The following is a 60,948-nucleotide window of genomic DNA, read 5'->3' on the forward strand; positions in this document are numbered from 1 at the left end:
GAGAGATGCCCTAGTGGTTAAGGTGCTTGCTTGCAAAGCCTAAGGACCCAGGTTTGATTCTCCAGGTTCCATGTTAGCCAGATGCACAAGGTGGCGCATGCATCTGGAGTTGGTTTCCAGGTTCAATTCCCCAGGACCCACATGAAGCCAGATGCACAAGGCGGCGCATGCATCTGGAGTTTGTTTGTAGTGGCTAGAGGCCCTGGTGTGCCCATTCTCTCTGTGTCTCTCTCCCTCTCAAATAAATAAATAAAGATAAAATATTAAAAAATAAAAGAAAATCAGGGACGGGGGAGTGCAGAGAGCAATGGAGCTGGACACTCAGTGTTTGGCTCCAACCACACACCACAAGGGAACATAGAGCGCACACAGCACACACACCACACCACATATACACCAGAAACATTCACGCGCCACATTACACATGCACACAAGCAAGGGAAAAAAAAAAACAACCTAATAAGTTATCAATGTCAACTTGCTCAGATGTTGAACCAGAAAAAGGTAAGAAGAAAATAATTCTTTGAAAGGTTAGTAAGCATTGGCCTGCTTTTCTAGCCATTCGGGGACAGTAGGTGGCTGGAGTTTTGCATGGCAATAGAAATGAAAGGAGCTGGGCTCTAGATGTGGCTCAGTGGTTAAGGCAGTTGCCTGCAAAGCCTGACAACCCGAGTTCAATTTCCCAGTAAACTCACGTAAAGCTAGATGCACAAAAGTGCTGCATGTGACTGGAGTTCAGTTGCAGTGACTAGAGGCCCTGGTGCCCATTCTGTCTGTCTCTGTCTCTGCTTGCAAATAAATGAATAAAAATACTTTTTAAAAAGAAGAAAAAAATGAAAGGAACTACCTGAATTCCTCAAGTACACTCCTAAGGCATGAAATTCGGACACATGTCATAAAAACTGGGGTGATAAATGTTTTATAATCTTGAATTAGAGTCCAAGTCATGCCACCACCCACATTTAAGGGACACAGACCTGTGGGCATGCCAGCCCAGGCCAGCAGTCACCAGCTTTTTGATTATGCCCCTCTTGCAGCCAAAAGTTCAGCCCATCCTTCCAACATGTGCCTACCAATGTGTGCTTATACCATGTGTAAAACACAGGGCCGGAGAGATGGCTTAGTGGTTAAGCACTTGCCTGTGAAGCCTAAGGACCTCGGTTCGAGGCTGTACTCCCCAGGACCCACGTTAGCCAGATGCACAAGGGGGTACATGCGTCTGGAGTTTGTTTGCAGTGGCTGGAAGCCCTGGCGCACCCATTCTCTCTCTCTCTCTCTCTTTCTCCCTCCACCTCTTTCTCTCTGTCTCTGTCTGTCACTCTCAAATAAATAAATAAATAAGTAATTTTAGAAAAAATGATACCACAAAGACATAAAGATGACATTGATAATATGTTATATGTGTATTGACTTCTAATAATAATTATAGCTATCTGAAGGTATGGTGTGATAATTCAACGTCTGTACAGCATATATTGTTCAAATCAGGAATGTCAGCATTTCTAATTCCTTAAACATCTGTCAAACTCTCAAGCTCCTCTCTTTGGTTATTTGCAAAATAAATAATAAATAAATGTGATACTACTATAGCTACGAGCTATGGGTGAGGGTGTAGCTCGGCGTAGGGTGGTCTCCTACTGTCCATGAGTCCCTGGCTCCCAAGTATCCCTAGCACTGCACCAAAAGAAGGGAAAAACAGAGCTTGGTGTGGTGGCGCACACCCTTAATCCTAGCCCTTGGGAGTCAGAGGTAGGAGGATCACCAAGAGTTCGAGGCCACCCTGAGACTACATAGTGTATTTCAGGTCAGCCTGGGCCAGAGTGAGACCCTTCCTCGAAAAAAAAGGAAAGAAAGAAACAAACAAACAAGCAAACAATGGGCTGGAGAAATGGCTTAGCAGTTAAGGCGCTTACCTGTGAAGCCTAAGGACTCATGTTCGACTCTCCAGGTCCAGCATAAGCCAGATGCACAATGTGATGAAAGTGCACAAGGTTGTACATGTGCACAAAATGGCACAGGCGGGCTGGAGAGATGGCTTAGCGGTTAAGCGCTTGCCTGTGAAGCCTAAGGACCCCGGTTCGAGGCTCGGTTCCCCAGGTCCCACGTTAGCCAGATGCACAAGGGGGCGCACGCGTCTGGAGTTCGTTTGCAGAGGCTGGAAGCCCTGGCGCGCCCATTCTCTCTCTCTCCCTCTATCTGTCTTTCTCTCTGTGTCTGTCACTCTCAAATAAATAAATAAAAAATTTAAAAAAAAAAAAAAACAAGCAAAATGGCACAGGCCACTAGAGTTCAATTACAGTGGCTAGAGGCTCTAGCATGCCAATTCTCTCTCTCTCTCTCTCTTCTCTCTCTCTCTCTCTTGCTCACTCACTGTCTCTTTCTAATTAAAAAACATTCTTCCTGTCTAACTATATCTTGGCACCCACTATCCACCCCTCTCTCCCCCATGCCCGTTCCCCTTCCTGACAGAAACAGATCTTACACTTGATACTCCGCTCTGAATTTATGAAATTCAGCCCGTGCTTCCAACATGTACCTACATGAACATTTTTTTAAGTTTTCTAAAACCATCTTTCTTATTTATTTTTTTATTTGAGAGAATAAGAGAAAGGCAGAGACAGAGAATGGCCATACCAGAGCCTACGGCCGCTGCAAACAGACTCCCGATGCATGTGCCACTTTGTGCATCTGGCTGACGTGGCCACTGGGGAAGTGAGCCTGCGTCCTTAGGCTTTACAGGAAATGTCTTAACTACTAAGCCATCCCTCCAGCCCTACCTACCTGAATATAAGATAATTTTTTTTTTATTTTGGTTTTTTTTTTATTTGAGAGCCACAGACAGAGAGAGAAAGAGGCAGAGAAAGAGAGAATGGGTGTGCCAGGGCCTCCAGTCACTGCAAACAAACTCCAGACGCGTGCGCCCCCTTGTGCATCTGGCTTACGTGGGTCCTGGGGAATCGAGCTTAGAACCAGAGTCCTTAGGCCTCACAGGCAAGCACTGAACCGCTAAGCCATCTACCTCTCCAGCCCATAAGATAAATTTTTGGCATATGTATGTATTTAGTGCACGGGTATGGTGTGGTGTGGTATGGCATGGCATGGTGTGGTGTGGTGTGGTGTGGTGTGGTGTGGTATGCTGTGGTGTGGTGTGGTGTGGTGTGGTATGGTCTGGTGTGGTGTGGTATGGTGTGGTATGGTGTGGTATGGTGTGGTGTGGTGTGGTATGGTATGGTATGGTGTGGTGTGGTGTGGTATGGTATGGTGTGGCGTGGTGTAGAGTGGCGTGGCATGGCATGGCGTGGCGTGGTGTTGTGTGGTATGGCGTGGTTTGGTGTGGTGTGGTGTGGTGTGGTATGGTATGGTGTGGTGTGGTGTGGTATGCTGTGGTGTGGTGTGGTGTGGTGTGGTGTGGTGTGGTGTGGTGTGGTATGGTGTGGTATGGTGTGCTGTGGTGTGGTGTGGTGTGGTATGGTGTGGTGTGGTGTGGTGTGCTGTGGTGTGCTGTGGTGTGCTGTGGTGTGGTATGCTGTGGTGTGGTGTGGTATGCTGTGGTGTGGTGTGCTGTGGTGTGGTGTGCTGTGGTGTGGTATGTGTAGTGTGGTGTGGTGTGGTGTGGTGTGGTGTGGTATGCTGTGGTGTGGTGTGGTATGTTGTGGTATGGTGTGCTGTGCTGTGCTGTGGTGTGGTATGGTATGCTGTGGTGTGGTGTAGTGTGGTGTGTGTGTGTGTGGTAGATGCACATGTATGTACTCAGCCTCTGCAAGCATGTGGAGGCCAGGGGCAGATGAGGAGTGTCCTCCTCCATTGATCTTCCATGTTGTACCCTTGAGACAAAAGTCTCACTGAACCTGATGCTGCCATTTTTTTTAAGTCAAACTAGTTTACTGACAAGCCCAACAGTTCTGTGTCTACCTCCCCCACCCCAACACACACACACACACACACACACACACACACACAATTGTGTGGCTAGTCCCAGGTTTTTATGTGGGGGCTAAAGATGGAACTCGGACTCTTATGCCTGTGTGATAAGCAGCTTTACCCACTGAGCCATTTCCCCGGCCCCTGCATACTATAGTTAATACCTTGCCAATCATGATGGCATTAATACTTCGTTGATATTTCAACTCAGAATCTGCCCTGAAGGTGACATTTTCCATTAATGACAGTAGGTGTAAATGTCATTGCAAGGCATCGTCCAGATAATTTTGAATGTCTTGCCAGACTTCTCATCCAATCTGCTTTGACTTATTATTTTTTACCTCCTGATGGGCAGCAGAGAGCTGCTCTGCTCTGCTTTATTTTTGTCATTTGCTTGCACCATGTGTTATTGTTTTGGCTTCATGGTTTCTTTGCAGAAAATAAAAGGTCATTTGTTTTATGGGAATTAATTTAATTAAAACCAGACACTATTGTGGAAGGGAAGTTATGGTCATATCTCTACGTACATGCAAACAGTCCTTCACCACCCAGGGCTGAAAGCACGTCAAGGAGACTCTGATCCTGGCACACGGCCCCACGCACTCTTCCTGTCCTCAGCTTCTGATCTTTCCCAATGATGACATGGAATACGTCTACAAGTCCCTGGGAAGAAGTGACATCGTCGTCTGCTCTCTTCCTGTAGCGACACCCTGGTGTCCTCTCTGACCCCCCCCCCCCCAGAGTAGCATGCCAGCTCCAGCTGCTGCCAGGGACTCACAGCTGTCCCGTCCCTTGGGAACTGCCTTGACCAGTGGGGTGCCACGTCCCCTGGCAACTTGCTGCCAACGCCCTGCTGAGACAAGGAGGCGAAAGTGCAACTCTCCTATCTTGGGGTGGGGACCCAGTTTGAGGTGCAATTCTTTCTCCCAAGCTCCAGACTGGGGCTCAGTGCACTCCCTTGCTTAGCTCCTCCCCTTCCCTTCTGTTATTTCACACCATCTTGGCTGGGTGCCTGTCACATGAACTTGAACTCTGCTTCCCAGGAGGCCCAAGGGAGGCAAGCCCTCTCCACCAGCTCCGCAGATAAAGGCCTTGCTGCACAAGCGTGAGGGTCAGGGCTCAGTCGTGGCTCAGCGTGGTGGCTGCCTGTCAACCCAGCACGAGGGAAGAGGTGACAGGGAGCTCTGGGTGCCATTTGCCATGCTATGACTTAGCTAAAGGGGCCTTTCTAGAGGCCAAACAGATAGGGCTTACCTAACCATGGACTTTATTTTTATTTTTATTTTTTGTTGTTTATTTTTTATTTATTTGAGAACAACAGACAGAGAGAAAGAGACAGATATATATAGAGAGAGAATGGGCGTGCCAGGGCCTCCAGCCACTGCAAACGAACTCCAGACGCGTGCGCCCCCTTGTGCATCTGGCTAACGTGGGACCTGGGGAACCAAGCCTCGAACCGGGGTCCTTAGGCTTCACAGGCAAGCGCTTAACCGCTAAGCCATCTCTCCAGCCCTAACCTTGGACTTTAAGCCTTCAAAAGTGACTAGGACCTCCCCGTTTCCCCCCGCCCAATGATAACTGACTGCTGCTCCCATAATGCATAAACTACACCCCCATGGGGAATACCTGCAACCCCACTGAGGAGCGTCCCCAACAGAATGGAGGGCAGGGATGAGGGCAAAGAGGGTGCCAACACATGATGTATCCATTCAAAACATCTTGTTCATAATAATAATAATTAATAATAATAATAGCCAGGTATGGTGGCACACGCCTTTAATCCCAATGCTCGGGAGGCAGAGGTAGGAGGATCGCTATGAGTTCAAGGCCACCCTGAGACTGCATAGTTAATTACAGGTCAGCCTGGACCAGAGTGAGACCCTACCTTGAAAAACCAAATAATAATAATAATAATAAACATTTAAAAAAAGGAAAAAAATGACTAGGAGCTGAGGATGAGCCTCAGTTGGTAGAGTGCTTGCATAACCCGCCCAAGACCTGGGTTCCAGTCCGCAGCACAACGTCAAACCTGGTATGGTGGCGCACGCCTGGAACCCTAGCACTCGGAGGAGGAGACGTGTGGATCAGAAATTCAAGTTCATTCTTAGCTGCATAGCGAGTTTGAGGCCAGCCTGGGGCCCATGAGACCCTATCTCAAAAATAAGTAAATAAATAAAGATACTGAGTTAGATAAAGCTTCTTAAACTGGGGGCTGGGCTGGGGGCCTGGCACTCTCCTTTTTTCCGGAGGCTGAGGCAGGGGACCGAGCACAGAAGTGTGAGACCAGCCTGACAACGTAGAACTCACCTGGAAATAGTCATAGTTCTAAAAATAAAGTTTAGGAGCTGGAGGGATGGCTTAGTGGCTAAGGCCACTACAAAGCCGAAGGACCCCAGTTCGATTCCCCAGGACCCACGTTAGCCAGATGCACAAGGGGGCGCACACATCTGGAGTTCATTTGCAGTAGCTAGAGGCCCTGACGCACCCATTCTCTCTCTCTCTGCCTCTTTCTCTCTGTCTGTCACTCTCAAACAAATAAATAAAAATAAAACAAAAAAAGTTTTAAAAATAAAGTTTAGGACTAGAAGATGTCTCAGTGATTAAAGACACTTGCTCTGCAAGCCTAGCTACCCAGATTCGATCCCCACCTCCTCAGCCAGACTCAAAGCGGCACCCACAATCCTGACGCACTACAGTCATGGGAGGGTCTAAAGTTTGTGGAGCAGCTAGACTGATCTTCCGGGTAGAGAAAGAGACAGAGAGCGAGAGAGAGAAAGAGTGTGTGAGTCTCAAATAAGGTGTAAGGAGAAAAGCAGTACATCAAGGTTCTAACCCTGCCCTCCATACACACACACACACACACACTCACACAAACACACACACACACACTTAAAAACTAAAGCTCTTGGGCTGGAGAGATGGCTTAGCGGTTAAGCGCTTGCCTGTGAAGCCGAAGGACCCCGGTTCGAGGCTCGCTTCCCCAGGACCCACGTTAGCCAGATGCACAAGGGGGCGCACGCGTCTGGAGTTCGTTTGCAGAGGCTGGAAGCCCTGGCGCGCCCATTCTCTCTCTCTCTCCCTCTATCTGTCTTTCTCGCTCTGTCTGTCACTCTCAAATAAATAAATAAATAAATACAAAAACTAAAGCTCTTTAATTCACAAAGCATTTGGCCTCAGTTATTTCATTATAGTATTATCTTAAGTATTTTCAAACTATATGCTTTCTATGGCTCCAAAGTCTTCTTTCAAGATTCAAGGGGGAGGGGCTGGAGAGATGGCTTAGTGGTTAAGGGCTTGCCAGGGAAGCCTAAGGACCCCGGTTAGAGGTTCAATTCCCCAGTACTCACATAAGCAAGATACACAAGGGGGTGCGTGCATATGGAGTTCGTTTGCAGTGGCTGGAGGCCCTGGCGCACCCATTCTCTCTCTACCTATCTGCCTCTTTCTCTCTCTGTCCTGTCACTCTCAAATAAATAAAAACAAGCAAAAAAATAAAATAAAATAGCCGGGCATGGTGGCGCATGCCTTTAATCCCAGCACTAGGGAGGCAGAGATAGGAGGATCGCCGTGAGTTCAAGGCCACCCTGAGACTCCAGAGTGAATTCCAGGTCAGCCTCAGCTAGAGTGAGACCCTACCTCGAAAAACCACACACACAAAAAAAATAAATTAATTAATTTAAAAAATATAAAATAAAAAGATTCAAGGGGAAAAGCAGATTACAATGGGGTGAACTGCTTATTCTAATTTCATCCGCATCTTGATTGCTGGAGTAAGAACCTTTTCCTTCCCTGTCTTGGTTCAGCTCTGTCATAAACTGGATGCAATACTAGGCGCAGTGATTGTTAAATGCGTGGGTCACATTTTGTGACCATGAGTGCCAGGCAGCTGTGTAATCATTGACTGAGATACAGATCTGGCGTTCTCAGAGCTGGAAGTGCATGGATTAAATGTGTGCACTGTATTCTTTTATTATCAGTAATAATATTAATTTATTTATTGTTGAAGCAGATTCAACTGCATTTCCAAGGGAGAATGACCCCCCCCAAAAAAAAAACAACTACAGCAGTGAGCAGCAGAGCTCTACCCCCCAAGGTGCCGTGGCTTGGGCATGCTCTGAGGGCATCTCTAAGGCTCCTTGGACTGAAATTTAATGCCCTGGTGTTGTCAAGGCCTTATCAGAGACTGCAGAGATGGGCCCAAGAGCCGTGGTGGAAAGTTCTTCATGGTCAAAGTCATTCATTAATCCAACCTAGCACTTCTTGAACCTTCTACAAATCCCCATAAAAGACACCTCATCCAGGTTCTGTGCCACATGAGAAACAGACCAAAAATAGGTCAGAATATCATGTTTACTATTGAGGAAGTGAACATTGCCAAAAGTGGCTTAGATGCAAGAGCCAGCTGGATTTCCTAATTAATGCTAAAACTAAGAACTAAGCAAAGTTAGTTTCCCTGGAGGAGCGCAGAATTCCTTAGCTGGGCCCCTGACCTTGTAAGCTACAATGCACTAGAGTCACGGAGGATCTGACAGGGGGAGGAACCGCCACGCTCCCTGGTTTCTCCTAAACTCACCAATTAGACAAGTCACTGCACATGCCCAAGGAAGGAACAGGTGGAGTGAGAAAAAACTCAGATGCCAGGAGTATTGGAGCCATGGGTGCTAGTTCAAATGAAAGCAATCACCAAGAGTGAGGACAGGGGTAGAGAGATGACTCAGCAGTTAAGGAACTTGCCTGCAAAGCCTAACGACCTGGGTTCAATTCCCCAGTACCCACATAATGCCAGATGCATAAGGTGGTTCATGTGTCTAGAGTTCATTCGCAGTAGCTGGAGGCCTTGGTGTGCCCATTATCTCTCTCTATTTCTCTTTTCTCTATCCCTCTTTGCTTACAAATAAATAAATAAATATATTTGCAGTCTGGAGAGATGGCTTAGAGGTTAAGGTACATGTCTACAAAGCCTAAGGACCCAGGTTTGATTCTCCATGTCCCACTTAAGCCAGATGCACATGGTGGCACATGCATCTGGAATTCATTTGCAGTGTCTGGAGGCCTTGGCACAACCACTCTCTCTCTCTCTCTCTCTCTCTCTCATTATCTCTCAAATGAATGAATAAGTATAATTTTTAAAATATCGGGGGCTGGAGGGATGGCTTAGCAGTTAAGGCATTTACCTGCAAAGCCAAAGGTTTGATTCCCCAGGACCCACATTAGCCAGATGCACAAGGGGGCACACACGACTGGAGTTCATATGCAATGTCTGGAAGCCCTGGCGTGCCTATCCTCTCTCTCCTTTCTCTGTAAAATAGATAAATAAATAAAAATAAAATATTTTTTAAAAATATTTTTGTTGGGCGTGGTGGCGCACACCTTAAATCTCAGCACTCGGGAGGCAGAGGTAGGAAGATCTCTGTAAGTTCAAGGCCACCTACCTCCAGGTCAGCCTGGGCTAAAGCAAGACCCTACCTTGAAAACTCCCAAAATAAAAAAAAAATTCTAGGAATCAAATGGCAGCCTTCTTCAATTAATGAGTGTTGTCCAGAACCTCAGAGGAGAGGGAAATGTCATTTCAAGGTTCTTTCACTTCCCGTGAGAACTACTTGCCTGTGTAACTAGTGGCTTCCCCAAACCACGAACTATAGGAGGTTGCTATGCATCTGGCTGCCATCTGTGAGCTTAATCCTCCCTCCTCCTCTCCCTTGTTCTTCCTCTCTCCCTGCCCGTCTGTTTTGTTGAGACAAGGTATTCCAGACTAATCCAGGGCAGCCCAGGCTGTGCCCGATCAGCCACCTGAGTCTGGGACTACAGGGATATGCCCTCAAGGCTGGTCTGTAGTTCCCTGTGTAGGCACAAGCTGCAGTATCCTGATGGCACCTGTGCCACTTACACAGGGCTCCAACCTCCTGGGCACCGTATGTTGACCCTGTCTTACTCCCTTGAAGTGTTTCTGTGTGTTCCTGTGGGCAAGCCAAGTAGGTCAGGCCGGCTGTGGTTTTTTTTTTTTTTTTAATTTTTATTTATTTATTTGAGAGCGACAGACACAGAGAGAAAGACAGATAGAGGGAGAGAGAGAGAATGGGCCCGCCAGGGCTTCCAGTCTCTGCAAACGAACTCCAGATGCTTGCGCCCCCTTGTGCATCTGGCTAACGTGGGACCTGGGGAACCGAGCCTCGAACCGGGGTCCTTAGGCTTCACAGGCAAGCGCTTAACCGCTAAGCCATCTCTCCAGCCCCCGGCTGTGTTTGATGGAAGAGGGAAGGCGGTTGCTTAGGGTCTGAAAACCCTGCCTCATGAACTCCAGACACCGCTGGCAAATTCAAGTGACTTATGAAAATTTTCTGGCTGTCTTTTTTTAGTGTGATGCATGGAAATTGTTGCAGATACCTTTAGCAAGAGAAGGAATTGTAATCCAGCTGGCTGGGCAGTGCAGAATTGTGCAAGGTATGGCCTCCTGTTTAGGAAGCTTCGCTAGAGTGAATGTTGTTTTGAAAAGATATGGAGAAACTCTGTGCGTGTGTGCGTACATACACATGCATGTGTGTCTATATGTTTTGTTTATTCATTTTAATAGCTGCTTTGAAGAGAGTGCTTTTTTTTTCTGGAAAAGTTCAGGTTTCTTCAGTGACGTATGGTCCATTTGGTGACCTTTTTCTTTCTAGAAAAACGAACCTGTCAGGGCTAACTGTCTAAGCGGGCAAGCTAGAACATGCCTAATCTTGGAAAAAGTTCTATTGAGTTCTAACGGTTGACCTCACCACTGTGTATATTTCATACTAATCACAGAAGGGTTTAATGTTTTCTTCCCATCAGTAACCCCATGCTCGAGCGGTCCAACAGCTAGGATCACTCAATGAATACTGGCTGGCCAAAGAACAGGTCACTGATCCAAATTTCCACCCTACCTGCATCACATTTGGCAGTGGGATCTTGGGCCAGTCCTGTGAGCAGCCCATAGTTCATTTTCCCCAAGGGCAATACAGGGACAGGTAGCCCCTGCAGGGTTGTGAGAAGTGAAGGAGATACTTCATGTAAATTACTTCCACATGTACTTGGCAGTCAATGCCAAGTTTTCAGAAAGCTATTCGATTGTTTATGCATAATTTAAATAATGTTTTCCTTCATGAAATGATGATATTATAACATCATAACAAATAATTTTCTCATTCCCAAACTATTCCTTTGGTTATGCAGACCTTACAAGATGCATGATTTTCATAATTTTTTTCATGACTGGAAACTTTAACTAAGCTACATAGCTTTTATTTCGGTACACATATGCACTTAATCTTGAAGCTTTCTATTTATTCTAGAATTAGCCATTGGTCAGAAAGTCCTCATAATTTCTAAGGCTCCAATGTTTTAGTTTTGGTTTTTGTTGTTTTGTTTTGTTTTGTTTGAGGTAGGGCCTCCTTCTAGCCCAGACTGACCTGGAATTCACTCTGTAGTCTCAGGGTGGCCTTGAACTCATAGTGATCCTCCTACTTCTGCCTCCCAAGTGCTGGGATTAAAGGCGTGTGCCACCACACCCAGCTCTCGTGTTTTTATTAGGGAAAGAAATACATGCTTAATCTACACTAAAAATCCAAAATTGAACATTTTCATGGAGCTTGAAACTTAAGCTATTTTAGCTGACTCCTTAGCTTGGGCTTGACCTCATAATCCTCCTGCCTCAGTCTTCTGAGTTTTGTGATTCCAGACATTCACCACCATGTCTGGCTTTCCAGAACTTATTCCTTTACATTCCCATGTGCGCTTGCACACACATGTGCGTGGAGGTCCTTACCTTCCACCTAGTGTGAGGCCGACCCTCTCATTATTCACCCCTGCATTCACCAGGCTACCTGACCCATAAACGTCTTTATTTTTATTTATTTATTAGAGACAGAGAGAGAGAAAAAGAGAGAGTGAAAACAAGAGTGAGAGAATGGACACACCAGGGCCTCTTGCCACTGCAAACAAACTCCAGACCAAACAAACTCCAGACACCTGTGTCACCTTGTGCATCTGGCTTCCGTGAGACCTGGAGAATCAAACCTGCGTCCTTAGGCTTCATGGGCAGATGACTTAACCACTAAGCCATCTCGCCAGCCCTGACCTGCAAACCTCTGAACATTCTTATATCTCTGTCTTCCCATCTCACACAGATGGCTGGGATTGCAGATGTTCTCCCTACCATACCTGGCTTTATATAGGTTCTGGGGATCCAAACTCTGGCTGTCACACTTTCACAGCAAGTGCATTACCCTTGAGCCACTTCAGTTCAGCCACTCTATGGTTTTTATACTGAAGCATTTAGAAGACAATTACAGACATCATGACATTCTGCCCCTAAACATTTTAGTGTACAATTAAAACAAAAAGACAAGAACAACAGCTTATATAATTAAAATAAATACAACTCCAAAGGACCCAGGTTCAATTCCCTAGGGCCTCCATAAAATCAGAGACACAAGATGGAGCATGCATCTAGAGTTTGCTTGCAGTGGCTAGAGGCCCTGGCATGCCCATTCTCTCTCTCTATGTGCCTCTCTCTTTCTCTCTTTCTTTCTCTCCCTCTCTCAAGTAAATAAATTAATTAATAAAATATTTTTTAAAATAAAAAGTAGATAAATACTACTATGCCCAAGGAGCCATAATAATCTCTTAATGAGTTTTATGAACTTGACCCAAGCCATATTCCAATTGCATCACTTTCCCAAAGATAGTTTTTATAAATATTTAAACCACAAACGAGTTATCAAACCATTAGAAAGCATCAAGAAATGCATGTTACTAAGTGAAAGCAGGTAATCTGAGAGACTACATACTATAGAGTTGTAATTATGTGACTGACTCTCTGGAAAGGCAACCCTCATAGGATACAAGATAGGACGAAGAACAGGAAGACTGTGGAAGATCGCTGGGGCAGTAAAAATACTTTCCCTCCCTCCCCCATATAGGGTCTCACTCTAGCCCAGACTGACCTGGAACTCACTCTGAAGTCCCAGGCTGCCCTCAAACTCATAGCAATCCTTCTATCTCTGTCTCCTGAGTGCTAGGATTAAAGGACTGTCTGTACCTTTAACTCAAACTTTTGTGTACTTAAAACTGCTATAAAGGACTGAAGAGATGTCTCAACGGTTAAAGGTGATTGCTTGCAAAGAAGTCTGATGGCCCAGATTTGATTCTCTAGGACCCAAGTGAAGCCAGATGTACAAAGTGGTTCATGTGTCTGGAGTTTGTTTGCAGCAGTAAGAGGACTTGGTGTACCCATTCCTGCTCCCTTCTCTCTCTTCTCACAAATAAATGATTTTTTTAAAACTACTGTGAAAAATATGAAGAAGAAGGAGGAAGAGAAGAAAGGAAGGAAGGAAGCTGGGTGTGATGGCACACACATTTAATCCCGGCACTCGGGAGGCTGAGGTAGGAGGATTGCTATGAGTTTGAGGTCAGCCTGTAGCTACAGAGTGAGTTTCAAGTAAACCTGGCTAAAATAAGGCTCTACTTTGAAAATAAAACAATTAAAAAAAAAAAAAAGGAGCCAGGCGTGGTGGCGCACGCCTTTAACCCCAGCACTCAGGAGGCAGAGGTAGGAGGATCACTGTGAGTGTGAGGCCAGCCTGAGACTACAGAGTGAATTCCAGGTCAGCCTGGGCCTCAAAAAACCAAAGGAACAAAAAAGCAGGAAAGAAAGAAAGAATGCTGAACATGGTGGCTCATGCCTATAATCTCCACACCATAATCCCAGGCTGAGGCAGGAGAAAAAAAAAAAAGATTATGGAAAGTTCAAGGCCATCCTGGGCTAGGTGGTGAATTTCAGATCTTCCTGAACTACAAAGTGAGACTGTATCAAGAAGGAAAAGAAGGGCAGGAGAGATTGCTCAATGGTTAAGGTGCTTGCCTGCAAAGCCAAAGGACCTCAGTTTGATTTCCCAGGACTCATGTAAGCCAGATGCACAAGGGGTGCATACGTATGGAGTTTGTTTATAGCAGCTAAAGGCCTTGGCATGCCCATTATCTATCTGCCCCTCCACCCCCCCTCATAAATAGATATATAAAAAAATTTAGGGGGTGGTTGGAAAGATGGTTCAGTGGTTAAGGCACTTGCCTACAAAGCCAAACAACCTGGGTTCAACTCCACAGTACCCATGTAAAGCTAGATGCACAAAGTGGTACACGCATCTGGAGTTCATTTGCAGTGGCTGGAAGCCCTGGTGTGCCCAACATTCTGTCTCTCTCCTCTCTATCTCTCTTTCTGCTTGTAAATAGATTATGATCATTAAGGGGGGCAGAGATAGGAAGGGAGGGAAAGGAAAAAATACACCTTATTTATTTATTTATTTTTAGGTTTTCAAGGTAGGGTCTCACTCTAGTCCAGGCTGACCTGGAATTCACTCTGTAGTCTCAGGGTGGCCTCGAACTCATGGTGATCCTCCTACCTCTATCTCCTGAGTGCTGGGATAAAAGGTCTGCGCCACCACAGCCAGCTCAAGAAATCCATCTATCAGGAGCAAATGACTCATTTAGGTAAGGGAGCACAGACAGAAGTGAAGAACAAATTCTTAGGGCATTTGAGAAAAATCAATCAATCAATCAAACCTGCAGGCTGAGAGAGCGATCTAGAAAAAAAAAAAAATAGGGCTGGAGAGATGGCTTAGCAGTTAAGCGCTAGCCTGTGAAGCCTAAGGACCCCGGTTCGAGGCTCGGTTCCCCAGGTCCCACGTTAGCCAGATGCACAAGGGGGCGCACGCGTCTGGAGTTCGTTTGCAGAGGCTGGAAGCCCTGGCGCGCCCATTCTCTCTCTCTCCCTCTATCTGTCTTTCTCTCTGTGTCTGTCGCTCTCAAATAAATTAAAAAAAAAAAAAAAAGTCCCTGAGACTAGTAAGGAAAATGAGCCAAACCCGTACTTAAAGGAACCTCCTCAGTGATCTCTAGATCTAATTCATTTGTGCAATCCCTGTGTGAATAACCACAAAAACACCACCTCGTTCTAAAGCAAGAACTAGGAGCGGTGGGGACTATGTGGTGAATGCACAACATGCAAAGTTAGGGTTCGGGTTTGGTCTGCCCAGTCCTGTCCTATTGAGCGGGGCTTTGTGTGGCATATTCTCATGGAGACTGACCCCACCTAGTCACAGTGAAAGCTGAAGGTAGGGGCTTAGCTGTTCCAGCAACCAACGGCACAGGACTGGTGCGTCATAGATTCGGTTTGTTGCTGAGTGACTTGAGGTCAGGAAGGCTTGGGAGTCTTCCAAGACAAAGCATCTGGATAATGTTCAGAATTTGGCCCTGTGGAGCCTTTATTCAAGATAGACAAATGGCTAAATGTATATACTACACTCATCAAACTGCCCAGTAAGCACTTCTCTTAATGTCCATGCCTATATATTAATGCTGCTCTCACTTTTGGTAGAGAACCTTCTCTTTTCAGATGGCAGTGACCTTGGGACCTTGGGACTCAGAAGGCACCATGGTGCTGGGAAGAAGTGACAGGAGTGCTCAGCACTGCAATATCTCTATTACACCTTCCAAGGCTCAGGGTCCATTGCAGAAGAAGGGGTGGAAAGAATGTAAGAGCCGAAGGAAGGGTAGGGCTCCTTACAGCGTGCTCCTCCAGACACAAAATGGCCTGGATATCCATGACCTCACAGTGCCTGACACTACCTACACAAGACCATCAGAACAGAAGGAAAAGATGATGACATCAAAAAAGAAGAGACTGACTGAGAGGAGGAGGAGATATGAAGAGTGGAGTTTCAAAGGGGAAAGTGGGGGGAAGGAGGACATTACCATGGGATATTGTTTACAATCATGGAAGTTGTTAATAAAAAAATTAAAAATAAATAAATAAAAGATAGGCAAATGAAGGCTGGAGAGATGGCTTAGCGGTTAAGGCACATGCCTGCGAAGCCTAAGGATCCAGGTTCTATTCTCCAGGTCCCACATAAGCCAGATGCATATGGTGATAAATGTGTCTGGAGTTCATTTGCAATGGCTGGAGACCCTGGCGCACCCATTTTCCCTCTCTCTCCCTCTCTCTCTCTCTCTCTCTCTTTCTCACTGTCTAAAAAAATACATAAGTCTTTTTTTTTTTAAGTGATAGGCAAATGAGAATTGTTTCCCTGGCATTATTGAAGCAGACTGAATGAACCAAAAGGCCCCTCCAGCATTCTTCAACTCATCACATACCCATCTTTGCCAGGATCATGGGCATGGTGCAGATGGGGAGGTTTTGTTCACGACGGTCCTGAGTAAGATGCTGTTCTCATATGTCTCTAAGTCAAGTTCTATTTGTTCAGAAACACCCCCTCCCCACACCCCTACCTGCTCGGGAAATTCAACCTCAAGAAGTGGGCGGGGACAGTGGGGAGGTGGTCACTCTTCTCCTTAGGATCAGATGAAGAGCTCGGGGCTGGTACACTAGAACACTCTAGAAGGCTTTCTGCTATCTTCTGATCACCACCCCTTAAAAGCCATGGTGGCAATCGCTGATCTTTCAGGCTGGAAGGTTAAAGAGTACTAAACCTGCTCCTTCAGGGCCTCATGTAGGGTTGCTTTTTTTTTGGGGGGGGGGACTTGTCTCTTTTTTTTTTTTTTGCATGAGGTTATTCACCTGTGGGACAGAGGGGAAAGGCCCTGTGAGTGGTGCTATTTCATAAGCTAGGGGTCCTAGACTGTGTAAAAGGTGGAAGCCCGCTGAACGTGGCCATTCCGCACTTTACTTCCTCCCTGCCGATGGGAGGTTGTGATACCAGCTTCCTGCTCTTCAGTCCCTGCAGAATGGCCACTTCCTCTCTCAGCTGGGGCTTCCCCCCCACCCCAACAATAAGTGATGCCGGGCCATTTTGTGTTTTGTTTCTGAACCCTGTTTGTCCCCAGAGTAGCCAAGTCATTAGCCGTCCTGGAGCTAAGGACAGCTGGGGAACAGGGAAGGGAGACGGTGCCCCAGTCATTCAGCTGGTGGAAAGCGTTCAAAGTTATGAACACATCAATGTGATTTTCCAGGCACAAATGTAATGGTTGGGGAGACAGTTCCCGTGTTCTGGGAGCGTTCCTTACCCTGGAATAGAGACAACTAAGGAGGTCATTAAAATACAGACACACACATGTACAAGGTGGCACATGCGTCCAGAGTTCGTTTGCAATGGCTGGAGGCCCTGGCGTGCCCATTTTCTCTCTAACTCTCTAATAAATAAATCATTTTAAAAATAAATAAAATAAAATGCAGGCACAGAGGGACTCCTCAGCCCAGAGGCTGGCCTTCCTGAAGCATGTGGTATCAACGTTTTAAGAGTACTCACTACCCAGGGTCCACTCTGCCCCACTCAGCCATGCATCTATAGGCAAAGCGGGACATTGATTGCGGCCCAACAAATGTAGTGTGTGCCTTCTCTCCCTCTCTCTCTCTCTCTCTCTTTTTTTTTTTTTTTTTTTTGGTTTTTCGAGGTAGGGTCTCACTCTGGTCTAGGCTGACCTGGAATTAACTCTGTCATCTCAGGGTGGCCTTGAACTCATGGCAATCCTCCTACCTCTGCCTCCCGAGTGCTGGGATGAAAGGCGTGTGCCACCACACTCAGCTCTATTCTCTCTTTCTCTCTCTCTCATCTCTCTGCTTGTAAATAAATGAATAACTTTTTTTTTTAAGAGATTCTAGCCAAGCATGGTGGTGCATGTCTTTCATTCCAGCACTTGGGAGGCAGAGGTAGGCAGATTGTTGTGAGTTCAAGGCCACCCTCGACATAATGAATTCCAGGTCAGCTTGGGCTAGAGAGAGACCATACCACAAGGAAAAAACAAAAAAAGGACCCCAGTTCAGGGATCAATTCCCCAGTACCCATGTAAACCAGATGCACAAGGTAGCGCATCCATCTGGAGTTCGTTTGCGGTGGCTGGAGGTCCTGGCGTGCCCATTCTCTCTATATATCTGCCTCTTTCTCTCTCTGTCACTTTCAAATAAATATTGTTTTTAAAAAATGTTTAAACAAAAAAAGTCTAGAAAATTCCTCTCTTGTGCCAGTCGTCCCACAAGAATAAAATCACTGCTAACATAGAATTCTGCCCTGCCAGGATCTTCTGTGAGCATTCATTCTTTCACTGGAAAATCAAACAGCCTTTTTCCTACCTGCCCACAGCCGGGTGGGAAGCAGGCTGGGAGGGGTTTGGGACAGGTGATGGACAGCGAGGTGACAGCTCACACAGACTGAAGGCAAAACTGCCATGAGACATCACTGGCCTCCTCTAGACCCCACTCCCTCTGCCACGCCAAAGAGCATCTTGGGTTTTGCATGTCACTGGCTATGGAAAGCAGTTCTGGAATATTGAAGGAATAAATTTGCTTTCGGGGTGTCTGTTTTCAGCATGTGTGAGGGAAATGAAGGAAAGGCCTATCTTTGGGGGTGACTGGACCCACAGGCAAAACATTTTCTAAGAAAAACAGAGAGAAAAAAGAACAAAACAGCACTCAGGAGGCAGAGGTAGGAGGATTACCGTGAGTTCGAGGCCACTCTGATGCTACATAGTTCATTCCAAGTCAGCCTGGACCAGACTGAGACCCTAACTTGAAAAACCAATTAAAAAAAAAAAAAAATCTTCCAGTTTCGGCTGTTTTCCATTTGGGCAAGAATTACAGTCCCTGGGGTCTGCTTTGTCGCTCATGGAGTGTGGCAGATTGCATAACAAATCCAGACGAAACTCAAGCAGCCAGCACTCTGGGCTGATGGTTCATACACCCAGCTCGGTGCTGACGAGGTGTCTAGGCAGACATCCTCGCCCTCCACCTGGGAAAGCAGACCCCTCTGCCCCGTCTCTGGGTGACGCTTCAATGAAAACCTGGCTGCTCTGGGTTTTTTTGTTTGTCTGTTTGTTTTTGGTTTTTCGATGTAGGGTCTTACTCTAGCCCAGGCTGACCTGGAAGTCACTGTGGAGTCTCAGGGTGGCCTCGAACTCATGGCGATCCTCCTACCTCTGCCTCCCAAGTGCTGGGATTAAAGGCGTGCATCATCACACCCAGCCAGCTGCTCTGTTTCTGTGAACCATGATGTTGTTTGTTTTTCAGAGATGGGGAGAGAGTGGCTCTCAAGACCCTACGATGCTCAGGGCTTCGTGCAGAGCAAGGCAGCTGGCAAGTGGAGCTGGGGCAGGAGAAACGGTGGCAGAATGAGGCGATCCTGCTCTTGCCACTCTGTGGATATCTAAGATATCCAACAGTCTCCCCACCACCACCACCACCACCACTCGTGAGGAACCAGCCAGAACCCCTTCTGCAGAGCAAGGAAGAGGTGACTTTAAGTGAGCCCTGGAAAGTTCCCGGCTGCATTTTGTTTAAATCCATCTCCACTGTTGGTTCGGTTTCATCAAGACCACATCACAGAGGTTCAGAGCTTGAGTGCCAAGGCCAAGCCACTGGGGTCCAGGTCTTGACACTGGCACACTCCAGGCACCTTGGTCGTGTTTCTTGTCTTTTCTTTTAGCTTTTTATTTGGGAGAGAGAGAGAGAGAGAATGGGCGCACCAGGGCCTCCAGCCACTGCAAACAAACTCCAGACGCATGTGCCACCTTGTGCATCTGGCTTACGTGGGTCCTAGGGAATCGAACCAAGGTCCTTTGGCTTTGCAGGCAAGCACCTTAACCATTAAGCCATCTCTCCAGCCCTTACTTGTCTTTTCTGTGCCCTATTGACTCACCTGTAAAGTTGAGATACCAGTGTATATGTCTAGGGGATTTATTATTATTATTATTATTATTATTATTATTATTATTATTACAGAGAGAGACAGGGAGAAGGAGAGGTAGATTGAGAGAGAGAGAGAATGGGTGTGCCAGGGCCTCTAGCCACTGCAAACAAACTCCAGACATAAGCGCCTAGCTTATATGCTTCCTAGTGAATCAAACCTGGGTCCTTAGGTTTTGCAGGCAAGCACCTTAACTGCTTAGCCATCTCTCCAACCCCTAGGGGAATGTTTTAAAGCTCTGTAGCTCTATTGTTAATGAAGGAGATAAGTAGGGAAGTTGTTCACTGAGTAGAGTAATTACCTAGTCTGCACATAGCCCTGGGTTTAATCCTAAACATTGCATGATAAGTAGACACCGTGGCACATTACCTATATTCCCAGCTGGAGGCAGGAGGATCAGACGTTCAAGGCCTGGACTGGAGGGCTGGCTTAGCAGTTAAGGTGTTTGCCTGCAAAGCCAAAGGACCTCGGTTCAATTCCCCAGGACTCACATAAACCAGATGCACAAGGTGGCGCATGCATCTGGAGTTCGTTTGTAGTAGCTGGAGGCCCTGACACGCCCATTCTCTCTCTCTCTCTCTCTCCGTCTGTCTGTCTGTCTGTCTCTCTCTCTCTCTCAAATAAATAAATATTAAATAAAGAAGAAGCTCAAGGCCATCCTCAGCTATATAATGAGTTTAAGGCCATCCTAGGATACATGAGACTTTGTCTCAAGAAAGAAAAAATATAAGGCGGGCGTGGTGGCGCACGCCTTTAATCCCAGCACTCAGGAGGCAGAGGTAGGAGGATCGCCGTGAGTTCTAGGCCACCCTGAGACTACATAGTGAATTCCAGGTCAGCCTGAGCCAGAGTGAGACCCTGCCTCGAAAAACAAAAAAAAAAAAACAAAAAAAAAAAAAAAAGAAAGAAAAAATAGCCAGGCATGGTGGTACACACCTTTAATTCCATCACCCAGGAGACTGAGGTAGGAGGATTACTGTGAGTTTGAGGCCAGCCTGGGACTGCAGAGTGAGTTCCAGATCAACCTGGGCTAGAGTGAGACCCTACCATAAAGAAACAAATAGAAAATAAAAGAAAGAAAGAAGAGAGGGATTAAAGAATGGAGAGAAGAAGAAAGAAGCTTATAAGCTTCATGAATAAAAAGAACATATAATGTTCCTTTTTTTTTTTTTTTTTTTTTTTGGTTTTTCAAGGTAGGGTCTCGCTGTAGCCCAGGCTGACCTGGAATTCACTATGTAGTCTCAGGCTGGCCTTGAACTCACAGTGATCCTCCTACCTCTGCCTCCCTCCCAAGTGCTGGGATTAAAGGCATGCACCACTGAGCCCAGTTTAATGTTCATTCTTATCTTGTACCTCATCATTGTTCATGAGCTCCTTATAATACACAAGTTCCTGAAATAAAAGAATACATATTGTTCATTCTTATCATGTACCTCATTAAATTGATTCAGTATCATTCATGAGCTCCTGCAATATACCAGTTCTGGAAAAAGATCACCAGTCCCTGTTCTCATAATGAATGAATGACATCAGTGAGCCGAACAGTGGAATGACAACCCGGTAGCATTGCTCAGAGCACGTGGCTCTGGAGTTGGGTTAAATCCTCGTTCTGCCACTCAGCTACTGTCACCTCTCATGGGGGCTGGAGAGGTGGCTTTGTGGTTAAGATGCTTGCCTGTGAAGCCTAAAGACTCAAGTTCAATTCTCCAGGTCCCATGTAAGCCAAATGCACATGGTGGGACATGTATCTGGAGTTTGTTTGCAGCAGCTAAAGGCCCACCCTGGTGTGCCCATTCCAACCCCATGCCTGTTTCCCTCCTTCTCTCTCTTAAATAAATTGATTAAAAATATTTTTTTTAAAGATGACAAAAGCCGGCTGTGGTGGCACACGCCTTTAATCCCAGCACTCGGGAGGCAGAGGTAGGAGGATTGCCGTGAGTTCAAGGCCACCCTGAGACTCCATAGTGAATTCCAGATCAGCCTGGGCTAGAGTGACACTCTACCTCGAAAAACAAAAACAAACAAACAAATGAAAAAAGTTGACAAAAAGGGCTGCAGAGATTGCTCAGTGGTTAAGGCACTTGCCTGCAAAGCCAAAGAACCCACATTTGATTCCCTAGGACCCACATAAGCCAAATGCACAAGGTGGTACATATGTCTGGAGTTCGTTTGTAGTGGCTGAAAGCCTTCACGTAACCATTGTGTGTGTATGTGTGTGTCTCCCTCCCTCTCTACCTTGTTCTCTCTCTCTCAAGTGAATAAATAAAAATAAAATATTTGTTTAAAGATGACAAAAGCAGCCGGGCATGGTGGCGCACACCTTTAATCCCAGCGCTCGGGAGGCAGAGGTGGGAGGATTGCCATGAGTTCAAGAACGCCCTGAGACGCAGTGAATTCCTGGTCAGCCTGGGCTAGAGTAAGACCCCACCTTGAAAAACAAAAAATAATAAAAGACCATGAAAGGGGCTGGAGAGATGGCTCAGTGGTTAAGTTGCTTGCCTGCAAAATCTGACGACCTGGTTTTCATTCCCCAGTACCCACATAAAGTTGGACACAGTGGCACGTGCGTCTGGAGTTCCTTTGCAGTGGCTGGAGGCACTGGCATGCCCTCTCTCTCTCTTTCTCTCTCTCTCCTCTCTCTCTCTCCTTTCTCTCCTTGCAAATAAGTAAATAAAATATTTTGTAAAAAGCAGGCTGGAGTGCTGGCACACCATCTAGAGAAGCTCTGGCATACCCATCTCTGTCTGTCTCTTTTCTACCTCTCTGTGCTTGCAAATAAAATACTTTTTTTAAAGATGACAAGAGACCAGAAGACAGCTACCAAGATTTGAATATGGTTTGAATGACCTCCAAGGCCGCGTGTGTGTGTGTGTGTGTGTGTGTGTGTGTGTGTGTGTGTGTGTTTTAGAAGCTTGGTCAATGGTGGGAGGTGGCATTGCTCTCAGAAGGGTTTAAGGTAGTTCAAACGGACCACAGTGAGCTCTCATAAGAGTGAGTTGTAAAATATGGAGCCTGACTCCCAAATTCCTCTCTGGCTTTCTGTCTCATTACCATGATGCCACCTACCACTAAGTGGCCCTGACTTGAGTTTTCAGCCTCCAAAATTGTGAGGTAGTTGAACTTCTTTTCTTTATAAAGTATTTATCCTCGGGTGTTTTGTTATAATAAGAGAAAATAGAATTATGCAAGTACCTGGCACATAGGGTTTAATAAGTGAAATGACATGTAATAGAATTATATATAAACACACATCCAGGGGGCTGGAGAAATGGCTTAGTGGTTAAGGTGCTTGCCTGCAAGGCCTAGCGGCCCAGGTTTGATTCCCTATTACCCCCGTAAAGCCAGACACAGTGGTGCATGCGTCTAGAGTTCCTTTGCAGCGGCTAGACACAGTGGTGAGCCCCTTCTCTCTGTCTCTCTCTCTTCTCTCTCTCCTTGCAAATAAATAACTAAAATATTTTGTAAAAAAAAATATATATATACAGGCCAGGAATGGCGCCACCATGCCCAGCTCCTTTTGTCAATGGTGATACATGCCTTTAATCCCAGTACTTGGGAAGCAGAGGTAGGAGGATTTCTGTGAGTTCGAGGGCACCCTGAGACTCCATAGTGAATTCCAGGTCAGCCTGGGCTAGAGTGAGACCCTACGTGGGGTGAGGGGGGGAGAGGAGGAGGAAGAAGAGGAAGAGAAAAATCGAGAAGCAGAGCAAGGTTGGTTCAGACTGAGCCATAGTTCCTGCAAAATCATGAGAAGAGGGAGCATCAGTCATCCCATGAGAGCCTAGGGGAGAAGTGTGGGAAAGGCAGGTGCCAGGTGAATCATTGCCCTGTTAAGAAATTCAAATGCTGCCCGAGGGAAATGTAGGGCCTTCTATGAACAGATTGGCATGGTCTAAACTAGCCACGCTTTCATAGCATCAGCCAGCTTGGTAATCACGATCCTGAGGCCCCACAGGGTGTGAAGCTCAGCCCAACATAGACTCCATTCAGTGTTGCAGACTCCCAGGGGCCAAGTTGGGAAGGGATAAATCCTTTGTGGTAAAGGCCCATGTCTGCCTGCCTGTCTTCTTTCCTCTCCTTTCTTTTCCTCCTCTTCCTCCTCATCTTATTTTTCTTCTTTCTCTCTCTTCTTCTCTTTATCTCTATCTCTCTCTCTCCTTCTCTGCTTACAACAATGCATGGACACAACAAATTGGTCAAATACCACTTGAAAAACTCATAATTCAGCCAGGCATGGTGGCATATGCCTTTAATCCCAGCACTCTGGAGGCAGGGGTAGGAGGATCGCTGTGAGTTCAAGGCCACCCTTCACCATAGTGAATTCTAGGTCAGCCTGAGCCAGAGTGAGACCCTACCTCAAAAAAACACAAAAAGAAAAAGAAAAAAGAAAGAATGAAAAACTCATAATTCCTGCACATTGCATTCAAGCAATTTAAAGTAATTTCCAGAAACATTCTGGTAGAAAGGAGAGATGGAAGTGGGGCAGGGGCTATGCCGTGGCAAGACGTTGAAGAACGAAGGCCCCTTCAGATGTCTGTTGAGAGATCGACGTCGGTGTCATAGAGGACTGTGCACACACATCACAGAGGTCATCTCTAGAAGGCTGATCCCTTCAGACCACAAAATGGGAGAAGCTTATCTCTGACTTGTGGTAACACAATGCAGCTCGCAGATTTGATCCCCTTTTGGAGTAGAAATGGGCCCCAAAAAATAATAACAATCATTGTAGAGAGAGAGGTCACTGACTCACATAGAAGGCCTTGGTCTGTGGCAGGGTACTGAGGATCACAGATCTTCTAAAACAACAGTATTAGCCGGGCGTGGTGGCGCACGCCTTTAATCCCAGGGGCAGAGGTAGGAGGATCACCGTGAGTTCAAGGCCACCTTGAGACTCCATAGTGAACTCCAGGTCAGCCTGGGCTAGAGTGAGACCCTACCTTGAAAAACCAAAAAAATAAAAAATAAATAAATAAATAAATAAATAAATAAAACAGTTATCTTCACAGTCTTTAAAAAAAATGTTGTGAGGGCTGGAGGGATGGCTTAGCAATTAAGGTGTTCTCCTGCAAAACCAAAGGACCCAGGTTCGATTCCTCAGGACCCACATTAGCCAGATGCACAAGGTGGTGCATGCTTCTGGAGTTCGTTTGCAGTAGCTAGAGGCTCTGATGTACCCATTTTCTCTCTGTGTCTGTCTCCCCCTCTTTCCCTCTGTCAAATAAATAAATAAATATTATATATATAGTTGCCCGGGCATGGTGGCACATGCCTTTAATCCCAGCACTCAGGAGGCAGAGGTAGGAGGATGGCTGTGAGTTCAAGGCCAGCCTGAGACTACAGAGTGAACTCTAGGTCAGCCTGGGCTTGAGCAAAAAACCAAAAGAGAAAAAATATATGTATTGTTTATTTGCACGTATATGTGTGCACGCACGTGCATGCTCATGCCAGAGTCTCTTGATATGGCAAATTAATGTCCATCTGGCCTCCCATGAGTGGCTGGGGAGTTGAACCCAGGAAGATAGTCTTTGCAAGCAAGTAAGTGCCTTTAACCTCTAAGCCATCTCCCCAGCCCCTCTTGACAGTTTATAACTCAAGTTTATTTGGTCATTTATTCATGCAACAAATATTATTGAGTCCTTCTATCTGAGATGCTGTGAACACAATGGGGAATAAAAAGGACTATGTTTAGCCTGGTGTGGGCTTTAGTCCCAGTACTTGGGAAGTAGGAGTCTTGCTGTGAGTTTGAGGCCAGCCTGAGACTAATTCCGGGTCGGCCTGGGTTAGAAAAAGACCCTACCTCAAAAACAAAAACAAAAAAAGACTTTGTTTTCTGAACTTCACAGACTGAACTGAAGGGGAGGAATAACACAAACGGTGACTGAATCCATCCGCTTGCTACTTGAAAGGCCAATGGTCAAGCACAGATTGTTGGGGTCAGGAAAAAAATTATTTGGGGGCTGGAGAGATGGCTTAGCAGTTAAGCGCTCACCTGTGAAGCCTAAGGACCCCAGTTCAAGGCTTGATTCCCCAGGACCCACGTTAGCCACATGCACAAGGGGGCGCAGGCATCTGGAAGTCTTTTGCAGCAGCTGGAAGCCCTGGCGCGGCGCACCTATTCTCTCTCTCTCTCTCTCTCTCTCTTACTCTTTCTCTCTCTGTCACTCTTAAATAAATAAAAATAAACCCAAAAACATTTTTAAAACTTATTTGGAAAGCCAGTAAACCAAAGAAGATGAGAGACTGTTACCCACAAAGAGCATCCTTGTCTGCAGTGTAGATTTCAGGTTCCTTTCCTAAGACTTAGGTCCAGAAATAGTTGATGGCTGAAGACTTTTCGGCACTGGTCCAGAGTGCTCAGTGTTGTGCAATCCGCTGGGTGGCACTCTGCTGACCACGGTGCCTCTGTGACATTTGAAGACATGTTACTCTTAGCTTGGTGTCTTCACACTTGAAGGGGAAAGACAGAGACTAGGTAAATTTAGGACTGACCAATCTGTATTATCAATTCCAGAAAAGCAACCTGTAACTTTCCCTCTCAAATAAATAAAATAATAAAGTGGTGGGGATAGTCACACAATTCTGGATGTGCTAAAAAAAAACAAACATGAATTTGTACATTTCACATGGGTGAATCTTTTGTTTGTGTGTACATAGTGTGTGTGGTGTGGTCTGTGCACGTGTGTGTGCATGTGTGTGTGCAGCTGCTCCTGTCCCATGAGTGTGGAGCCAAAGGAGAATGTAAAATTTCTTCCTTTATTGTTTCTTGTTGATCTGCATGTTTCTCTGAGAGTCTCTCACCAAACCTAGAGCTGCAATTTTTGGTGAAGCTGGCTGATCTGTGAAGCTCGCATCTCCACAGGACTTGGACCATGCTTGGCTGTGTATGTGGGTTCTGGGGAATTGAACTCAGGGCAAATCAGGCCCTCATGCTTGGCCTGCAAGTGCTCTTACCCACTGGGCCATCTCACCAGCCCCCAAATGGGTGAATCTTATGGATGTGAATTATGTACATGTTGTATTTATTTATTTGCAAGGATGGGGGGGAGAATAGTGTGCCAGGACCTCTAGGTGCTACAAACAAACTCCACTTGTGCATCTGACTTTACAAGGGGACTCAGGGATTGAACCTGGATTGTTTTTAGGCAAGGCCTTAAACACTGAGCAACTTCTCCAGATATATATATATTGCTTTTAAAAAATATATCTTGGGGGCTGGAGAGATGGCTTAGCGGTTAGGTGCTTGCCTGTGAAGTCTAAGGACCCTGGTTCGAGGCTCGGTTCCCCAGGTCCCACGTTAGCCAGATGCACAAGGGGGTACACGCGTCTGGAGTTCATTTGCAGAGGCTGGAAGCCCTGGCACACCCATTCTCTCTCTCTCTCCCTCTATCTGTCTTTCTCTCTGTGTCTGTCACTCTCAAATAAATAAATAATTAATTTAAAAAAAAATATATATATATATACACACATATCTTGGGTTTTTTGTTTTTTGGTTTTTTGGTTTTTTTTTTTTTGATTTTTCAAGGTAGGGTCTCACACTAGCCCAGGCTGACCTGGAGTCTCTATGGAGTGCCAGGGTGGCCTCAAACTCATGGCAATCCTCCTACCTCTGCCTACCGCTGGGATTAAAGGTGTGCGCCACCACGTCCGGTTTATATTGTGTTTTTGTTTTTTTTTTTTTTCAACGTAGTGTCTCACTCTAGCCCAGTCTGACCTGGATCTCACTCTGCAGTTCAAAGCTAGCCTTGAGCTCAGTGGTACTCCTACTTCTGTCTCCCCAGTGCTGGGATCAAAGGTGTGTACCAGCACACCTGGCCCATGAATAATCCCAGTGCTGAGTCCAGTGGGCAGGCATATAATCTCAGCACTGGGGAGGCTGAGGTAGGATGATCTTTAGTTCTAGGTCAGCCTGGGTGTGGTGGTGTGATTCAGGCATCCCCCATAAACTTAGGTGTTCTGAATGCTAGGTTCCCAGCTGATGGAGATTTGGGAATTAACTCCTTCTGGAGGGAGTGTTCTGTTGGGGGCGGGCTTATGTGTGTTATAGCCAGTTTCTCCTTGCAGTGTTTGGCACATTCTCCTGTCCCTGTTGCCCACGTGATGTTGGCAAGGGGTTGATGTCCACCCTCTGCTCATGCCATTGTTTTTCCCTGCCATCATGGAGCTTCCCCTGGAGCCTGTAAGCCAAAATAAACCCCCTTTTCCCACACAAAAAAAAATAAATATAAAAACAACCTGTAAATGACTAACATGTCCATGTGGAGAGCTCAGCAGAAATGTGATCCAAAGGTCAACGTGCAGGTGGCTCAACTATGTGACCTCCAAATTTAGTGGTTCTCATAGTCAACTAAAAGCAACTAAAGGGTTTCCCTCAGTTACACATATACCTCAATCAATACTTAAAAATACATACATATGGGCTGGAGAGATGGCTTAGAGGTTAAGGCATTTGCCTGCAAAGCCAAAGGACCCAGGTTCGATTCCCCAGGACCCACGTAAGCCAGATGCACAAGGTGGTGCATGCATCTGGAGTTCATTTGCAGTGGCTAGAGGCCCTGGCATGCCCATTCTCTTTCTGTCTGCCCATCTCTCTTCTCTCTCTCTCTCTTTCTCTCTCTCACTCCTTGCAAATAAATAAATAAATTTTTTAAAAGGCTTACATATAAGCATAACATCTTGTGAGCTAGGGAGATTGCTCAGTGGTTAAAGGCACTTACTTGCTTGCAAAGTCTGTTAGCCTGAGTTTGATTCCCCAGTACCCATGTAAAGCCAGATGCACAAAGTGGCACAGGTGTCTGGGGTTTATTTTTAGTAGCAGAGGGCCCTGGTGTGACCATTCATTTCTCTCTCTTTCTCTCTGTGCCAATAAGCGAAAAATTTAAAAATAATGACATCTTCTGAGAAACAGGAGAAAGAAGGCTTGCTTAGGCCATACTGAAGAACAGGGAAGATGAACAGCGGGGAAGCATGAGAGAAAATGGCCAGGACAGGTCCTGAGACAGGGAATGGGCCAGGCCTACCTGGAAACTCACCGTGTGAATGGGAAGACAGGAAGGGATCCAAGTAGACGGAGGCATGGGGCAGACAGCGGTACGGAGAGGTTTGAGCTGTTAGGAGGTTTGGGAAGTCTGCTGAGGCTGAAAGCATGGAGGCCAGTTTAGACAGCAGAAAAGGGTGGGAAGTGCTTGGGGCCCTCAAGTTTGATCACCATTTTGCTCTTCCTAGACGAGGTGAGGGTGATGCTCTCCTCACCTGCTCAAGGTGTGTCCCCTCACGAGTCAGAGGTGGGGATGGGGATAGCCTCAGGAAGGGAAGGGCCAGAGAAGCCAGCCGGCCAGCACTGGACTCTGTGGTCTTGTGCCAGCCAGCTGACCAGTCCTGGGCTGGAGGATGGTGGCGCTCACCCTGCAGAGAAAATGCCACCGCTTGGCCCTGGGGCCGTTCAAAGCAAGCTCTGGTTTGGGATCCGAGGTCAGGACAAGGCGGGGCTGGTCTTGGTCCTTTGTCGTTTGTCCCGGGCCGGCCGGGCTGGGGGCCGCTGGGGGGGGCGGGCAGCGCTGGGCGCGGTGGCCGGGGCGGGCGGGCGAGCGCTGCGCAGCGAGGTGGAGGGCGGAGCGAGAGCGCGGAGGGGAAGGAAGGAGGGAAGGAAGGAAAGAAGGAGAGGAAGCTCGGGAAGAGAGGTGAGGGTCGGGGATGGGGACCCGGGGACCCGGAGACCTTAGGCTGGGGCGAGAGGACGCGGGGAGGCCGGGGAGCGTCCGGCGGTGCCGCAGCGCTGCAGCGAGGCCGGCTCTGCACGGGACGGGGCCTCGGCGGGACGCCCCCCATCTCCGCATGTGAGACCCCCCACCCCCGCATGTGAGACCCCGACCCCCGCAGGTGGGACCCATCCCCCCAATCCCCGCAGGTGAGCACCTCCCCAGCCCACCCCCGGAGTTGACAGCCGGGAGAGGTGGCCGGGGGTTGAGTGTCCACCTCCGCTGGCCTTCCTTCAGGACCCTGGGGACACGGGTAGGGAGGCCCTTTGGAGGTTGTGTGACTCCCCACGGTGTCGTCTTTCCATCCTCTCCGCGGGGGGCGAGGGGAATTGCCCCCCCCCCCGACTCCCTGAGGCCCAGAGCGGGGGCGCAGGACATGGGGTTCTGATGCCAGGCGGCTCTGGCTTTAGCTGGCGGCGGATTAGAGCTCCCCGATTCTAGGTCACCTCCCGCTGCCCTCCATCAGCAAGTGCAGTGGCACCCCTGTGTCCTAAGAGCACCCCACCACCACCCCCCTCAGTCGGCTTCCACCGTCCACCTCCCAGCTTCCCGACCCTCCTCCCCCATCAATGAAGAGGACCCCAGTCCTGGCTGTGATGTGGGCGCTGACCTTGTAAAGGCAAGAGCTGGAGAAGGCTTCCCTAGATGCCCAGGGGGCATATCTGGGCTCATGGGGACCTGAGCTACCAACGCTGAGGCCAGTGGTTATCTTTTGTGTTCGCGCTTCCTGCGAGGGCCAGATGCCTAAGCCAAAATAATCTAATTCAGCGTCCGGGGAGATGGCTCAGCGTAGCAAGCGTGATGAGCTGAGCTCCGGTCCCCAGCACCCGTGTAAAAACCAGCATGGTGGGCGCCTGGACCCCCAGGGCTGCTGGAGGCTGACAGAAGAGGTTCCCATTTCCCCTTGCCAGCTAGCTTATCTAGCCAAATAAATGAGCCTGGGTTCAGTGAGATGCCCTGTCCAAAAGAATAATAATAATAATAAGGCTGGAGAGATGGCTCAGCAGTTAAAGGTGCTTGCATGCAAAAACCTGTCAACCAGAGTTCGAGTCCCAAGTACCCAGGTAAAGCCAGATGCACAGAGGGGCACATCTGGAGTTCATCTGCAGAGGCAAGAGGACTTGGTGTGTCCATTTCTTCTCTCTCTCTCTCTCTCTCTCTGTCTCTGTCTCCTTGAAAATAAATAAATATATATATTTAAAATAAATATATAAATAATAAGGTAGAGAGTGATTGAGGAAGACACCCAAAGTAGACCTATGGCCTTGGTAGGCACAGCTTGCATGAGCTTGGACGTCACACACAAGAGCACGTGCTCGCCTGCACCTCTAAAATGGCAATGACTCCCCATGTACGCCCACCATGCGCCAGGTGCTGATGCCTCATCTCTCATCTTCATCCTCATCTTTGTGACTTCCCCTCGTGTCCCCTCAGCAGGTGAGAATGCAGAGGTTCTGGTCCTAAAGCACAGGGCGGGTAAGGGTATAGTTATAATTCGCTCTCAGGTCTCTCTGACTCTAAAACCTGACACTGAGGGTCGTCATGCCACCTCGATAGTTACCTGAGTCACCCACAGTGAAACCTGGCACAAGCAGCCGTCCCTGGGCTCGTATGCCTTGCAGCTGGGTCACTAGTATTGGTGACACACTTGTGTATCAAATGTTCATTAAAAATATTTTATTTATTTATTTGAGAGAGAGAGAGAGAATAGGCATGCCAGGGTCTCTAAACCACTGCAAACAAATTTCTAGACTCATGCGTCTTATGCACCCAGCTTTATGGGGGTACTGGGAATCGAACCTGGGTCCTTTGGCCTTACTAGCAAGTGCCTTAACCACTACACCATCTCTCCAGCCCAAAAAATGTTTATTTTTCAGAGAAGTCAGTGGTGGTCCTGAAGCAGACTAGAGGAGAAGGTTAATCGTCTACCTGGAACATGTCTATCTTTGCAAACCCCAGGCCAGACAATTACTGTTGATTCATTTCTTTCCTTAGTGACTGCATGCTGTTCACCACAGTCCTTCCTTCCCTTGGTCTCTGCTTTTCATACTCCCTTGGGGGTCAATGTTCACATTCTCCAGCACTCTCTGTGGACAGATTCCCCCGGGCTCGATGCTTTAAACACCCATGGCTATGTGGATAGCTCCCAAATTCAGCCCTCCAGCCCATCCCTACCTTGAGACCTCAGACCTAAATTCTCAAATATTCTAATCCTTCCCTACTGGCTAATTCCAGGGTTCACTCACAAAGCCACCCAAATCCAACATTTTTAATGTAAATTTCTGGATAGTTTTTTAACTTTTGGGGGAAAAATTATTTATTTATTTATTTGAGATAGGGAGAAAGAAGCAGGGGAGGGGAGGAAGGGGAAATATGGGTGTGCCAGGGCCTCTAGCTACTGCAAACGAACTCCAGACACATATACCACCTTATGCATCTGGCTTTATATAGGTACTGGAAAATCGAACCTGGGTCCTTTGGCTTTGTAGGCAAGCTCCTTAACCCCTAAGCCATATCTCCAGCCCTGTTTTTTTGTGGGGTTTTATTATTATTATTATTATTTATTTATTTGAGAGAGAGAGAGAGGAAAAGAGAGCAAGCATGGCCTCCAGCCATTGCAAATGAACTCCAGATATATACTTCACCTTGCATGTCTGGCTTATGTGGGTCCTGGGAAATCAAACCTAGATCCTTGGGCTTTGCAGACAAGTGACTTAACCATGAAGAAGCCATCTGTCCGGCCCTCTTGGGTTTTTATTTGTTTGTTTGGGGTTTTTTGTTTGTTTTGTTTGTTTGTTTGTTTGTTTGTTTGTTTGTTTTGAGGTAGGGTCTTGCTGTAGCCCAGGCTGACCTGGAATTCACTATGTAGTCTCATGGTGGCCTTGAACTGATGGTATCATTCTACCTCGGCCTCCAGAGTGCTGGGGTTAAAAGCATGTGCCACCATGCCCAGCCAGATGCAAATTTCTCGTCCTGGTCTTTCCCGCAGGGGTCATGGTTCGGGTGTTGCAGCTTCTTGTGCGGACTATTCAGATACTTTCCAAACAGGTCCAGCCAGGAGGCCATGGCCCACATCCCCTCCCCTACATCCTCTTGTCACAGGGAACAATTCCTGATTTACTGGCTTCCCCTTTGGGATTTTATTCTGGCCTCTGCATTTCTCAGGCCTGGCATGTAAGAGACACTCAGTAAATATTTGTGAAGTTAATTACCTTCAAATGAACTGGGACTTTTTAAGGGCATAGTTTATAGACAGTAAAACATGGACGCTGTGACATTTTTCTCAAAATCCAATCTGTCACTATAAGTGAACTGGTGTGTGGTGTTTGGAGGGGTCCTTAGAAATTGAGGTTGTGAGCTGGAGAAATGGTTCAGTGATTAAAGGCACTTGCTTGCAAAGCCTGATGGCCCAGTTTCTATTTCCTAGCACCCACATAAAGCCAGAGGAACAAAGTGGCACATGTGTCTGGAGGTTGTTTGAAGTGGCAAAAAACCCTGATATACACCCATACTCATTCTCATTCTCATTCTTTCTCTCAAATAAATAAAAACATTAAAGAAAGAAAGAGCTGGGTGTGGTGGCACACACCTTTAATCCCGGCACTCAGGAGGGAGGCAGAGGTAGGAAGATTGCTGTGAATTCAAGGCCACCCTGAGACTACATAGTGAATTCTAGGTCAGCCTGAGACTCTACCTTGAAAAACCAAAAAAAGAAAAAAAAAAAAAAGAAAGAAATTGAGTTGTAAATTGGGCTTTGTAGCACATGCCTTTAATCTCAGTACTTGGGAGACAGAGGGAGGAGGATGGCTCTGAGCTTGAGGTCAGCCAGAGCTACAAATGAGTAACAGAGTGAGAGGTCAGCCTGGGCTAGAGAGAAACCCCACAAAACATTTGCAGGGGCTGGATGACCTGACACATACATACTTTCTCAATCTCTCTCTCTTTCTGCTGCCTTGTAAATACATAAGTAAATAAAATTTTAAAAACTAATCACAGGCTAGAGAGATGGCTTAGCGATTAAGTGCTTGCCTGTGAAGCCTAAGGACCCCAGCTCAAGGCTCAATTCTCCAGGACCCATGTTAGCCAGATGCACAAGGGGGCGCACGCATCTGGAGTTCGTTTGCAGTGGCTGGAGACCCTGGCATACCCATTCTCTCTGCCTCTTTCTCTCTCTGTCTGTCGCTCTCAAATAAATAAATAAATAAAACCAAAAAAGTTTTTAAAAAAAATTAAAAATTAAAAAAAAAACTAATCACAAGGGCTGGAGAGATGGCTTAGTGGTTAAGGGGATTGTCTGCAAAGCCTAAGAACCTGGGTTAAGTCCCCAAGGCGCACAAAGTGGCACATGTATCTGGAGTTCGTTTGCAGTGACTAGAGGCCATGGTGCGCCCATTCTCTTACCTCCCCCCAAAATAAGTAAATTTTAAAAAGCTAATCACAAAATGAAAATAAGCTTTCCAAATAACTTCCACTGATGTAAGAGATGATTCTAAGCTTTGTGTGTAGATGGTTGTCCACGGTACAAGAGTCTTTTCTATGTTCCTCAGACGTTGGGTCAAGGAGTAACCCGAGAACCCCACAGAAAGAGAAGAAAGGATCACATCATGGCCTCGGTGCCCACTCACGGAAGCCAAGAGAAAGGGCCCCATGTGCCACCTCTGAGCAAGCAGGTATGGCCAACCGAACGTCACTGTACCTCAACCTTGACCGGTCCTCTGACTGACGGGTTTCTCAGCCTGGTACTTTGTGGGACAGGGTGCAGGGAAAATGGAATGAGGGAGGAACAGGTGTGTGTTGATTCCGTGGAAACAAAGCCTTCCAGGTTTGTGTTTATAAATTCCTTCTGGGGCTGGAGAGATGGCTTAGCAGTTGAGTGCTTGCCTGTGAAGCCTAAGGACCCTGGTTCGAGGCTCGGTTCCCCAGGACCCACGTGAGCCAGATGCACAAGGGAGCGCACACATCTGGAGTTCCTTTGCAGTGGCCAGAGGCCATTCTCTCTCTCTCTGTCACTCTCAAATAAATAAACAAAAAGAATTAAGTTCCCTCCAGACATAAAATGGCCTGGATATCCATGACCTCACAGTGCCTGACACTACCTACATAAGACCATCATAAGAGGAGGAAAAGATGATGACATCAAAATAAAAGAGACTGACTGAGAGGGGGAGGGGATATGATGGAGAATGAAGTTTCAAAAGGGAAAGTGGAGGGGGGGAGGATGTTGCCATGGGATATTTTTTATAATCATGGAAGATGTTAATAAAAATTGAGAAAAAAAAAAGAATTTTTAAAATTTCTTGCTGGACTCTTTTCCTGTTCGGAATCCAGCTCAACTAGCTCATGGTAGCTGTCAGTGACTGAGGCAGTGTCTGTAGCCCAGCAAGACACGTGACTGTCTCTACCAGAATGGCTGCACTCCTTTATTTTTTAATTTTTGTGACTAAGGGTAATCACAGGGAACATATGTTCCTGCCAGGTGTTGATTTTAGCTTAGCAGAATCCTTAATGACTAATTAGCATCAGATTGAGAGTCCAAATGGTAACGTGGGCACATTCTTTTTTTTTTTTTTTCAGCTTGTTAGGAATGAATATTATGTGGGTCAGGAACACAAAAAAAAAAAAAGAAAGAAAGAAAGAGAGAGAGAGAGAGTTTGATGGGTAGCTTGAGTTCATGTTCTCTAGAGTCAAATTTTAACCTAAAAAATGGCTGATGAAACCAGGCATGGTGGCACAGACCTTTAATCCCAGACCTCCAGAGGCAGAGGTAGGAGGATCACCATGAGTTCGAGGCCACCCTGAGACTACACAGTGAATTCCAGGTCAGCCTGGGTTAGAGTGAAACCCTACCTCAAAAAAAAAAAAAAAAAAAGGCTGATGGAGGAGGTGACATTTAAGGAGCAAAATGTAAGAGAAGCAAACCGACATGGTCACAGGTCACAGGGGGAGAAGAGCCAGGACAGCTGAGCCGTGTCCACGGAGCACAGAACCATGAAACATTCATGGATCTCCGGACAAGGCTCTCCAGGGCTCTTGCAGACTGCAGGAACGCTGACCACCACTTCAGGACTCCACACAATTACGGTGGTCGCACGTGAACATACGTGAGTATTTGAGGAGTTTTCCTTTTGGTGTATGTGCATCTGTGTATGGGTGTGTAAGCAGGAATTTGCAAACACACATGCATGTGTGGCAACCAGGGGACAAACCTCTGCTGTCGTTCCTCAAGGGCTGTCCCCATTTGTGAAACAGGATCTCTTAGAGGCCCGGAGCTTGCCCAGTAGACTAGACTGGCTGACTGGTGAGCCCTAGGGAATCCCTCCTGCCTCTGCCTCCCCAACCCCGCTAGCATTACAAGAGTGCACCACTCTGCCCAGCGTTTATATTTTTCCCACACTTTTTCACACTTGCATTGCACAGCAAACACTTTACTGACTGAGCTGTTCTCCCAGCCCCCAAATTGTCTTTATTTTTGCTCTGGCCTCAGACTGGACAAAAGAAAATCAATTTTAAATGTTTCATTCATTTATTTGAGAGAGAGAGAATGGGCATACCTGGACCTCTAGCCACTGCAAACAAACTCCAGACACATGCACCACCATGTGCATCTGGCTTATGTGGGTTCTGGGCAGTGGAACCTGGGTCCTTAGGCTTCACAGGCAAGCACCTTAACTGCTAAGCCATCTCTCCAGCCCCCAAAACAAATAGAGCTACTGCTTGATTTACAGTGGGATTATATCTCAATAAACCTATTGCATATTGAAACCTTCATCAGCTAAAAAGGCATTTAGGGGCTGGAGAGATGACTTAGCAGTTAAGTGCTTGCCTGTGAACCCTAAGGACCCCAGTTCAAGACTCAATTCCCCAGGACCCACATAAGTCAGACACACAAGGTGGCACACATATCTGGAGTTCATTTGCAGTGGCTGGAGGACCTGGTGCACCCATTCTCTCTCTCTCCCGTCTGTCGCTCTCAAATGAATTTTTTTTTAAGGCATTTAGCACATTTAAGCTCCAGGACATCTCAGCTCAGTAGCACAGTCCACTGTAGAGCGCTGGGGACGTCCCCCACGATCACATGGCTGATGGGAGCTGTGACTCGGTGCTGCTGTCTGGGGGTCACAGTACAGTACCGCTTATCACTAGCCCAGGACAAGGTCAAACTTCAAACTTCACGGTGTCATTTCTACTGAGTGCACATTGTTTTCATAACATCCTAAAGTTAAAAAATGATGAAATGGGGGCTGGGGAGATGGCTTAGCTGTTAAGACACTTGACCACAAAGCCTAATGAGTTGGGTTTGATTCCCCACTACCCACGTAAAGCCAGATGGACAAGGTGGTATACGCATCTGGAGTTCGTTTGCAGCAGCTAGAGGCCCTGATGTGCCCATTCTCAATCCCTCTCTCTTTCTCTTTCTTTCTCTGCAAATAACTTTTTTTAAGTTTTTAAAAACGGTTGAGCAGGGCTGGAGAGATGGCTTAGCGGTTAAGCGCTTGCCTGTGAAGCCTAAGGACCCCGGTTCGAGGCTCGGTTCCCCAGGTCCCACGTTAGCCAGATGCACAAGGGGGCGCACGCGTCTGGAGTTCGTTTGCAGAGGCTGGAAGCCCTGGCGCGCCCATTCTCTCTCTCTCCCTCTATCTGTCTTTCTCCCTGTGTCTGTCACTCTCAAATAAATAAATAAATAAAATGAACAAAACATATTTAAAAAAAAAAAAACGGTTGAGCAGGGGCTAGAGAAGTTGCTCAATAGTTAGGTGCTTGCTTACAAAGCCTCATGATCCAGGTTTGATTCCCCAGCACCATGTAAAGCCAGATGCACAAAATAGTACATGTATCTGGAGTTCATTTACAGTGTCTTGAGGCCCTAGTGTGCGCATTCTCTCTCTCTCTCTCTCTCTCAAATAAACAAATAAATAAATAAATATAAATATATGAAGTATCAGAAGTCATGAAACATCTGCATTTACACTGGACATAGGGAGAAGTGCTTACTGAATGACTCTGGTGCCGAGAAACTAAGGCAAGTGGATGGTGACGGCAATTACTTACCCACTGGATTGTCTAAGAATGTAACATATATGGACCACTGCATTTGTTTATTGTGGAGAGTTGTAGAGAAATTTTTTAAAAAAGAGGTTATTGGCTTGTAATGTTTGAAGAGCTCTGAAAGTACAGGTGCCTCTGGGTCTGCCTACCCTGTTAATATGGTATCATGCATGTCAGATGCTCTGCACAGTGCCTGGACCAGGAGAAAGTCCCCAATAAACTGACTGGCTGTTGTGGTTTGATCCAGGTGTTCCCCATAAACTCAGGTGTTCTGAATGCTAGGTTGCCAACTGATGGAGATTCAGGAATTAACGCCTCCTGGAGGCAATGTATTGTTGGGGGTGGGCTTATGGGTATTACAGCCAGTGTCCCCTTGCCAGTGTTTGGCACACTCTCCTGTTGCTATTGCCCACCTTATGCTGGGCAGGGGGTGATGTCCACCCTCTGCTCATGCCATCGTTTTCTCTGCCATCATGGACCTTCCCCCTCAAGTCTGTAAGCCAAAATAAACCTCCTTTTTCCCACAAGCTGCTCTTGGTCAGGTGATTTCTGCCAGCAATGCCAACCTGACTTCAACAGTAATGTTGGTACCGAGGAGTGGTGTCATTTGCTGCTAGACACCTGACTGTGTGGCTTTGGCCTTTTAGAGCTTCTTTTCAAGAGGAATGTGAAAGGATTTGAAACCTTGGCCTAAGAGATGCCTTGCAGTGCTGTAAGTACACCTTGATGGACTGTTCTGGTCAGAGTTAAAGGCCTGAATGCAGTAAGAACTATGGACTGTGAGGTTTGGCTTATGAAGGTGAGAAAGGGCTTTACTTGGACTTGGCTAGAAGCAGTTTGTGTGAGAAGCTTGCTGTTATGCCTGTGTCCTGAGAAGTTGTGCAGGGTTGCATTGTGTAGAAATGAATTGGTGTGAGCTAAGGGATATGATACACACACAAAAAAAATCTCTGGGTGAACTACTGCCCATTCAGCTGTAATTAAGAGATTACAACCTTTGAGATTGGGCCAGATGACCTGCACTGGGACAACAGGAAGAATGTAGACTCTTTTGAAGGAGCCTGAGTGCTCAAGGAGTGTCCCATTCTTCAAAGTCTGCTTTATTTCGCATCCCCCCCCCAGATTAACAAATTGGCACCCTACCTGGTATTGTGTAGTATAAGAAATGCAGGAAAGAGGGTCATTGAGTTTTCAACAAGGTCTTATGTTTTGGAAATGGCCATGGGCAGCATGAAGTAGGTTTCCTGGATGCTCGCATGGAGACCCCATGGGGCCATAAGGATGAACCTTGGGTTGCAGTGGAGATGCCAGGACCACAAGATGGCTGCCAAGGAGAGCTGCCAGCCCCAGATGAACTTTTCCAGGACTGTGAGTAGTCTAGCTGGAGGGGTGGAATTAGAACTACAGAGACTTGTTGCTGGTTAGGATTATCAGACTTAGAGACTCGTCACTGGCTAGAGTTGTTTGACTTGGAGCTACAGAGTTTGGTGTTTGCCTGGTTGTTTTAAATTGTGTATTGCTTGAGTATTTCTTTGCTATCCCCAATGCCATCTTTTGCAGTGTGAATGTTTATTCTGTGCCATTATGGGGTTTTTTTTGAGGGGGGTATATCTTTGCTACTATGGCTCAGTTAAAAGATCTTGGAGTATTAGGATGTATGAACATCATTGGAATTGATTAAAAACTATGGGGACTTTTAAAGTTGGTGAATGCATTGCATTTGACATCATGTATGGTTATCAGTTTATAGGGGCCAGAGGCAGAATGTGGTAGTTTGATTAAGGTGTCCCCCATAAACTTAGGTGTTCTGAATGCTAAGTTCCCAGCTGATGGATATTTGAGAATTAATGCCTCCTGGAGGGACTGTGTTGTTGGGGGTGGGCTTATGGTTGTTATAGCCAGTTTCCCCTTGCCAGTGTTTGGTACACTCTCCTGCTGATGTTGGCCAGGAGGTGATGTCCACCCTCTGCTCATGCCATCATTTTCCCTGCCATCATGGAGCTTCCCCCTCAAGTCTGTAAGCCAATATAAACCTCTTTGTTTTTCCCACAAGCTGCTCTTGGTCAGATGATTTCTGCCAGCAATGCGAACCTGACCACAACACTGGCCATCATTGACATTGATACTGCAGGGTCTCAAGAAAGAACAGGGGCCAGCCATGGTGGCACACACCTTTAATCTCAGCACTGTGAGTTCAAGGCCAGCCTGGGACTACAGAGTCCCAGGTCAGCCTGGGCTAGACTGAGACCCTACCTTGTTGGTGGGGGTGGGGGAGAAAAAGAAAAAACAGCAAATCTATCTCTACAGAGAATGCAACCGTGATATGGGGACCACATAGCAAAAGGAAATGAGGAGCATTGTAAGTTCGGGGAGCTACATGGAGATGGAGAGAGTAGTGATGGTGAGAAAGAGTGTGTTGGGGTGTTTCAGCCCCAGAGACACTGGCTGCATTCACTCTTGTCCCTGAGTTAGTCTCTCCAGCTGGGATTCTCCCTTGCCCAAGTCTGTCTACCACGAAAAGTTAGAAAGCATGAGTCTGGGGCTGGAGAAATGGCTTAGCAGTTAAGCGCTTGCCTGTGAAGCCTAAGGACCCCGGTTCAAGGCTCGATCCCCCAGGATCCACGTTAGCCAGATGCACAAGGGGGCACACGCGTTTGGAGTTTGTTTGCAGTGGCTAGAGGCCCTGGCGCACTCATTCTCTCTCTCTCTCTTTCTCTATCTATCTATTTGCCTCTTGATCTGTCTGTCACTCTCAAATAAATAAATAAAAATATTTTTAAAAGTGAAAGAAAGCATGAGTCTGTGTGGGCAGCTGACGCAGAGTGCCCATGAGGGTCAAGAGAAGCGGCCTTCCCATCCTGCCCCAGAGAAAACAAAGTGGACCCTTGATAATCTCAATTTGTTGATGTTTGGTTTATTCATTTATTCATTCATCCACCTATCCATCTATTATTTATGTGCTGTGTGTGTGTGTGTGTGTGTGTGTGTACACAGAATAACTTCAAAGTCTCCGTACAATCCTTCTACCTTCTTTGAGACGGTGTCTCCTGCTGCTGTAAACCAACATCACACTAAGTGGCCAGTGAGCTTCAGATCATCCTGGCTCCGCCTCCCATTGCCATCAGTGCCTCCCGATCACAGACATGGGCACCACTTTGCTCATAGCTTTGCACCAGTGATGGGGACTCAAACTCAAGCCAGCAGCCTTTGCAAGCAAATGCCTTTAACCACGCAGCCATCACCCTTGCCCTTATCTGGTTTTTAATTTGGTTTTGAGATATGGTTTTACTATTTAGCCCAGGCTGGCCTTGAGCTCGGGATCCTCCCACCTCAGCCTCCCAAGTGCTGTGATTACAGGCACATGATACCATGCCTGGCTTGGTCACAGTTAACTCATCATTATGCTTTCCTGCAGAGCCTGCTGTTCTGTCCAAAATCAAAACTACATATCCACCGAGGAGAGATTGCCAAGATTATTCGAGAATGTCAAGAAGAAAGTTTCTGGAAAAGAGGTGATTGCATGCCTCCTGACCTTACTCCCCACTAGTTGCTACAATTAACTGCCTTCATATCCTATTCAAACTGTGGCGACGATCTATTTCTGAGCAGGGATTTTTCCCTAAATCCCCAAAGAACTTCAATATTTAGGGATATTTGGTTTAAATCCATGTAGAGATTCTTTTCTAGGGCAGAGGTAATACCCGCTTATGGAGTGCTTTGCCTCATGTCGTCAAAACATCACTCATGCATACTCTTTCCTTCATGGAAGTATAAACAGGTACTGAGAACATGGTATATCGCATGTCTTACTACCAGGGTAAGACCTTCATAAATTATACCAGAGTCTCAGCTCCACAGTGCCCAGGGTCAATATTCAGCCCATCTTGAATTTCGTCCCATAACGGAGCACAATGCCTCACACACAGAAAAATGCCAAATAAGTGTCTGTTGAATGAAAAAGACACTGGTATTCCACGAATACTTCTCTTACATTGGCTCTGAATTTCCTATTCTGATGCGTGCCTTCCTCTGGTCTTGCCTAACCTAAGACAAGGGTATGAATTCAGGCTGTCCATCAAAGTCCCTGACAACTTAAATATTTATTTATTTTAGAGAGAGAGAAAAGAAAAATGAGAGAGAGAGAATGAGCATGCTAGGGCCTCTTGCCCCTGCTAACGAACTTCAGATGCATGTTCCAATTTGTGCACCCAGCTTTTTATGAGGGTCCTGGGGGATTAAACTTGGGCCATCAAAGCACCTTTAACCACTAACCCATCTCTCCATCCCCAACTTAAAAAAAAAAATGTCAAGATGTGGATGAAATTAGAATAACCAGTTCACCCCATTGGAATCTGTTTTTCCCCTTGAATCTTTTATTTATTTATTTATTTTGCTTATTTTTATTTATTTGAGACCGACAGACAGAGAGAAAAAGAGGCAGATAAAGAATGGGCACACCAGGGCCTCCAGCCACTGCAAACAAACTCCAGATGCATGTGCTACCTTATACATCTGGGCTATGTGGGTCCTGGGGAATCGAGCCTTGAACTGGGGTCCTTAGGCTTCACAGGCAAGCATTTAACCACTAAGCTATCTCTCCAGCCCCTCAACTTAAAAATTTTATGATTTGTCATTTGAAAATGACATACTAGACCCTAGCAATATAGCCCCAATTCTGTGCACCATTGCACACAGAGGGATAATTTGCCCTTTGCAATACTCTTTTTAAAATATTTTATTTATTTATCTATTTGAGAGAGAGAAGTAGAAAGAGGCAGAAATAGAGGGGGGAATGGGCACACTAGGGCCTTCAGCTGCTGCAAACAAACGCCAGACACGTGTACCACCTTGTGCATCTGGCTTACATGGGTACTGGGGAATCAAACCTGGGTCCTCTGGTTTTGCAGACAAGCGCCTTCAAAGCTGAGCCATGCCTCCAGCGCTGCAACATTCTTCTTAGTGGCATAGATCCCTTGCACTTGGTATCAACAGCTTGGGAATGAACGCTGTCGACAAGCTGATACTCACCATGTGTCCGCTGTGATTCGATTCGTTGTTCTACCAATTCGTGTCTTTCCTGACAAGCCATGAGCGACGATGTTGACTGAGCGCTAGTGAACGCACACCGTTTGGTTCCAAGCTCTGAGCGGGAGGGCTGTTTGTTGTTCAATCTGCCTTGGTTGCTAGGAACGGGGAGATGATTTTCACTGCTTTGCACTTTTGGAAGAAGTCACCTGACACATTACAGCACAGCAGAACTAGAAACTGCTTTGCCAGACTAAATCACCTGTCTTAAAAACCATAACTGAGCTCCCATGTGTATGACATGAATGTCATCTTCTTACAATCTTCAGTGTACCCAAATTGTGGGACAAAGAAAGCCGGGCATGGTGGTGCACACTTCTAATCCCAGTATGCGGGAGGCAGAGGTAGGAGGATCGAAGTGAGCTCAAGGCTAGCCTAGGTCTATAGAGTGAGTTCCAGGTCAGCTTGGGCTGGAGTGAGACCCTACCTCAAAAAAAAAGTTATGGCTTAGCAGTTAAGCGCTTGCCTATGAAGCCTGAGGACCCTGGGTCAAGGCTTAATTCCCCAGGACCCACGCTAGCCACATGCACAAGGGGGCACACACATCTGGAGTTCTTTGCAGTGGCTGAAGGCCCTGTCATGCCCATTATCTCTCTCTCTCTCTTTATGCCTCTTTCTCTCTCAAATAAATAAATAAAAATAAACCAAAAAAAGCTATAAAAGAAAAATCACAGGACTGGGGAGATAGCTGAGTGGTTAAAGGTATTTGCTTGCAGGAACAACTGGCCCAGGTTTGATTTCCTGGCATCCACATAAAGCCAACCAGAATGGCACAAGCATCTTACACACCCTCACATACATGTACAAATAAATAAAAATATTTTCAAAATAAAATGAAATGAAAACAAAACAGAAACAGCAGGGAACTTTCCTAGAGTAAAGCAGATTAAACAGCAAATGTCCTACATAATCTTTCTGTATTAGAAGAGAAAACCTGCAGCTATGAAGTATATTATTGGGCTAATTGGAGAGATTAGAAGATAGGCTATATGTTTTCTCATATAATTATCATGAGTAACATAAAGTTCTTGAGTAAGCCAATGGTATTGTGACTATAAGGGGTATGTTCTGGATCTGAGAAGATACCTGATAAAATACTCAGGGAGAAGAGTCATGGTATTTATAAATTTCTAATGCCTCAGGGAAAAAAAATAAAGATACAAAGCAAAATGTGTAGAGAGATATAGCCAGAGATAAAATAGTTAATGAATTGATAGGAAGACTGTGCAGGACGTTATTAAACTGCTTGTGAACATCTATGGAGGTCGAAAATATCAAAACACAGAGCTACAAGTCACTCACAAACTCAACGGCTAAGAGACCCACATTGGATTAGGGATTAGAGTCTTGTACACTTTGAACATTCAGTAAATGTGGCTGTTAGAGATGGAGACAAATGTGGTTTGAGGTTAGATTAATGGCAGGCCAAGTAGCCAGGGTAGATTTCAAGAAAATTCTCCATGTAGTGCCTAATAAAAAAATTGTTGAAGCTGGGCGTGGTGGCGCACGCCTTTAATCCCAGCACTTGGGAGGCAGAGGTAGGAGGATCACCGTGAGTTCGAGGCCACCCTGAGACTACATAGGGAATTCCAGGTCAGCCTGGGCTAGAGTGAGGCTCTACCTCAAAAAACCAAAAAAAAAAAAAAAAAAATTGTTGAAGGCCGAGTGTGGTGATGCACACCTTTAATCCCAGCACTTGGGAGGCAGAGGTAGGAGGATCGCTATGAGTTCAAGACCAGCCTGGGACTACAGAGTGAATTCCATGTCAGCCTGAGCTACAAGTGAGACCGTACCTTGAAAAAAAATCACAAAGAAGGCAGAGGTAGGAGGATCGCCATGAGTTTGAGGCCAGCCTGAGACTACACAGTGAATTCCAGGTCAGCCTGGGCTAGAGTGAGACCCTACCTAAAAAAAAAAAAAAAAATCACAAAGAAAGAAAGGAAAGGGAAGGGGAGAAGGGGGGTAAATTGTTTCCCAGCGTGGTGGTGTACACCTTCAATCCCAGCACTCAGGAGAGAGGTAGGAGGATCACCGTGAATTCAAAGCCAACCTGAAACTACATAGTGAATTCCAGGTCAGCCTGGACTAGAGAGAGAGACCCTACTGCGAAGAGCCAAAAAAGAGTGGGGAGGAAAGTTGTTAAAGAAATAGAATAACAAAAAATAGAATAACAAGCAAATAAAACTCACTGCCAAGCTAGGTAAGAGAAAGAAAAAAAAAGCTCAGAATAGTTCTTCCCCGATTTTTAGGTGAGGGGCTATGTTTTAAGATGCCAACATTGAGGGACATTTTTCTGTTTTGCAGCTCTGCCGTTTTCTCTGGCAAGCATGCTTATCACCCAGGGACTTGTCCACCAAGGTAAGCCTCAATGTAAGAGCCCAGTTCTCTGTGACTGCTTCAGAAGCTTTTGGGCCCTGGGTACTTATTTTATTAGTAGAGGGTTGTTTTGTTTTTTTGTTTTTTGTTTTTCAATCACACAGGCTTTTATCAGTTTTTGGCCTAAATCCTCTTATCTCTCCAAAAGAGTTCCTGATCTCCGGAATTGGTGAATGAATTGAACTGCAAGACAGAGGAATTAAAGTTGCAGGTGGAACGAATTAAGGTTGTTAATCAGTTGACTTAAATAGATTGTCCTGGGGCTGGAGAGATGGCTTTGCAGTCACGGCGTTTGCCTGCGAAGCCTAAGGATCCACACTGGACTCTTCAGGTCCCACATAAGCCATACGCACAAGGTGACGCAAGCAGGCAAGGTCTCCCATGTGCACAAAGGGGAGCATGCATCAATTACAGTGGCTGGAGGCCTTGGTGCACCAATTCTTTCTCAGTCTCTCTCTCTCTCTAATTACAAAAAAAAAAAAAGCATCTTAAGGAAGGAAGGGTTTGTTTTTCTCACAGTTTAAGAAGGTCCTTTGAGCTGGGCATGGTGGCGCACGCCTTTAATCCCAGCACCCGGGAGGCAGAGGTAGGAGGATTGCCATGAGGTCAAGGCCACCCTGAGACTACAGAGTGAATTCCAGGTCAGCCTGGACCAGAGTGAGACCCGACCTCGAAAAGCCAAAAAAAAAAAAAAAAAGAAGGTCCTTCATGGTAGGGAAGGCACAATGGTAGAAGGAGGAGGCATTTGGTCACCCCATATCTGTAGTCAGGAAGCAGAGTGGACAGGAAGGGGGGGCCAGGCTATGAAACCTTAGGGACCACCCCCCAGTGGCTCACTTCCTCTACGTGGGCTCCACTGCCTAAAGTTTCTTCAACTCTCAAAAATAACACCAAGAGCTGGTACCAAGTATTCAAATGTGGTGGATATTTCCCAATCAACTCACAACAATGAGCTAAGGAAAGTGGCAGCCTCTAGGAGTTAGACCAGAACCACTCGTCTCTGGAAAAGACAGCAGACCCACTGAGGACAGTGGGGACAACCTTGGTTTCAACCCAGTGAGACTGTTTGGACTTATTGTTTTAATATTTTATTTTTATTTATTTATTTAGTTGAGAGAGAGAGAGGAAGAAGCAGAGAGAGAGAAAGAATGGATGCCCAAATGAACGTCAGATGCATGGGTCACTATGTGCATCTGGCTTACATGGGTCCTGGGGAATCAAAACTGGGTCCTTCAGCTTTGCAGGCAAATGCCTTAACCACTAAGCTATCTCTCCAGCCCGAGTTTGGATTTTTGACCTCAAGAACTATAAGATAAATAAACTTGGGTCTTCCAAGCCACTGAGTTAATAGTCTTTTCTTTTCTTAAAAGTATGTTATTTATTTATTTGCAAGCAGAGAGAAGAGAAACAGAGAATGGGTGCACCAGGGCCTCCAGCTGCTGCAAATGAACTCCAGATGCATGCGCCCCTTTTATGCATCTGGCTTTATGTGGGTACTGGGGAGTTGAACCAGGTTCCTTAGGCTTTGCAGACAAGCGCCCTACCCACTGAGCCATCTCTCCAGGCCAGTGTAGTCATTTCTAAAAGCAGCCATGGCAGGTTAACACAGTGCCTTTCTGGATACCAAAGTCCCTGTGTCTCCCAGAGTCTCTGTGACTAGACAGATCACTCACTGGTACAAGATGCTCCAGGGAGGAGCTGTGAGGTGGCGGAACCACGTAGGTTCTGTCCACAAGGCCACTTGCCAGCGTAAGAGGCTACATGGCTGAAGGAAGGACAAGCATCTGAGTCACACAGTCACCATCACAGCTAGTTGCTGCAACTCCCTCACAGACCTCTCCTGGCCTATTTTCCTCTACGTCTCCTTCCTCACTCCCTTCTTGTATTTATTTATTTATTTGAGAGCAATAGACAGAGAGAGAAAGAGGCAAATAAAGACAGAGGGAGAATGGGCGGGCCAGGGCCTCCAGCCACTGCAAACGATCTCCAGACACGTGCGCCCCCTTGTGCATCTGGCTAACGTGGGTCCTGGAGAATTGAGCCTCGAACCAGGGTCCTTAGCGCTTGACCACTAAGCCATCTCTCCAGCCACCTCACTGCCTTCTTCCTCCTCGTTGCCACTGACCAGACAATGCTCACACATTGCTTTGTCCCCAGGTAACATGGTACCTGACTCTGTGAAAGCCCACTTTAGAATATTGCTAGCAAACAGGATGTTACATGAAAGAAATGTCAATGTCTGACAAAAAAAAAAAAAAACCTTTTAATAAAGGTAGCATGTGATTGAAACATTAAGAAATATGCCTGGTGTGGTGGCGCACGCCTTTAATCCCAGCACTTGGGAGGCAGAGGTAGGAGGATCGCCATGAGTTCGAGGCCACCCTAAGACTCCATAGTGAATTCCAGGTCAGCCAAGGATTGAATAATAACACTTCTAAGACCATTTCTTTGCATTAAAAAATATACACAGGGGGCTGGAGAGATGGCTTAGCGGTTAAGCGCTTGCCTGTGAAGCCTAAGGACCCCGGTTCGAGGCTCGGTTCCCCAGGTCCCACATTAGCCAGATGCACAAGGGGGCGCACGCGTCTGGAGTTCGTTTGCAGAGGCTGGAAGCCCTGGCGCGCCCATTCTCTCTCTCTCCCTCTATCTGTCTTTCTCCCTGTGTCTGTCGCTCTCAAATAAATAAATAAATAAATAAAATTAAAATATATATATATATATATATATACACAGGGGCTGGAGAGATGGCTTAGCAGTTAAGCACTTGCCTGTGAAGCCTAAGGACCCTGGTTCAAGGCTTGATTCTCCAGGACCCACATTAGCCAGATGCACGCATCTGGAGTTCGTTTGCAATGGCTGGAGGCCCTGGCACGCCCGTTCTCTCTCTCTCTCTCTCTCTGTCTCTCTATCTCTCTCGTTCCCTCTTTCTCTGTCTGTCACCCTCAAAAATAAAATTAATAAATAAGTGAAAATAAAAAATATTTTAAATATATATATATATATATATATATATATATATATATATATATACACACATATGTATATGTACACAGCCGGGTGTGGTATTGCATGCCTTTAATCCCAGTACTTGGGAGGCAAAGGTAGGAAGATGGCCATGAGTTCAAGGCCATCCTGAGACTACATAGTGAATTCTAGGTTAGCCTGGACTGGAGTGAGACCCAATCTAGGAAAAAAAAAACCAATAGTATATATATATATATATATATATATATATATATATATATATATATATATATACACACACACACACATACTATTATATATATGTATGTATGTATGTATGTAATTTGTTTAACAAATGTTTCATACTAAAGTTGAAGGTCTTCTTATAAATTCAAATAAGTTAGGAAATAAAATAACACATTTCATTATCCCTCCTCAGGTTATTTAGCTGCGAATCCAAGATTTGGATCTTTGCCTAAAGTTGCATGTAAGTCATTAGGTTAAAAAAAGGGGGTAAAAATAAAAAACAAGATTCGGGCTGGGGATGTAGCTCTGTGGTAAACAGCACTTACATCACATGTACTAAGGCCCTGAGTTCAATCCCTAGAGCTAAAAAAGGAAGATTTATTCTGATCAAAGTTTACATGAAAACTCGAGATCTAAACGCCCAACTTAACCACATTGCTTCCATTGACTCTGACAAACCAGTCTGCATCTTCGCCCACTAGTAGCTTCCAAGTTCATGCCAGCACTTTGTGACGTAGCTTCCCAGGTGACAGCTGTCCTCCTTGCAGCATGAACTAGCGAGGAGTGACAAGAGGGACAGTCTCCTCTCGGCATGCGTGGGAGATCAGTCCCAGGAGCTCTGAAGATATCAAAATCTGCAGGGGCTCGTGTCCAGTATAGGCAAGGGTGCAGCATTTGCGTATAACCCGTACACGTCCTTCTGAGAGGGAGAGCATCTCGAGGTTACTTACATGATGCGGCGGGAAATAATCAGAAGTGGGTCTGAACACGTTTGGTACAGGTGCAAATTTTCCCCAAATATTACTGTGCTGTTGTTTAAACCCACAGATGTGGGACCTGTGACTATGGAGGACTTAGTATATATAATAAGATTATCATGGGGAGGTAATATGATGGAGAATGGAATGTCAGAGGGGAAAGTGTGGGGGGGAAGGGAGGGTATTACCATGGGATTTTTTTTATAATCATGGAAAATGTTAATAAAAATTAAATTAAAAAAAAGATTATCAAGGGCAGACTCTTTGAATGAAAGATTCATTAGATGCTGGGTGCGACCTTTAATCCCAGCACTCCAGAGGCAGTGGTAGGAGGGATGCTGTGAGTTGGAGGCCATGCTGAAGACTAAACAGTGAATTTCAGGTCAGCCTGGGTTAGAGTGAGACCCTACCTCAAAAAAATAAAATAAGAAAGCTGGGCATGGTGGTGTGTGCCTTTAATCCCAGCACTCAGGAGGCAGAGGTAGGAGGATCACCATGAGTTCAAGGCCATCCTGAGACTACATAGTGAATTCCAGGTCAGCCTGAGCTACAGTGAGACCCTACCTCAAAACAACAAAAAAAGATATACTAGAATGGTTATTTTTTTTCTTTTGGCTTGGCCAGCCTTTTGAAACTATGATATATAGTGAACATTAAAATCAGTATTTTTAGCTGGGTGTGGTGGTGCACGCCTTTAATCCCAGCACTTGGGAGGCAGAGGTAGAAGGATCAACAAGAGTTCAAGGCCATCCTGAGACTACATAGTTAATTCCAGGCCAGCCTGGACCACAGTGAGACCCTACCTTGAAAAAAAAAATTTTTTTTAATCAAAGGCTTTCAAATAAAAAACTTTACCACAAGCTGCTTAGCATACACAGGCCTTTGGTGGGAGGAGATACAGTCAGACTACAGTCTGAATCTCATTCTCAGCGGGAGAGATGCACTCCAGTCTTCCCCCATAAGAGGTCCTCCCCTACATGGCAGAGGCAAGGTGGACCAAAGCGCCCGGCCACTCCAAGTGACCAGGCCTCACTTTCCCTTCCCTGGTAGCCTCAGCCATTGGTTGACAACTGGGCCACCCTCCGGCTGCCCACTCTGGGACAGCAATAGCTTCTGCTGTCAGCTCAGAAAGTCTCCGGCTCCTAGTGGGGTCCTGTTCACAGATTTGCCATGGTACTTTTGACATAGAAATAACTAGTGCACACCTTTTAATCCCAGCACTTGGGAGGCAGAGGTAGGAGGATCGCTGTGAGTTCGAGGCCAGCCTGGGACTGAGTGAGTTCCAGGTTACCCTTGGCTAGAGTGAGATCCTTTCTCAAAAAGTAACTATTGTCAATCAAGAAAGTGCTAGATGATAATTAGCAGAGAAAGTTCGGAATCTTTCAATTATCTGTGTGTCCTAACCTGATTTGACAGTGGCTGGTCTCTTGGGATTTGGTCTTGGGAAGGCCTCCTACATACGAGTGTGCCAGAAGAAATTCCATTCCTTGGAAGATCAGCTCCGTGGGGCGGGCTTTGGTCCAGAGCATAACAGGTTTGTACTTTGATGGAGGGATTGTAAAGAAGGTATTTGTAAAAAACTAAGTGAACTATTACTATAACATTAAGCACATTTTAATTTCTTTAAAGTACCTCTTTAACCTTCAACTTTTGATTCATCACTACTCAACTTTGATGAATATTTTTGAGCTTTTTCTCTAATTTCTAATAATGTCATATACTATACAATGCATTTTTATTTTATTTATTTTTATTTTTATTTTATTTTATTATTGTTATTATTGGTTTTTCGAGGTAAAGTCTCACTCTAGCCCAGGCTGACCTGGAATTCATTCTGTATTCTCAGAGTGTCCTCAAACTCATGGTGATCCTCCTATCTCTGCCTTCCGAGTGCTGGGATTAAAGGCTGTGCCATGCCCAGCTGCATTTTTAACTTTTTTTTTACTTATTTTTTTTAGTTATTTCAATTGGCATACAGAGATTTAGAGATGACTCAATCTGGCATTTTTAAATCACATGTATTTTGGTTAATTCCCATTCCCCACTCCTATCCAGTCCTCCTCTTCCTCCAGTATCCTTCTTCTGTAAACTCTGATAATTATTGATTATTTAACTTAGTTACCTATTTATTCCATTTGGTCAATATGTACTTAATGCACGTCTACTATGGTCAAGGCCTTGTTCAAGTCTCTAAAATTTTCTTTTTTTAAAAGAAGACAGATTTTTAAATTTTTATTTATTTATTTATTTGAGAGAGAGAGAGAAAGGCAGAGAGACAAAGAAAGAGTGAGAGAATGGGCATGCCAGGGCCTGCAAATGAACTCCAGATGTGTGCACCCCCTTGTACATCTGGCTTATGTGGGTCCTGGAGAATCAAACAGGAATCCTTTGGCTTTGCAGACAAATACCTAACCACCCCAAGAAGACAGATTTTTAAGAATATTTTATTTATTTGAGAGAGAAAGGGAAAAGGAGTACACAAGGGCCTCTAGCCACTTCTCAGAGTCTTTAGTATGCTATATATATATATATACATATATATATATATGTATATATGTGTATATATGTATATATATGTATATATATGTATGTATATGTATATGTATATGTATATGTATATGTATATGTATATGTATATGTATATCTTCGTTCTCCCTAGGGGACAAAACCAGCCGGGCTGTGGAGTTCACAGCATGACCTCGGCTGCTTGCTAAACTTGTGCCCTTGGATGGCTTCCTTAAACTGTCTAACCTTCAGGGCCAAGTTATCTTTCTAGTCGTATGATGTTGGAAAGCTATGGTCCCTGGTCTGGTAATAGTCGATGGAGTCTTAATTGTCTCTTGCTTAGGAGTGACATGTGGCCCAGAGGTGACCTTAGAGACACTGAGGTGACATTGTGAGCAGAAGGGACTCTAACCTCAACCTGCTTCCCAACTTTTCCATTGCTATGGGAAGGCTGGTGCAGGCATTGACCTGGTATTTACAAACAACTCCGCCTTCCTCCACCCTTGCAAAGCTGTGTTTTACTATCAACTTCCTAAAGAGAAGTTGACCACAGGATTCCATGTGCATATGGGAAGTCAAACAAACAAACAAAAAAAAAACAGCCGTACAAAAGACACTTTTCTTCCTCTTCAATTTTGGGAGGTTTCTGTTTTTGTTTGTTTGCTATTAGCTGGCATTGGGCTCCAGAACAATTATATTTACATTTCTCAGACAACTTCCAGCCATTGATCTGTACTTAGAAGGAGGCGCTGAAGTTCAGTGGTCCCTGGAGTCTCTATAAACTCAGCGTCCGGTGGCCCGTGTCACCTCACACCTGCAGCCACACACTCTGGCCTCACACTGGTTGCTGGTAACCAGTGGCTAATCCCTGTGGGAAGAGCCAGCTCTCACACATCTCAGAAACAGTCAAACTCACCAGGTGATTTGGTTTCCTAGAGCAGGAGAAATAAACAGGGTACCTAACCACGCTGAGGTCAAGGACTTCTAGGTGATGGTGACGATGTGTGACTTGAACCCCAAAGAACGTGCAGCCACAGCAAAGCTGAGGAAGGAAATCCCAGGCCAGAAATGGCAAGTGAAAAGACAAGGAAGGGTCAGTCATGGTGGCACACATCTTTAATCCCAGCACTCAGGAGGCAGAGGTAGAAGGATCACCATGAGTTCGAGGTTAGCCTGAGACAACATAGTAAATTCCAGGTCAGCCTGATCTAGAGCGACACCTTACCTCAAGAAACAACAACAACAAAAAAAAACTTTTTAGACCTTAAAAAGGCATGTGCATGCACACATGTTCAGACCTAACTCCATAGTTCTATGGTTAAATCCTAGATGAATATATTATGCCTGTTATGATTATTCTATTTTGAGAGTAAAAGAGGCAGAAAGAAAAAAATAGGAGAGAATGGGCATGCCAGGGCCTCTAGCCACTGCGAACAAATTCCAGATGCATGTGCCACCTTGTGCATCTGGCTTACGTAGATACTGGGGAATCGAACCTGGGTCCTTGGGCTTCACAGGCAAACACCTTAACCACTAAGGCAGCTTGCCAGCCCCCCTTTTTTTTGGTTTTTCAAAGTAAGGTCTTACTGTAACCCAGGCTGACCTGGAGTTCACTGTGTAGTCTCAGGCTAGCCTCGAACTCATGGTGATCCTCCTACCTCAGCCTCCCAAGTGCTGGGATTAAAGGCATGCGCCACCACACCCAGCCCTGACATAATTTTTTTTTTTTATTTTTTAACATGGGGGTCTCACTATGTAGCTAGCACTGACCTCTATGTGAACTCAAGCAATCCTCACATCTCAGCCCCCCAAGTCCTGAGACCAGAACCACTGTTTTGTGAAAACTTGGGCTAGTGCACTGTAGAATCAAAGATGTCTGTAAATATATCACTGTACTGGTCATGATCCAAGTACAAACCACTACCTGGCCTCCCTTCTCCTCCTAGGCACTGCCTGCTGACATGTGAGGAATGCAAAATAAGACGTGGACTGGGCGAGAAGGGAGAGTCCCAACCCTCTGCTTCCTAAACTCGGCGTCTGTGGCTTTCAATGAGTTTTTAACCTCCGACCTGCACATTTAACTTTTCAAGTGTACTTTAAGATAATATACTTGTATTGGATCAGAAACCTTGTAACCCTCGCCTTCCTTTGACATGCTTTCGGTGGAAGGCTGTCAATTGAATTGAGCATGGCACATCTCTTCTTTAAGAACATGTCGGGAGCTATAAAAGAAATGAACTTACTCCCTTGCTTATAGCTACGTAAAAGAATTTTGAGTAGCCTCTGATTATCCTCCAACAATTCTTTCCCTCTGCTTTTTTTTTTTTTTTTAAGTTTTCTGGTGGGAGAATAGGAGGGAATGATGTGGAAATTAGTTGGGAAGTCCTGATTGAAAAAAAAAAAAAATCTCATGTATATGGAATCATAAATTCAAAATAAGAAAGATCATGTTTCATTATTTGAAATGCTTCCTAGCCAGGTGTGGTGGTGCACACCTTTAATCCCACCACTTGGGAGGTAGGAAGATTGCAGAGAGTTTGAGGCCAGCCTGAGACTACGTAGTGAATTCCAGGTCAGCCTGGGCTAGATGGAGACTCTACATAGAAAAAGAGAGAGAAAGAGAGAAAAGAGAAAGAAATGCTATCTAAAGTGTCGGGGCCCAGATCTTTAAGTTAAGGGAAAATATTTCACTTGAAAGGGTCCTAGTATAAATCAACTGTGTTTTCAATGAAAAGGGTAGTGAGGATAGCCTGACTGCCATATCCAGGGTGACATTTGGACTCATCAGTATGGTGCGGTTTTAAAAACACACATCAGAGCTGGAGAGATGGCTTAGCAGTTAAGGTGCTTGCCTGCAAATCCAAAGGACCTCGGTTCGATTCCCCAGGACCCACGCAAGCCAGCTGCAGAAGGTTGCATGTGTATCTGCAGTTCATTTGCAGTGGCTGGCAGCCCTAGCACGCCCATTCTCTCCCTCTCTCTCTCTCTCTCTCTCTCTCTCTGCCTCTTTCCCTCTCTCAAATAAATAAAAACAAAATACTTTCTAAAAACTCTAAAAAGCACACATCATCCTTAGGGTCCCTGCTTGGCCGCTGGGTACATGCTAGCTATCAGCACTCAATATAGGTTCTTTTAAAGATGACTTCAGTGGCTCCAAAGAATCAACATAACTTCCTAGACTGTTCTCCCAGGGAACAACTTACTGGAAGGGTCACTGGAGGAATGAATTCTTAGATTGATAAACTCTTGGAACGTTAGGGAACTCTGAGCGAAAGCAACTCCAAGAATTGGACTTCTATTCTCCACCCAGATTTGTTGCATGAAAAAAAATGTATTTTTGGGAAACCATTTCTTTCATAGCAGGTTGGCTGAACCATACACAGAATTTTCTCTGGCACCTTTGCACCCTCTCAGGAAAATGCTTTGAATGTGTCCTCATTTCTCTACAGGGGGTGTGGGGGTGTATGTGCATACATATTTGTGTTTTACCTAATAGAACACACCTTAAAGTCTGTACCACAGAGGCAAAAAGGGAGACGTCATCGAAAATCAATTCTTGATGTGAAATATTTGACTTTAAGCCTCAGAAATATGTGAAAGTTTATTTTTATGTGAACATTGAGTGTATAACACAGTGATTTGATGGGGTCTGATTTTTATATGACTTCCTGTTTTTCAGTCAATAAAGTTCTATTTCTGTACATCAGAATGCAGAGACAATATGGTGGCTTTTATTCTTGGTAAATGTGCTGAGGGCCTTGTGCATGCTAGACAAGTGCTCTGCCTCTGAGATACATCCCTTCCCCTATCCTAGCTTCTTGAATGCAATTAACTTTTGGCCCTGACAACTAGAAATTAGTGCCTCCTTGATATGTCAGCGACTGGCAGAAATTCAGAATTAAACCCGATTACTTCCTATATCCCAGGAAATAATCTTCCAGGAATGAGAACACTTTTGTCTTGCTAAGCACAGCAAACCAATGTTAAAATCAGCCTCAGGGGCTGGAGAGGTGGCTTAGTGGCTAAGGCACTTGCCTGCAAAGCCAAAGGACCTCGGTTTGATTCCCCGGGACCCTCATAAACCAGAGTGCACAAGGTGGCACATGCATGTGGAGTTTGTTTGCAGTGGCTGGAGGCCCTGGTGCACCCACTTTTCTCCCTCTCTCTCTCTAATAAATAAATATTAAGTTTTTTTTTTAAATCAACTTCGGGGTACTAAAAGGTGCATGCAAGACTGTTGTCCAACAGGAACTTTTTATATAGTCAACCCTTCCCAGTTCTCAAACTGCCCGGGCTTTGTGGCTCAGGCCTTCTTCCCACAAGTAGATAAGTTGTTCATTAAAGCTGTTTGTCACAGTGGCCTGTCTTAGTGTGAAAAGAAGTCAATAAAGAGAAAACGAGGTGATTCAACAACTCTTGAATTTTCTGCTGCCTGTGCGGGAAGCTGGCAGTGTCTGGGGCAAAGTCGCTTTGTGTGTTGCGTGGCACCATTTCTCTCTCAGCATTTAGCAATCACCCGCGCTTGCCATCGAGCTGGCCACGAGCTTATGAAAGCAGAGTCCTCGCGAAAGGGGAAAACACTTGGCAAGGGGCAGCAAGATGAAATGGTAGCAAAACTTGCAAGAAAGCCAGGTGCGGTGGTGCCCGCCTTTAATCCCAGCAGAGGTAGGATGATGGCTGTGAGTTCAAGGTCAGCCTGAGACTACACAGTGAATTCCGGGTCAGCCTGAGCTAGAGCGAGACGTGACCTGGCGGTGGGGGAGGGGGGGCGGAAGTGGAACCAAAAAACCTTATATGAAAATTTTAAAACAACAGTGAAGAGTGACGAGGGACACATGGAGGTGAGAGATTGGCGCTACAAAGGATGTGGGATTCTGGATGTCTTGAGCCCCTCCCTACCTTCCTGTCTAATAAAATGGCTTGAGCGCCAAAAATAAATAAATGAATTAAATAAATTTTAAAAAAAGTTGTGTCTCTAGCTAACCTTCACTGAAGGTTTTCTCTGTGACAATGAAGAATGGGGAATATATCCCACTTGAGAATCTGCTCCGTGTATGATGTCCTGATAAATCCAAAGTCCTTAATACATTTAAGATAAGAAAAGGTTGGGGTGAATCTGAACAAAGTATGCATATGAAAATGTCCTAATGAAAAAAAAATGTCCTAGTAAAACCCATTCTTATGTATAATCAAGACGTTAACATTTAAAAAAAAAATACAGCCAATATGCCTAGCCTGCAGAATATCATAGCTTGGCCTAGCCCAGCTAAAAACGGCTCAGTACAGTCTACAGTTGCACATTCATTTTGTAATAAAGAGTTGTTCATCTCATATAACTTACTGAATGCACAAGGGGGCGCACGCATCTGGAGTTCGTTTGCAGTGGCTGGAGGCCCTGGTGCACCCATTCTCTCTCTCTCCTTCTCCCTCTTTCTCTTTGTCAAATAAATAAATTAAAATTTTTAAAAACTGAAAACCAGGGTATTGTATGGGAACTCTTTTGCCCTATTGTAATTTTTTTTTCTTTCTTTCTTTTTTTTTTTTTGAGAGCGACAGACACAGAGAGAAAGACAGATAGAGGGAGAGAGAGAGAATGGGTGCGCCAGGGCTTCCAGCCTCTGCAAACGAACTCCAGACGCGTGCGCCCCCTTGTGCATCCGGCTAACGTGGGAGCTGGGGAACCGAGCCTCGAACCGGTGTCCTCAGGCTTCATAGGCAAGCGCTTAACTGCTAAGCCATCTCTCCAGCCCCCTATTGTAATTTTTAAAAAGTCATAGGTTGAGCCATTATACACATGGGTGCTATCTGTGTATTCACTTTGATTAATGGGATTTAAAATGTAACATTAAGCTACTTGCTCTCTGGATTTACCTAGAAGAGACAAATTTGGGAAGAGGATAAGAGAGGGTAGTTGGGGGGGAGGGAAATAAGATCAAAATGCATTATATACATGTATGAAAATGTCAAAAATGGGAAAATTATGAAAAAAGAAGAGACAGCTTTGATCTCTGAATCAACAAGCCCGTCTCACACATTTGAGGTCTGTCTAGACAACATAACGAAATGTTCTTAACAGAGCAGAACGACACTAAAAATAAAGATCATTTTGCAGGAAAAAAAAAAAAATCAAGATGATTCAATCCGATGCGTGAAATAAAAAAAAAAAACAATAAAAAAAAAGCGGGATAATCATTTTGTGTCTGTTTGCCTTGTCAAAATAATCATGACTTTCAGGAAGATATGTATATACATATGTGGCGGATGACATCCTGTATGTGCTTATTATAGACTTATAATTCTCAATTAAACAAAGATATTCTTTCCTTGTCAGAATAGATGCTATTTTCCACTAATATTATAAAAGTAATAAAATTTGACTTAAGTCTCAAAATCTAATACAATAAATATCATTTTCTTTGATAGTTACATATTAATCAATAGGACTTTATCAAATTTCAACTATAAATTTTAATTTTGTAGACATTTAGAGTTGGCAGAAGTCACAGTAATTAACCCAGAGGCTGTAGGGTCCACCTGACACGTAACTTTGTGGAAGCTGGACTAGCAGCATGTTAACAGGCATGCACTTCACTTCCCTCCTACACACAAGTAAGTGGGCTCTCTGGTCCCATCTTCTAGCAATTTCTTTCTTCTGTCTTTCCTTCCTTCTCTTTCTCACTCTTTCCTTCTTTTTTTTTTTTTTCCTTTCCTTCTCCCCTCCCTACCTCCCTCTCTCTTTTTCTTTCTTTAATTCAGACAAGGTCTCATATATTCCAGGTGTGGTGGTTTGATTCAGGTGTCCCCCATAAACTTAGGTGTTCTGAATGCTAGCTCCCCAGCTGATGGATATTTGGGAATTAACGCCTCCTGGAGGGAGTGTATTGTTGGGGGCGGGCTTATGGTCTTTATAGCCAGTTTCCCCATGCCAGTGTTTGGCACACCCTCCTGTTGCTGTGGTCCATCTTCTGTTGGCCAGGGGGTGATGTCCACCCTCTGCTCATGCCATCATTTTCCCCTGCCATCGTGGAGCTTCCCCTCGAGCCTGTAAGCCAAATAAACCTCTTTTTCCCAGAAGCTGCTCTTGGTTGGGTGATTTCTACCAGCAATGCAAACCGGACTGCAACACCAGGCTAGACTCAAACTCTGAGTTTCTATGGCATCGTCTATGCCGTACTGGAGATCAAACCCCGATGTGTATTATATGCTATCTAATGACTGAGCTCTATGCCCAGCTGAATCTCCAAATTTTCCAACACTTTTTTTTTAAATTTTTTAATTTATTTATTTGAGAGCGACAGACACAGAGAGAAAGACAGAGGGGGAGAGAGAGAGAGAATGGGCGCGCCAGGGCTTCCAGCCTCTGCAAACGAACTCCAGACGCATGCGCCCCCTTGTGCATCTGGCTAACGTGGGACCTGGGGAACCGAGCCTCGAACCGGGGTCCTTAGGCTTCACAGGCAAGCGCTTAACCGCTATGCCATCTCTCCAGCCCACATTTTTTTTTTTTTCTATGAGAGACCTTTTGGAGAATTTAACAGCTGAGCAGTATAGTAGTAAGTTGCATTGTGGGCTAACATATATTCAGATGTGGAGCACACACTCTGAGCCAGGCTTTGTCCAAGTGTTGGGAATAAAGAAGCTGTACCATTGTCTTCCGGGAGCATATAGTCTCATCAGCAGTGCTTGGCTGAGACCCACGCCAAACCCTCACCACTCCCTATGGAAGTCCCCTCTGCTCGAAGGTGACACCTGGGACCTCTGTGCTTCAAGGGCAGAATACCTGCTGGCCCTCAGTGCGGTCAAGTTCACTGCCCACCTGGGTTTGAGTATAAGGAATGCAGGAAAAAGAGGGTCATTGAATTTGCAAGTCTTGTGCTTTGGAAACGGCCATGGACAGTGTGAAGCAGGTTTGCTGGATGTCTGAGTGGGGACCCCATGGAGCCATGAGGATGGACCGTGGCTTACAGTGGAGACCCAGTGGAGATGCCCGGACCAAGAGATGGCTACCTAAGAGAGCTGCTGGCCCCAGATGAAGTTTTCCAGGACTGTGAGTAGCCTAGGTGGAGGGGGGGTCGGAATTGGACCCCCAGAGACTTGTTGCTGGTTAGAATTATGGGACTTGGAGGTTGACACTGACTAGAGTTGCTGGACTTGAAGCTACAGAATTTGATGTTTGCCCTGGTTGTTTTAAATCTTGTATTGGCTGAATGTTTCTTTGCTATGCCCAGTACCATCTTTTGCAGTGTGAATGTTTTTTTCTGTGCCATTATGGGTTGGTGGGGGGTTGGTATTATGGCTCAGTTAAAAGACCTTGGACTGTGGGAATGTTTGAACATCATTAGGATTGATAAAAATTATGGGAACTTTTTAAAGTTGGATGAATGCATTGCATTTTAAATCATGTATGGTTATCAGTTTATGGGGGCCGGGGCGGAATGTGGTGATTTGATTCAGGTGTTCCCCATAAACTTAGGCGTTCTGAATGCTAGGTTTCCAGCTGATAGAGATTTGGGAATTAACACCTCCTGGAGGCAGTGTATTGTTGGGGGCGGGCTTATAGGTGTTCTAGCCAGTGTCCCCTTGCCAGTGTTTGGCACACTCTCCTGCTGCTATTGTCCACCTTGTGTTGGCCAGGGGGTGATGTCCACCCTCTGCTCATGCCATCGTTTTCCCTGCCATCGTGGAGCTTCCCCCTCAAACCTGTAAGCCAAAATAAACCTATTTTTTTTTCCCACAAGCTGCTCTTGGTCAGGTGCTTCCTACCAGCAACGCGGACCGGACTGCAACGTAGGAGTCGAGCAGCGCACCCTGAGGACCCCTTGTTTGTGTCTTGCTTCAACAGAATTTGGACAGAATAGACCAGGGACCTCCTTTTTTTATTTTTTAAAAGAAAAATTTCCAACTGCCTTCCAGTCTGTCCAGTCCTAAACTCTGGGACCATCTTGCGTTCTGGGGCCTTCCAGGACCAGTCAGAACCTTCTACCTATTACTGGACCAGCCATGACCTCCCAGATTCATCAGGATTATTCAGCTGAGGTGGAGGCTGCTGTCAACCGCCTCGTCAGCTTGCTCCTGCGGGCCTCATACACCCCTCCCTCCCTCCCTCCCTCTCTTTCTCTCTCTCTCTCTCTGGGCTATTTCCACTGGGAACATGTGGCTCTGCAGGGTGTTGGCCAAGGAGAAGTGCAGCGACGCTGAGCATCTACTGAAGAGGCAAAACCAGCGCGGTGGCCGGGCGCTCTTCCAGGATGTGAAGCCTTCTCTAGATAAGTGGTAGGGAGAAAACCCAGGAGACCCAGAGGCCACCTTGGCCCTGGAGAAGAACCTTGAACCATGCTGGTTTTGGATCTTCATGTGCTGGGTTCTAGCCACACAGACCCCATTCTCTGACTTCCTGGAGAACCACTTGTGGGATGAGGAGGGGAAGCTTGAGATGGGCGACCACCTGACCGGTCTGCACACACTGATGAGCTGTCGGCCGAGCCTGGGCGTATCTGGAACGGCTCACCCCGGAGCTCGGGTACATCCTGCACAGCCTTCCCGGGACTCCTGCGCTGTCTCAGCCACCCTCGGGAGCCCCTC

The 60,948-nt window shown here is 45.8% G+C and overlaps 1 protein-coding gene across 3 annotated transcripts; it reads left to right on the top strand.

Annotated features, from left to right (window-relative positions):
- The first annotated feature begins 28,947 nt into the window (after positions 1 to 28,947).
- Ociad2 (OCIA domain containing 2) lies at positions 28,948 to 53,850 on the top strand. Of its 3 annotated transcripts, XM_045130448.1 has the most exons (8): positions 29,002 to 29,099; positions 30,659 to 30,823; positions 33,934 to 34,056; positions 40,848 to 40,944; positions 44,822 to 44,875; positions 48,297 to 48,344; positions 50,278 to 50,395; positions 53,313 to 53,850. In XM_045130448.1, exons 3-8 carry the CDS (start codon positions 33,991 to 33,993, stop codon positions 53,392 to 53,394), a joined length of 465 nt encoding a protein of 154 aa, XP_044986383.1. In that variant the 5' UTR covers positions 29,002 to 29,099; positions 30,659 to 30,823; positions 33,934 to 33,990; the 3' UTR covers positions 53,395 to 53,850. The 3 variants fall into 3 exon arrangements, with proteins under 3 accessions (XP_044986381.1, XP_044986383.1, XP_044986382.1); XM_045130446.1 differs by lacking the exon at positions 30,659 to 30,823 and having other exon boundaries at positions 28,948 to 29,099; XM_045130447.1 differs by lacking the exons at positions 29,002 to 29,099; positions 30,659 to 30,823 and adding an exon at positions 29,241 to 29,308.
- The last annotated feature ends 7,098 nt before the right edge of the window (positions 53,851 to 60,948 follow it).

The sequence above is a fragment of the Jaculus jaculus genome, chromosome 11 (genome assembly GCF_020740685.1).
Source record: "Jaculus jaculus isolate mJacJac1 chromosome 11, mJacJac1.mat.Y.cur, whole genome shotgun sequence".
Classification (NCBI taxonomy): domain Eukaryota; kingdom Metazoa; phylum Chordata; class Mammalia; order Rodentia; family Dipodidae; genus Jaculus; species Jaculus jaculus.

What these genes read in the sequence shown, in the direction of transcription:
- Ociad2 (XM_045130446.1), top strand. Translation starts at nt 29,019, where the DNA reads ATGGTGGCGCTCACCCTGCAGAGAAAATGCCACCGCTTGGCCCTGGGG. An exon ending in GCTCTGGTTTGGGATCCGAG is followed by an intron (nt 29,100 to 33,933) that starts GTCAGGACAAGG and finishes TATGTTCCTCAG; the next exon opens with ACGTTGGGTCAAGGAGTAAC. An exon ending in AGAAAGTTTCTGGAAAAGAG is followed by an intron (nt 40,945 to 44,821) that starts GTGATTGCATGC and finishes TCTGTTTTGCAG; the next exon opens with CTCTGCCGTTTTCTCTGGCA.